Source organism: Malus domestica, chromosome 15 (assembly GCF_042453785.1).
Source record: "Malus domestica chromosome 15, GDT2T_hap1".
Taxonomy (NCBI): domain Eukaryota; kingdom Viridiplantae; phylum Streptophyta; class Magnoliopsida; order Rosales; family Rosaceae; genus Malus; species Malus domestica.
The window spans coordinates 16,938,355-17,007,452 of record NC_091675.1 but is presented as its reverse complement, the minus strand read 5'-3'; the positions used below and the strand labels follow the sequence as shown (position 1 = coordinate 17,007,452).

The 69,098-nt window shown below is 37.9% G+C and overlaps 10 protein-coding genes across 15 annotated transcripts; 3 read left to right on the top strand and 7 right to left on the bottom strand.

Moving 5' to 3' along the window:
• Positions 1-4,659: 4,659 nt before the first annotated feature.
• Positions 4,660-6,915, bottom strand: LOC103400839 (WD repeat-containing protein VIP3-like). Its single transcript, XM_008339521.4, has 2 exons — positions 6,484-6,915; positions 4,660-5,620 (listed from the first exon to the last, which is right to left on the bottom strand). Exons 1-2 carry the CDS (start codon positions 6,820-6,822, stop codon positions 5,006-5,008), a joined length of 954 nt encoding a protein of 317 aa, XP_008337743.3. The 5' UTR covers positions 6,823-6,915; the 3' UTR covers positions 4,660-5,005.
• A 2,350-nt stretch (positions 6,916-9,265) lies between these two features.
• Positions 9,266-11,020, bottom strand: LOC103400840 (uncharacterized). The gene has a single exon (XM_008339522.3). It carries the CDS (start codon positions 11,018-11,020, stop codon positions 9,266-9,268), a length of 1,755 nt encoding a protein of 584 aa, XP_008337744.1.
• Positions 11,021-14,154: 3,134 nt separating this feature from the next.
• LOC103400841 (UBP1-associated proteins 1C-like) lies at positions 14,155-16,253 on the top strand. Of its 2 annotated transcripts, none has more exons than XM_008339523.4 (6): positions 14,155-14,423; positions 14,538-14,612; positions 14,705-14,844; positions 15,093-15,549; positions 15,729-15,839; positions 15,946-16,253. In XM_008339523.4, exons 1-6 carry the CDS (start codon positions 14,337-14,339, stop codon positions 16,006-16,008), a joined length of 933 nt encoding a protein of 310 aa, XP_008337745.1. In that variant the 5' UTR covers positions 14,155-14,336; the 3' UTR covers positions 16,009-16,253. The 2 variants fall into 2 exon arrangements, with proteins under 2 accessions (XP_008337745.1, XP_017178855.1); XM_017323366.3 differs by having other exon boundaries at positions 14,261-14,423; positions 14,538-14,598; positions 14,677-14,844.
• A 594-nt stretch (positions 16,254-16,847) lies between these two features.
• Positions 16,848-19,615, bottom strand: LOC103415874 (uncharacterized). The gene is made up of 6 exons (XM_008354154.4): positions 19,396-19,615; positions 18,449-18,531; positions 18,184-18,291; positions 17,563-17,689; positions 17,370-17,487; positions 16,848-17,249 (listed from the first exon to the last, which is right to left on the bottom strand). Exons 2-6 carry the CDS (start codon positions 18,456-18,458, stop codon positions 17,196-17,198), a joined length of 417 nt encoding a protein of 138 aa, XP_008352376.1. The 5' UTR covers positions 18,459-18,531; positions 19,396-19,615; the 3' UTR covers positions 16,848-17,195.
• A 2,683-nt stretch (positions 19,616-22,298) lies between these two features.
• LOC103400879 (pre-mRNA cleavage factor Im 25 kDa subunit 1) lies at positions 22,299-24,333 on the top strand. The gene is made up of 7 exons (XM_008339561.4): positions 22,299-22,743; positions 22,883-22,928; positions 23,088-23,181; positions 23,267-23,340; positions 23,426-23,512; positions 23,845-23,955; positions 24,058-24,333. Exons 1-7 carry the CDS (start codon positions 22,562-22,564, stop codon positions 24,127-24,129), a joined length of 666 nt encoding a protein of 221 aa, XP_008337783.2. The 5' UTR covers positions 22,299-22,561; the 3' UTR covers positions 24,130-24,333.
• An 8,788-nt stretch (positions 24,334-33,121) lies between these two features.
• LOC103400837 (mitogen-activated protein kinase kinase 2-like) lies at positions 33,122-36,797 on the top strand. 2 transcript variants are annotated; one of them, XM_008339518.4, is made up of 9 exons: positions 33,122-33,471; positions 33,559-33,643; positions 33,879-34,013; positions 34,509-34,733; positions 34,829-35,011; positions 35,108-35,331; positions 35,813-35,858; positions 35,968-36,067; positions 36,536-36,797. In XM_008339518.4, the coding sequence occupies exons 1-8, from the start codon at positions 33,395-33,397 to the stop codon at positions 36,055-36,057; spliced, it is 1,065 nt and encodes a 354-aa protein (XP_008337740.1). In that variant the 5' UTR covers positions 33,122-33,394; the 3' UTR covers positions 36,058-36,067; positions 36,536-36,797.
• A 471-nt stretch (positions 36,798-37,268) lies between these two features.
• Positions 37,269-39,860, bottom strand: LOC103400838 (protein phosphatase 2C 77). Its single transcript, XM_008339519.4, has 4 exons — positions 38,561-39,860; positions 38,076-38,450; positions 37,747-37,852; positions 37,269-37,660 (listed from the first exon to the last, which is right to left on the bottom strand). The coding sequence occupies exons 1-4, from the start codon at positions 39,083-39,085 to the stop codon at positions 37,326-37,328; spliced, it is 1,341 nt and encodes a 446-aa protein (XP_008337741.1). The 5' UTR covers positions 39,086-39,860; the 3' UTR covers positions 37,269-37,325.
• Positions 39,861-45,373: 5,513 nt separating this feature from the next.
• Positions 45,374-55,656, bottom strand: LOC103400836 (uncharacterized). 4 transcript variants are annotated; one of them, XM_008339514.4, is made up of 16 exons: positions 55,303-55,646; positions 54,796-54,985; positions 52,893-53,407; positions 52,536-52,815; positions 51,571-51,869; positions 50,277-50,459; positions 49,335-50,090; positions 49,129-49,223; positions 48,968-49,027; positions 48,795-48,883; positions 48,065-48,628; positions 47,773-47,847; positions 47,524-47,594; positions 47,385-47,442; positions 46,877-47,096; positions 45,374-46,486 (listed from the first exon to the last, which is right to left on the bottom strand). In XM_008339514.4, the coding sequence occupies exons 3-16, from the start codon at positions 53,306-53,308 to the stop codon at positions 45,771-45,773; spliced, it is 3,882 nt and encodes a 1,293-aa protein (XP_008337736.2). In that variant the 5' UTR covers positions 53,309-53,407; positions 54,796-54,985; positions 55,303-55,646; the 3' UTR covers positions 45,374-45,770. The 4 variants fall into 4 exon arrangements, with proteins under 4 accessions (XP_008337736.2, XP_008337739.2, XP_008337738.2 ...); XM_008339517.4 differs by having other exon boundaries at positions 48,968-49,018; positions 55,303-55,546; XM_008339516.4 differs by lacking the exon at positions 54,796-54,985 and having other exon boundaries at positions 55,303-55,656.
• Positions 55,657-57,098: 1,442 nt separating this feature from the next.
• LOC103400835 (uncharacterized) lies at positions 57,099-62,308 on the bottom strand. The gene is made up of 13 exons (XM_008339513.4): positions 62,012-62,308; positions 60,651-60,825; positions 60,304-60,387; positions 59,916-60,157; positions 59,536-59,779; positions 59,277-59,356; positions 59,088-59,172; positions 58,680-58,805; positions 58,470-58,583; positions 58,303-58,350; positions 57,873-57,957; positions 57,683-57,733; positions 57,099-57,596 (listed from the first exon to the last, which is right to left on the bottom strand). The coding sequence occupies exons 1-13, from the start codon at positions 62,191-62,193 to the stop codon at positions 57,505-57,507; spliced, it is 1,608 nt and encodes a 535-aa protein (XP_008337735.1). The 5' UTR covers positions 62,194-62,308; the 3' UTR covers positions 57,099-57,504.
• A 2,650-nt stretch (positions 62,309-64,958) lies between these two features.
• Positions 64,959-66,992, bottom strand: LOC103415873 (protein ALP1-like). Its single transcript, XM_008354153.4, has one exon. It carries the CDS (start codon positions 66,653-66,655, stop codon positions 65,117-65,119), a length of 1,539 nt encoding a protein of 512 aa, XP_008352375.1. The 5' UTR covers positions 66,656-66,992; the 3' UTR covers positions 64,959-65,116.
• Positions 66,993-69,098: the final 2,106 nt, after the last annotated feature.

The window sequence follows — 69,098 nt, the reverse complement described above, 5'->3', positions numbered from 1 at the left end:
GATCGATCCTCGTGGTCTCTGAGCAGCCCAACTTTTGAGAAAGCAAACGCCTCTTCGATTTCTGAGCAGGCGCCTCTTCGATTTCTGAAGCTTCGTCGAGTGCAGATTTTTATAGGGGCTGACATTAAGTTCCAAAGCACACTTGAATATCCACCAGTAGAAGCTCAATTCTTGCACTTCTAAGATCTTGATTTGTCCGACCTCTTCTCTCTTCAACATCTTTGAAAATGTATGGCCCCTCCGACCGTCGTTTTGACTTGAACCTTGTTGAAGAGGCAGCCCCGCCTTCTCCAGACAACATATGGCGCCCATCTTTCGTCTCCCCTACTGGTCCTCTTACCGTTGGGGATTCCGTGATGAAGAATGATATGACCGCTGTGGTAGTGGCCAGGAACCTTCTCACTCCCAAAGATAACAGACTACTTTCCAAACGGTCTGATGAGTTGGCTGTTAAGGATTCTCTGGCTCTCAGTGTTCAGTGTGCAGGTTCTGTGTCTAATATGGCCCAACGCCTATTTGCTCGAACCCGCCAAGTTGAATCATTGGCGGCTGAAGTGATGAGTCTCAAACAGGAGATTAGAGGGCTCAAGCATGAGAATAAACAGTTGCACCGGCTCGCACATGACTATGCTACAAACATGAAGAGGAAGCTTGACCAGATGAAGGAATCTGATGGTCAGGTTTTACTTGATCATCAGAGATTTGTGGGTTTGTTCCAAAGGCATTTATTGCCTTCGTCTTATGGGGCTGTACCGCGTAATGAAGCTCCAAATGATCAACCTCTGATGCCTCCTCCTTCTAGGGTTTTGTCCAGTACTGAGGCTCCGAATGATCCCCCTCCGGTGCCTTCTCTTTCTGGGGCTCTACCGACTGCTGAGACTTCTCCTAAGCAACCTTTGTAAAGGCTCCCTCTTGTTTGTTTATTTTGACTCAAGTATATGTACATATTTGTAACTTATCGGGGATATCAATAAATAAGCTTTCCTTCATTTCAACGTATTGTGTTAAATACACTAAAGCCTTCTTCGCTAAGTTCTTTGAATTTTCTTTTGTTGAAGCTTGTATGTTGAAGTTTTGTGAGTGGAGCATGTAGGTTGAGGTAGTGTTCCCTTAATTTCCCGAGTGAGGAAAACTTCTCGGTTGGAGACTTGGAAAATCCAAGTCACTGAGTGGGATCGGCTATATGAATCTTAGAACGCCATTGTGTTCTGTCCTGTGTCATGTCCTCCGTTAGATCCAAGTACTCTAAGTCTTTTCTTAGGGTCTCTTCCAAAGTTTTCCTAGGTCTTCCTCTACCCCTTCGGCCCTGAACCTCTGTCCCATAGTCGCATCTTTTAATCGGAGCGTCAGTAGGCCTTCTTTGCACATGTCCAAACCACCGTAACCGATTTTCTCTCATCTTTCCTTCAATTTCGGCTACTCCTACTTTACCCCGGATATCCTCATTCCTAATCTTATCCTTTCTCGTGTGCCCACATATCCAACGAAGCATCCTCATCTCCGCTACACCCATTTTGTGTACGTGTTGATGCTTCACCGCCCAACATTATGTGCCATACAGCATCGCCGGCCTTATTGCCGTCCTATAAAATTTTCCCTTGAGCTTCAATGGCATACGGCGATCACACAACACGCCGGATGCACTCTTCCACTTCATCCATCCAGCTTGTATTCTATGGTTGAGATCTCCATCTAATTCTCCGTTCTTTTGCAAGATAGATCCTAGGTAACGAAAACGGTCGCTCTTTGGTATTTCTTGATCTCCGATCCTCACCCCTAACTCGTTTTGGCCTCCATTTGCACTGAACTTGCACTCCATATATTCTGTCTTTGATCGGCTTAGGCGAAGACCTTTAGATTCCAACACTTCTCTCCAAAGGTTAAGCTTTGCATTTACCCCTTCCTGAGTTTCATCTATCAACACTATATCGTATGCGAAAAGCATACACCAAGGAATATCATCTTGAATATGTCCTGTTAACTCATCCATCACCAACGCAAAAAGGTAAGGACTTAAGGATGAGCCTTGATGTAATCCTACAGTTATGGGAAAGCTTTCGGTTTGTCCTTCATGAGTTCTTACGGTAGTCTTTGCTCCTTCATACACATCCTGTATAGCTTGGATATATGCTACTCGTACTCATTTCTTCTCTAAAATCCTCCAAAGAATGTCTCTTGGGACCCTATCATACGCTTTTTCCAAATCTATAAAGACCATGTGTAAATCCTTTTTCCTATCTCTATATCTTTCCATCAATCTTCGTAAGAGATAGATTGCCTCCATGGTTGAGCGCCCTGGCATGAACCCGAATTGGTTGTCCGAAACCCGTGTCTCTTGCCTCAATCTATGCTCAATGACTCTCTCCCAGAGCTTCATTGTATGACTCATTAGCTTAATACCCCTATAGTTCATGCAATTTTGTACATCGCCCTTATTCTTGTAGATAGGCACCAAAGTGCTCATTCGCCACTCATTTGGCATCTTCTTCATTTTCAAAATCCTATTGAAAAGGTCAGTGAGCCATGTTATACCTGTCTCTCCCAAAACTTTCCACACTTTGATTGGTATATCGTCTGGGCCTACTGCTTTTCTATGCTTCATCTTCTTCAAAGCTACAACCACTTCTTCCTTCCGGATTCTACGATAAAAAGAGTAGTTTCTACACTCTTCTGAGTTACTCAACTCCCCTAAAGAAGCACTCCTTTCATGTCCTTCATTGAAAAGATTATGAAAATAACCTTTCCATCTGTCTTTAACCGCGTTCTCTGTAGCAAGAACCTTTCCATCCTCATCCTTGATGCACCTCACTTGGTTTAGGTCCCTTGTCTTCTTTTCCCTTGCTCTAGCTAGTTTATAGATATCCAACTCTCCTTCTTTGGTATCTAGTCGCTTATACATATCGTCATAAGCCGCTAACTTAGCTTCTCTCACAGCTTTCTTCACCTCTTGCTTCGCTTTTCTATATCTTTCACCATTTTCATCGGTCCTATCCTTGTATAAGGCTTTACAACATTCCTTCTTAGCATTCACCTTTGTTTGTACCTCCTCATTCCACCACCAAGATTCCTTTTGGTGTGGGGCAAAGCCCTTGGACTCTCCTAATACCTCTTTTGCTACTTTTTAGATACAACTAGCCATGGAATCCCACATTTGGTTAGCTTCCCCCTCTCTATCCCACACACACTGGGTGATTACTTTCTCTTTGAAAATGACTTGTTTTTCTTCTTTTAGATTCCACCATTTAGTCCTTGGGCACTTCCAAGTCTTGTTCTTTTTTCTCACTCTTTTGATATGTACATCCATCACCAACAAGCGATGTTGATTAGCCACGCTCTCTCCTGGTATAACTTTGCAATCCTTACAAGTTATACGATCCCTTTTCCTCATTAGAAGAAAATCTATTTGTGTTTTTGACGACCCACTCTTGTAGGTGATCACATGTTCTTCTCTCTTCTTAAAGAAGGTGTTGGCTAAGAAGAGATCATATGCCATTGCAAAATCCAAGATAGCTTCCCCATCCTCGTTTCTCTCCCCAAAACCATGGCCACCATGAAAACCTCCATAGTTGCCTGTCTCCCTGCCCACGTGTCCATTTAAATATCCTCCTATAAATAACTTCTCCGTCTGAGCAATTCCTTGCACTAAGTCTCCAAGGTCTTCCCAAAATTTCTCATTCGAACTCGTATCCAACCCTACTTGAGGTGCGTACGCACTAATCACATTGATAAGTTCTTGTCATATTACAATCTTGATTGCCATGATTCTATCTCCTACCCTCTTGACATCTACAACATCTTGTGTCAAGGTCTTGTCCACGATGATGCCAACACCGTTTCTTGTTCTATTTGTGCCTGAATACTATAGTTTAAACCCTGAGTTTTCTAGATCCTTTGCCTTACGACCAACCCACTTAGTTTCTTGTAGGCACATAATATTTATCCTTCTCCTCACCATAACTTCTACTACTTCCATAGATTTTCCCGTCAAGGTTCCTATATTCCACGTTCCTAAACGCATTTTGCTCTCTTGAGCTCTACCCTTCTGTCCTAACTTCTTCACCCTTCCCCGTCTAATAGGATCAAAGTACTTCTTTTGTGTGTTCCGTGTAAAGTTGATAGGAGCATATGCTCCCAAACAACTTTGAGTGGAGTCGTTCGAAAAGAAGTTTCTATAGCCCCCTTGCTCATTTAACACTGCATCCGGGTGCCGATGGAGATACAGCGACCCTTGCTCACTTATCACTGTGCTCGGGCCACACAGCGCGCCACTTACGGGTGACGCCCTAGCTTTAGCGCGATTTCGTTCTGGATTCATTTTCATAAGGATTCGACGTGATCATGGAGTGCCGGCTGTCGACTACCTGACGCCCTCCTCCTCCTCCTTTATCCGGGCTTGGGACCGGCAATGTAAGATAAACTTACACGGCGGAGTTAAATCTCTTACAAAAGTATAAAATTCAAAAATTTAATGTGAGCTCCCTTAGTATGTAAAAATTAAAGGGAAAAAAAATACTCTTATAGTGTAAAATGATTCTCTTAAAGTGTCAATAACAACGCATTTTGCTTAAACATCAAAGTAATAGGGCAGAAAGGAGAGAAATCTGTTGGTTTATTTTCTTTTTCTTGAACCAAGAAGCAACAAAAAATCCACATTCGATCTAAAAAAATGCCACATAATTTTCCATATATGGACAAAAGGTGAATTACCCAACTGAAAAAATGACCAAACACATACATGCCAAAACTTACTTGTTAAAGCTGCGAGCCTAAGAATACACATTAACAAGGTCAAATCTAAGGCTTCGCCAGTTCATTTTTTACTGTAAAGGGTTCACCAATTCGACGGTAAAACATCCGTCGAATAGGTATGCATTCCCTCCCTCGACCAACACTAGTTTGTTGTGTATTACAAACAGAACATCAGAACAAGGTGTCAAACAAACCGATTTCAAGTGAACAATCTGGTAAATTTCCAAGGTTCTCATATCTCCCCGAGCCAGCCACTTCAAGAGTAGTCGTACAGCGATATGCTCTTGTCATCCGACACACTTGCAAGTCTACCAGGCATTCCTCCTGGTCGAAACGCCACTCCCCAGACTTGGTCAGTGTGGTTGCTCATTGTCTGCACAGCTCCCCTCATGCTGATATCCCACAGCCTCACAGTTCTATCACTTGAGCCTGTTGCAACAGCCGCCCCATCACTGCTCACATCCACACTCAGGACCCATCCTGCATGACCTGACATAGCTCCAACCAAGGTTTTTCCTTCAGCGTCATACATGTGTACATGGGTATCATCTGAGCCTGTGAAGAGTAACCTTGGCTCAACGGGTGAAAACACGAGAGACCTCACTGGCATGAAGTGGCCTTCCAGGTGGTGCAGGAATTTGGCACGATCTGCATCAAAAACAGAAACGGTTCCATCCATCGAGCCAAAAGCAATGCGTCTCCCATCAGGACTCCAGGCAACCGATAGCACAAACTTCTTGCTGCTGCTTTTATCAGTTGGCTTGGTACCTTCGGGGCGAGGAATAGACAATGTGGCTACTATATCCCATGTGGCAGTGTCCCAAACTTTGACTGATGCACTTCCCCCACCTGCCACAGCTAGCATGGTACCCTGATCGGGTACCACAAATTAGCATCAATTTGAATATTACCAAAAGGGTCTGCTTCAAATACCTTCAATCAAATGCCTCTAAACTTGCTTTAGCAAACAAAAAAGATGGTTCTCAGTATGAATCAGAAATCACTCGGAGCCTCGATAAATGTAATGCTAAAGACCCTAAAATAAGTCTATTTTAGATACAAACACTAAATATGTTCACTTGGAGCATCTCATTTATTCAAATTTGGTCCACTTTGAATATCAGTTTAACAATTAAGCACTAAAAGAGATCAACAACTTCTCAAGAAGAACTTTCCCGAAAACGGGGATACCATTGTGGTGGTATCTAAGCATTCACGCTATTCCGCGTGGTAAATTTTAAATGGTATCCTGAAGTCAATCACCCAATGTCACGTGGGAAATTTAAAACGTATGGCGTTATAAGACGTATGACAGAGTGTGATTGGCTTGAGATACCGCTACATACTGCATAGCGTAGGTAAGTTTGTCTCCAATTGGCATCTCTGACACTATTAGTAAAGCAGCCAAGCAAAATACAACATATTCTAAATCCCCAAGTCTAATTTTATCATAATTTTCAAAGTAGATAAAAATAGGGATGTGATATTCACACATCCTATTTTACTTATCACGCTCCTTTTTAATTTTCAACCGTTAGATCGGATGAATTGAAGAAGATCAATAGACATAAATTATCAAGGATCGTGTGAGAAGTAAAATATAATGTGTGGATAGCACATCCCATCAAAATAAACTCAGCAGAATTTAATGCATAGATACAAAAACAAGTAATTAAATACAAACTTTACTCAGAAAATAAATATCCAAAATTTCCAACATTTGCAACAATGTACCTGGGGATTGAATCGTAATTGCCACACTTCAGACGGCGGGGCTTCGAGACTGGCCACTGTATTGTTGGTATCAACATCAAATACCCTGACGAAGCTATCCAGCGAAGCCGAGGCGGCGATGCGGCCGGAGGGATGGGCCGCCACCGAAGCCACGCCGAGGCAGTGGCCGGTCATTTTTCCCCGGTTCACCAGCTCGTCCGGTTGCCACAGCCTCACGGTCTCGTCCAGTGACCCGGTTAGCAGCAAAGAGGGTCGGGACTCGGTGGCCGGCACCCACGTCACCGCCCATACCGACTCGTCGTGCGCGTCCTCGATTGATTTCAGTCCGGCTAGCTTCATTGGTGATTGATTTTGGTGAAACGAGAAGAACCCTAGTTTGCTCACTTCTTCACTCTTTTCGGTCTTCAATTTTCTTTTTCTGGAAGCTTTTTGGGATTTATGTTTGGGCTAAGATTTTGAGTTGTTGTAGAGTTTGGACCTACCTGAAATTTGTCGGCCCGTAATTGAGTGGATTTGTTAGGACTTGTTCTTTTTTTAAAAGAGAATAAATAATGACAAGCCACGGTTATCCATCCCTCTTTCATGCTCAGAGAGGCTATGGTGAATTTACACACCAATTTTTACTTCTCACACAATTTATCGGCCGTCGGATTAAATGAATTCTAAAATATCAATAACTAAAAATTAACAAGGATGTGTGGCTGGAGAAAATGAGTGTGATTGTCCTTTGTTTATGTCCATTGTATCCTATTGTAAAGTTACCAAAATACTCAACTAAATTTTAGGGAACTAATGGTGACCCTCCCACCTTCAAATCGGCAAGTTTGCGGTCAACCATTTTCTGGCCGCTTGGGGTGGTGCTTTAGCTTGCCGTAAAAAATGAAAAGCCAATGTTTCTCCAGCTTCTTTGTGCAATGGGTCTCCATATCTTTTGTCATCAATCTCTTTTTTTGTCGTTAAAAAAATTCCAAAGTTGATTGAAGATTAGACTAATCTTAATGCAAGCTTCATAATAGATACGTCGACTCCAAACTCAGACGTATACTCTACTACATTTTTGCGTTTATCACCGGAATACGAACTCTACATTTCTTATATCATATTAATAAGAAGAAGGAAAAAAATCACTAAATCGATACTTAATCGGTATATTGCCTCTAACTGATTCGCCAGGAGTTCAAAGCTTAGGTTAGGTTGATGTTGAACTGTCCCAAATGGTGCCCTAAACCTAGATATTCATTTATGCCACCGACCATAGTTAACTACTTTAATTTGGACCCCAATACCCAGCTACTTGTTCGCCTATTCATCATCTGTGTATATAAGTGCTTGATTGGGGCCGGCCGGACCAACAAATTAAATTGCCAAAAAGGATGTGAATGCATCGTTCTTTGGTAGCCGGCTAGGAAGGGACGAATGGTGTTTCCTAATGCAATTTGGTACTTAGAATTAACTATATATTGCAATTTTCCCACTTGATTTTGTATGTTCTTATTATATATATTTTAAGGCTTTTTAGCCAAATTGGTCTCTGAGATTGTCCATCATTAGTCATTTTGATCATTCTGTGAAAAATTTCCGTTAAACTGATGAGTGTTTTTGTCAAATCAACAATTTCACTTGAACTGATTGTTTCTTCAATTTAATTGAGATTTTTCACATAATGACCAACATAATTGACGGTGGACAATCTCAATGATCACTTTTATCAATTTTAAATCTCAAAAACTAAAGCGATGAGTTATGACAATCTTAAAAACTATTTTGACTAAAAAAAACTTTTTTTTTTGAAGTAAAGTTGCATTTGTGATCATGTTACTTGTACTCTAGTTTTATTAATGAGTAATGACTTCTCTTTTATTTTAAACCACTCCACCCACACCTTTTACATTATCCTTCAATTTTAACATAAAGCAATGATGCCATTTTCTCGTTTCATTACATTGTTACGTAGGACAACAACTTAGAAGAAACTTTATCATACAAGTTACAACAATGTCTGTCATGTGTTAGTTCGTTTAATTGTTAAATAAAACAGGTTCATCTTTCTCCTTTAGGATATAAAATAATAATCATTATTAGATCAATTGACCAAAAAATAATCATTATTAGATCTGCAATGTATGTCATACATTGTTGCATCGTAATAACAATTCAATAACTTACAAAATATTGTATGCAGTTGTTTTCATGAAAATTTATCATGTTATATACATATAAAGAAGATTGCACACGAAAACAAAACTAGTTCAAATTATAGAACCCATACACACATTGTACTTTAATACAAAATGGCTCTAAAAGGAGAACAAAAACCACATTGAGATCCCTCAATCCATACATAGTACAAGTACCAAATCCAAAAATTCGCCTACTTCTTCCACAACGAGCTCCAAGAGGTGAGGAAAAAATAAAGCCACACTCGGAAAACCCATTGCCTATTATTTTGTGTACTTGTGTACACACTCACATCATCAAACACAATCAATCCAAAATCCAAATTCACGTCACTCTAATCTACATAGGAGAGAGATTCGTTAGTGTAATCGGAAATATGTTCTCCTCTTCCTATATCTTTAGTCGCGTATATCCACCAATTATACGACAGAATTTAGACCAGGAGGCAGAGGGTGCTCCTAAAGATTGGACAAAAACCCAATCCAAGCCCTAATGCCTTCCATGTTTTCTTTGCCAGTATATACCATAGTTCTTTATCTAAGTGTTAAAATCAAATGTGAATGTAAAAGTAGACAATGGTGAGTAAAAAACCAGTGCATGCAGATTAGGGCATCTTCTTTTTCTGCCTCATTGAGTTCATCTTCTCAAGCTTCCACTCATCTCTCAGCCTAGCAATGAAGTTATCAGCTTTCGTATTAACATCTGGGCTAGGGCAGAACACGGAGGATCTGCCGCTGCTGCCGCCACCACCGCCGCCATCTCCACTGTCCATCACGTTGACTTTTCTCTGTACTTCTGACTTTGACTTCAAGTCTTCTTCCTTACGTGGCCACGCATCAACGTCATCAACGTCCTCCAATTCAGGAGATCCACAGCGTGAGCTCTCCGCGCTCCTTATCTTAACAAAATCCCCGCGCACAAAAAACTTCAGATCCGGCATTTTGAACGGCGGAGGAGGTGGCGGCGCCACCGGAATTAAAGGACTCTGGCTGCCGCTGTTTACGTTTTCCTCGTACAGATAAGTGCTCGACTTAGTCGGCAACGGCGGGCGGCCACTGGAGGCGGAAGATCGTCGCCGGGAAGTAGCCGGAGGTGGTTGTTGCGGCGGAGTTGGTGGCGCCAGCGGGAAACTAGTATTCCAACTCTTTTGTTTTCGCAATGCCGGCTGTGGTGGTGGTGGTGGTGGAGTTGGAGGTGTCGAGACCGAGTGAACTTTCTTAGTTTTGCTCATTCCCTTTTTGAACAGATTATGAAACACAGAATGTGGCGGCGGCGGGGGTGGTGGTGGAGGAGGTGGCGACGGCGGCGGTCTTGTGAAAAAGTATTCTCCTTCTCCTCCTTGTCGTTGGTGTTCAGGCAGAGAAGCAGCAGTTTCGTAAATGTTTCTGGTACCGGTGACCTTGTGCTTCTTCTTCCTCTTTCTCTGATTAGACAGAACCGAAGCCCAAACCATCGCTATCTCCTTCTTCACATTACTCTTCCTGCGTTTCGGCTCCGACCGAATCCGAATTGGCGATGGCGGGGCAGCAGGCCTTGGCGGCGGAGGAGGTGGAGGCGTCGGTGGTGGAGTTCGAACATCCTCAATTTCTTCACCCTCTTCAGTAATATGCTTATTCACTACTTTCCCCGTTTTTGGATCTTTACGTCCAACGGTCTGATACGTCCTTCTCGTTTTTTGTTGACGTGGTGGAGGCGGCGGTGGAGGTGTCGGTGTTGGCGACTTTTGCGGCGGGGGATGAGAAGAGTAAGGTACGAAAGTATCCACCGGAATCTCCTTAATCACATCTGAGTACTCCTCGGATCGGCGTTGGTGTGAAGTTGACGGGGCACGATTGTAATTGCCGATTTCGAAGTCGTCGAAGAAGCGGAACTGCGGCTTGTTGTGATCCGGAGTTTCCCACACTGAGTCTTGCCCGAGTTGCCTCAGATCCGGGTAGGAGCTGCTGCTCCTCCTCAACCGGCCACCACCGATTTCCGGCGTCCTCCTCTCTGAATATCCAAACCATTGCTGCGGAAGTACAGACCCAGCTGCTTCCGATTCCGATATGTTCGCGCTGTTTGTAGTTACTTTGTCCAAAGGGTGTGGAATATTATTGTCGGGAATGCGATCTTCCTCGGTAGGTGATGCGTCTTCGTTTCGCTTGGCGAAAACGCCGCATAGGATTGCGAAAATGACGAGAAACACATTGAGGGAGTCCCAACTTTTCTTGACAGAAATGGTGGGGCGGAGGAGTTGAGAGGTGAGAGATAGGAATGGAGGGATGGTATAGAAGAGGATGAGTGAGATGATGATGGGGAAGAGGATGATGAGCAACGGTGGACTTAAAAGCGGAGACGGTGAGCCATGGCGGCGAGGCATGGAGGAGGGGGGTGGGGGTGGGGGTGGTGGTGATGATGGTGAGTTGGGACAAGTAGGTGGGGGGTGGCGGTTTTGATGGGTCTTTAGGCTTTGTTTACTTGCATTGCTTTTGATGAGTTGGGGTTTTGGGGCTTTGCTTGTGGAGATAAAGAGTACAAAATAAGAAATATAATTTGTTTTTTTGGTCAACAAAATGAAAAATAATTTAGCAGACAAAGATATGCCTTTTGAAAATGAAATATTAATAATCCACGTTTCATAATTTCTTATTAATCAAAATCCATTGAGAGCGTTGTATCATTAAATCAACATAATACAAAAATAATCTGCTTTTTAATTGGTTGTATTTTTTCTTCATGTTTATCTAAATCACGTGATATGTGATGAGAAAAATACAAAGAGTATACAATTGAAGATATAAGAATCTTAAGAGCATAACTCACACACACTCTCTCTCTCTGATTACATGCACTAAATATCTTCTATTCTTATTAAATTTTATAGGTGATATGACGTTCTTTTGAATAAGAATCGACGTGTTACATGCATTCATCTAAACTATTAATCATGTAGATTTGCATACGTAGACCTAACGTATTACGAAACTATTATCTTTTATGAACTAGTTTCGTGCTTGTGTGGGTAAATTAGAGATAAGACTGATAAGAACATGTATAATCAAATAAAATGAAAGCAAAACTATGCATGTGAATCATAAGGGTGGATTAGATTGAAGCATTCGAATTAATACCAAAACTTAATCATGCTTAAGGCATTACACATAATTTATTATGTTTTTATAATTGTATGGTAGTGTGTATCACTCGACAATAATTGTTTGATAACAACCAATAGTACACCGACAAATATAAAATTATTTTAAAACATTCAAGTGTATGAATCTTTTATTCAAATTAATAATTGAACAATACCTGTCTACTCAAAGAAAAAAAGTAAGAGTTCATACTCAAAATTATTCGTTATCGATTTATAGAATTCCGTTTTTATAATCAGAACCGTTCATATTATAAATCACTCTATAAAGATTTCCTTTGTAAAAAAATGAATTAAAACTAAGGTCGTTTAGTCATCGAACTATATAAAAACAAATTAATGGAATTTGTATAAGTATTATGAAACATTTATGTATTTGCTAAAATAGATTAACAAAACGACCTCAGTTTTAATTCATTTTTTACATAGATGATCTTTACAGTATGATTTATAATATGAACAGTTCTTATCATAAGCACAAAGCTCTGTGATTCGAATACGAAGACTTTTGAGTAGGAGTTCCTACTCCCCTTTGAGTAGCCAAACATTGTTCTTAATAATCTGATCTGCCAATTCACCAAAAATAAAATAAAATAAAATAAAATAAAAATTGATTTTAAAAAAGAAAGAAAGATAACTAAAAATATTAATTTGAAGTTCTAAGGCAAGCAAGTTGCAGGTGTATTCCATATACAGAGAAGCAGAGGACACTTGTACGTACTAGTCAACCAATTTCCTTCTTCTCTTTTCTCTTTGTTTGAATGATTGGAGCGTGGTGCGATCATTGAAATTATATACCCTTTTACAATGAAAACACCACGACCGTTCCTCTTTGGTGACAATCTGTCAAACAAGAATTTTTCAAAATTTAAAAAACCCTTAATCCTGGAGAGAATCCGCTGTTTTATAGCCGATTTTAGAGTTTATGTAGAGTCATGCACGTGTTGAGAGATAAAGATTTACAAATTCGTTGTTACACATCTTCTTTTGAGTTTATCTCTCATCACGTAACTTGAGTTTCTCATTGTGTGAGAGCGATAAACGCAAGGGCACCAAAAAATCTCTCGCTTTTTACTTTTCCTGTTGTTTTAGAGTTCATTAATGGTAATACAGCTTTTTACGTGGCCAGTTTTCCTGCATGTTTTTCTCTTAACTATTTTGATTTCAGACTGTAAAGGAGGCTTTAACATTAATTAACCGAACACATATGTTTTCAAATTATGACTTTCTAGTGTGTGGACAATTTGGCTTGGAAAAAAAGCCAGAAGCCAAGCGTGACAACTACTAGTGCTTAAAAATCATAGCAGGAGCTGAAGAGCGCACTAATAAGCAGAAGCTGTGTTGTGGGAAAAAGCCATAATTCGAATCCTAGTGCTTTTGGCTTATCCCATGTCCCACACATGTCCTTACATATAGAGAGGCCTCAGCTTCCATGGCGTGCAAGCAACTTTTTCAAACAGCAGAAACAGATAGGGTTAAGAAAGGACAGCTCCCATGGCCACCACGACCAAGTGTCGTCCAGATCTCTCCAAGGGGACGGCTATGCCTATTAGCTAGCGTTTAGGGACACCCTTTTCTTTCTTTCTAACTTTTTCTTTACATTTTTCTCACGTGAAAACGGGATATCTCCATTGTTTTGTGACTTAATTAACAAAAGTGACTACCAATCTCGATCCCTTTATTTTTCTTACGATATTTTCTTAATTTTTAGATTAATAAATCAAAAGATAATATAAATAAAAGAAATCAAGTCATTTTGCAGGACATAATTTCTTGCTTCACTCCAAGTTAAACACAAGTTAAACACCATGCTAATACAAACTGTTGTTATTGATTAGTGGATATTTCATCATACTGATATTTAAAACAAAATCATTGCTAAAAGCAAAATTTCACTACTTTTTGGGATTTTGCAACCCACTTTGGATGGAAAGTTGTATTTTTAATAATAATAAATAAAAAACCTATGATACAAGAATCAAGTGACCCAATTTGATATTCAAATTATCAAAAAAACACTCCTTAAAAATGGACTTTTGGAGGAAAAATATATGATGCAAGAATAGAACCACTAATTTTAATTAGCACCAAATTTTTGTTCAGAGTTGTATATACATCAATGGTCAAGAATCTCCGCTTACCCATACCACATCCCAAAGTGTTATGTATATCCAAATTAGGAATGATCATAGCCAAGTTACTTTACTCCGTAGTTTAAAGTAGTTTAGAACACCGCTCAAATAATATTTAATAAAAATAAAGTGTTGTCCAAAAAACTATGCAGCACAATGGGCTTAAATTGAGATAAACATAGTTCAAATTTTGGGCCTTCACATGTGGGCCGAAATGTGTCGGCAATCAAGAAACCGGTCGTGTTCTTTTTTGGTATGGAAACTTATGACCAAAAACCCTAACTCTGAATCCTCCTGCAAATGCCTTAACCCCCGGAACTGGGATCACCTCTTCGGTCACCTGGTCGTAGAGCTTTCTGTCTCTTCTGGATTTGATTTGGGTTTGTTTCATACGGCTGAATCAGAGAGAGATGGTGTGGTTTCAGTGCGAGGATTGCGGAGACAACCTCAAGAAACCCAAGGTTTTGGGTCACTTTAACTGCTGCTCTGCTCGAAAGGTCTCTTCTTTCCCTATCTAAGACTCTGTTTGGTTGCCGAGAAAGTTTGGTTTTTAACTTGTTGGGTTGCTAATATTGTCGCTGTTGTTGTTGTTGTTGTTGTTGATGCTTCAGCTTTCGTGCATTGATTGCGGAGAGACATTTGGGAGAGAAGCCGTTCAGGGTCACACACAATGTATGACTGAGGCGGTGAGTGCTCATTGTTTGGATTACGAATCGAACGGTTTGGATTAGGAAATATTTTGAATTCAAGGGTTTGGTTTCTTTGTTTTTGTTTGCAGGAAAAATACGGTCCCAAGGGGGCACAAGGGAAACCTTTGAATGGTGGGGGAGCCAAGCCCAACAACAACAGGGATGGAAAGCAGCAACCCGATTTTGATATTACTGTCGGGCTGACTAAGCGATTTCCATGGTTTTGTAGGTATGTTCATCTCATTCCAGTTTGTTCATAATCTTTTATTTGTGTGTTTGTTTAGAGGTCATATCAAAAGATTGCGGTGAATTTGAAAGCAATGGTCCGAATTGATCCAACTAGTTCGATTGAAGAAATGCATCATCTGATCATATGTATGATATACTCTTTAGCGAGGTTTTCGTTGTTTGCAGTCAGTTTTCTTTTCGTGATTGGGATCTGATCATTGGTTGCTGGATATATATTTGTACTTTCAGTCTTTGCAATACTAAAGCCACTAGTGAGCAGACCTTGCTGCTGCATGCTGAAGGAAAGAAGCACAGGGCAAAAGCCCGAGCCATCCATGCAGCAAAGCAGCAGCCTAAGCAGCCGGAAGAATCTGTTCCGGATACAGAACCTCCACCCAAGGACACTCCCAAGGCTGAAGCTCTTGAGAATAAACAAATAGAAGAACCTAAATCGCATGATGCATCTAGAGTCAATACCGAACAACAAAGTCCTGAAGCAGAGACTTACACCTTGCTGAAAAATAAAAAGAGAAAGCTTGATGCATCCAAGAACGATGAATCAAGCAAGAAGACTAAGGATAATACATCAGATGAAGTAGGAAATGGCAAAGTGGTTCAGAGTGGGAAGACAGAAGCAAATGGGAAAGAGGGAGAACTTACTACGAAAACAAAGTGGAAGAAGTTGATTACGTCAACCCTAAAATCGGTATGAAATCTGAGTAAAATCGTTTCTTGCTTTACGCTAAAATTGTGCAATGCATCATGCTACTTTTAAAAAGAGAAAAAGAAAGTAAGTATTCTCCATTTTCATTTATATGCATTTGTTTTACGTCATTGCCAGTTTTTCAGTGTAAAATTGATCTGCGTTATTATTCATGGGTGCAGAACGACGGAGTCCTGAAGATGAGGAAATTGAAAAAACTTGTGCTGAAGGCTCTCGAAGAATCCGGCATAACAGATGACGAAACCAAACTGAGTAAGAAGCTTGAGCACAAGGTTTGCGGCCAATCCAATGTTTATTTGTTCATCTTTATTCATGATCCGCAAACTAGTAGTATCAACTTGTCTTCGACTCATCCTTTACATTATTTTTTGGTGCCAGATCAATTCGAGCTCCAAATTTAGAGTCGACGACAAGTATGTTCATTTGGCTGCCAAGGATTAAAGTGCGTCAGTTTGAAGCGGAGTGTGACTAGGGGATTTCAGCGTAGTATATTGGCCTTATCCCTTCATTCAAATTCAGATTCGAACGCAGAGTTAGGACGCGGAGGAGCTTAGGTTACATCTACATTTTCTAATCATTTCTTCCGTTTGAAAAGTTTTCGGAAGAAATATCCTTGTCATTAATTCTTCAATTCTCTATGAATCAGACATTGTGATGATTGTCCGTAGTAAAAGATGCGTTCTTAATTTGTTTTGTGTTTCGGAGAGAAAGCTTAATTTAAAACTTAATGTTTATCTTCACCAACAAGGTCATGAAATAACAAGAAGATGGTAAAATACCAGTCCTCTGTACTTAAGGTACTATGTTTTCAGGTAACGGGTATCAGACACTCTGGAGAGAAAAGTGGCGGAAAGCGCCAATTGGTTGAAGGTTATGTTCATTCGCTCGAGTACTAACTCAACCACAGATTGAATTGGCACTCGGGAATGAAGAAGACGAAATCCTCGGTGTGTCCGTGCAACAGTCAGTCATAACAAACGAATAAGTCTCATGTATGTTGGTTGCAAGCATGACCAGACATGTCAACAAATCAGATTTTGATCCGAATTCGATACTAGTATAAACGGATCCGAATTAATACAACATAGTGGGTAGTGTGTCCTTGTAATGGGGGCTCAGGGCCTTGGTTAAGCTCTGTCATGTAACCATAACTTTAATGATGTGCTTAATTACAAATTCACGCTACAAGGCTCGTTAAGTTTGTCATTTAGTGAGCTAAGCTGATGGAAAGTTCGTACAAAGGTAAAGTTCTGGTTTCGGCAACTGAAATGCGTTCAAAGTTTAAAGATGACACATCTCTGTATTTCACCTCCATAAAATTCTGTTTAATTACAAAGTTTACAAACACAAATACTCGTCTCGCCGCCATTTGTTCATACAAATATGAATATACAAATACGGTAGCTCATAATCATCCAAATCTTGTACTCTTGATGTCTAAAGAATTGTATGGGAAGTTCAGGTTCTTTTCATTTATTCCTTTCCTTTTTTTCATTTACCTCCCTTTCCACCGGAAAAAAACAAAAACAAAAAAACGTTAGTATTTGTGTCCTTACGGGGCCCTTCCAATCCCACTGATTTCTTCATGCTTGTGAAGATGGTGCTAGCACGCTTCCGATTGAGCAAATCTAGAACATCCGAAACAATGCTATGATCAACAGCACGACAGCACAAACTAGTGCCTGCAACAATTGGATAATTATGCCAATTAATTCTCTGATACATGGTTAAAGATGTAAACTTTAAACTGCAGAAACACTCTAGAATGGAAACACGTAATCGAAAGAAAGAGAGAGATATACAGCAATTGCAGAGGCGGCTAGTCCTGCTCGCTCCCTAGGATCCTTCCGATAGTAATTTCCAAAATAGAGAACTGTGGCATAGTACCACATTAATGGGAATACGAAGCCTAAAAGAAACCTGTGGTGCAAGATACAGGAGTGAGACAAGGAATAATGAAAACAGAGGAAGGATAGAGGAATTAAAGATACTCACGAAAACCATCCTATCCCACAGCCAAAGCATGGAAGCTGTTTCTCGTATATTCCTGACGGAAAGTCCTCTGCATCTCTAATTAGGGAATATTTGCCTTTTTCAGGATCTGCAGCATCTTTTGCTTGCCCTACCATGACCATAATATCCCTCACTTGTCTGGATAAACAGTTGATATAAAAGATCCAGTAGCTATAAAGATCTTGTTTATCGACAGAAATAGAAATTACATGTATCCGGGATCAGATTCATGACACTTTAAAATTACAACTGCATGCCAGCCCAGTATTTGATCAGGAAGTCTTTTAACACAATCATCAATTCTAGCATGCTGATACATTCTCCCACTAATAGGTTGTAACCAAGCTGATTAGTGCTGGAAGTTGATACAACTAGAGGCATTCCAGTTTAAGTACAATGTTAAAAATTATCTATACAACAAACTATCATGGATGGAAACAGTGAATGAATGACTAAAAATACAATTCGATAGAACAAACACATTCCATAGTCCATGAGAGGAAGATTGATCCTTGTCACAGATAATTCTAAAAGCACTTATAAGTTATAAGTTGCGAAACCCAAATAGGCTTCGCTAAAGAAAATGTGAAAACAAGATCCTACCTTTAAATATTGAATAATATCGAGCTGATGGTCTCAAACGTTCAAGATGCTTTTCGGATGGTGATTTCACTAGCTCAAGGTCGTTTCTCAAACCTACTGCTGAAGCATCTGCAACACCAATAAATCTTGTATCAGAGTAAGGAAGTAGTAAATTCATGACTGGTCATGTCAACTTAATCGTTTTAGTTCTGAACAAGTAAATATAGTCATAATTTATTATATGCAAAGAAGATTAAGCCCGAGGAATCAAGAGAAGTTTGCATACTTTGATCCATGCGTCCTACAGCAGAATTGCAGATGAATACGAGGAGTCAAAATCCTGAATTCTGTTACCACACCTTTGTATGCCTGTTCCACAAAATTAGAACTTCAGTTCATATCCAATTTAACCCGGATTTTTATTTTGGTCATGATCTTTGAGAAAACATTCATCTTTACTTGCTCGCATAACAAACATAAAACTTGAACTAAAGTTTGCAACTGCTTGGAGCTAAACAAGCCCTCCCTTATATGCTTAAAAATAATTTAGAAATCACCTTTCTCATAGCATGCAAATTCATTCCATACAAATTAAGGCATATTACGGGAATCGGGATCATTAGCTTAAACCGGAATTGAGCACAAGCAATTGATTGTGGCTAATCAAGCACTCCCCTTATTATGGTTAAAAAGGATTCACAAATCACCTTTCTCGGGGCATACAAATTCATTCAGTACAAAATTATAGCCTACTAAGGGATCGTTCACTTAAACCGGAACTGAACACACGGGTGGATTGGACCCAGCAACATTGCTATTCTCCAGCTCAGGTGGACATACGACACGGGATTTACATGGTACTATGATGGACAACTACTTGGAACAACAAAACCTTAGTTCTTGTGAGTGGTGTCCTAAAAAATTTCATTAACTATTAACCCATATCTAATTATCTATGCTAGTGCTGCAAAAACTTCCACAATTATTCCAAATCACCCCAATTCAGCTCATAAATCATTGAACTAAGAAATCCAAAATTCAAGCACACACAATCATATCAAGACAAATTATTGAATACCCATCAAGTATTAACAAGAAAGTTAGGCAAAGCTTTGAACTTTATGCAAATCCCAACAAACCCACAAGAGAAAAACAGTTTATTCAAACAAATCAATCATAAAAATTGAAAGAAAATCTGCAGATAGAAGAGCTGGAAGAGAAGAAGGAACTTACCCAATGATTTGCAGGAACTGGGTAGCAAAATTCCAATGAATTTTGTCCTCCACAGATCAAAAATTCAGAGGGGATCTTTGTGAATTAGAGAGAGAGAGGGAGAGAGAGGTCTTGTACATGTCAAGCAAGGCCCCCTTCAGCATTAAACAACTGAAAGCTCAGAAAAATTGACTACTCCTTTTTTGGTCTATTGTCTTTTGAAAAATAGAACAAATAAAATACAGTTACATACTTATCAAAATATTAAAAGAAGTTTTTATTTTTATTTTTTTTATATATATAATATATATATATATTTTTTTTTTTAATTTTCTTAGGGTTTTGGTTTTATTAATAAAGTTTTTTATTTGCAGAATGGTTGGTGGAGGAACCAAAGATTTTGATTGGATGATAGTCAAAAAGACACCTAAGCCCATCGTATTTGACTCTCAATTTTCTGCGGAACTATGCAATATGATTGGTCGGAGGCTTCAGGGCCTTAGAGCTCCCACAGTTGACATGTCATTTTTGCGTTGTTTTTGTTTTTCTATTTTCCGGTTTATGCGCGAGCAATGATTGGAAAGAAATTATGCTACTAACCCAGATTATCCTTAATTTTAAAATTTTAATTTGTAAAAAATATTAGGTTGGATAATCTCTGAAGTCCAAGTATATGAATAACGATTTAAAACAAAATTGCACCTTAACCTTTTCATTAAAATTTGAAACTTCAAAAAACTAGTGTGCATAGAACTTTATTGACTATGTTCAAGAATGTAATGCATACACGCGACATTTATTAATTTACGATTATCATTGCAAATGTCAATTCGACTAGTTGCTTGAAGAGAGATATATATATATATATATGGGTGAACTGTTAATTTTGTTTTTGAATTATTACATCAGTGAAAATTAGGTTTTTAAACTATTTTTTCAGAAAAATCAGTAATTAAATTACAAAAATCTGCCAATTATACCCTTAATATTATTTGAAGTTACTATATTCAATATTAACAATTTAAGTCACGTTACTTACATGTGATTCATATTGGATTGTAGATTAAAAAAATTTCATAAAGAAATAGTGTATGGAGTTAACTTTGGAGAATAAATTGGTAGTTTTTCATATGAAATAGTGTAAGTTAACTTTGGATGATAAATTAGAATTCGCAACCTATATGAAATGTTAAGGATTTATAGGTGAGAAAATGACAGTATTACACTCTAAAGTGTGTCAAGTGTTTTAAGTTGACGAAAAATTGGATATAGCTTTAATTATGATAGTAGGGATGAAATTAACAATTTTTGATAGATTTAGGGACTTATTTTATCACAAAAATTTCACTGACCTAATTTTCACTGAGATGATAGTTCATGAACTAAATTGAAACTTCACCCTATATCTATTGACTATGATATGGATGCTTATATGTATTTATTGACAATGTTATGGATGTTTTTTTTTCTTCAAATTTTTAAATATTTTTTAAAAGGACAACTGGTGGCAAGCGACAGTTATCCAACCATTTTTGGGGCTGGAAAGACTCACAGAGACATTTTAACCTCCTCATGACCACATTCAAATAGATTCATCAGTTTGGAGCCTCGAACCCGAGACCTCCTTGTTGTTTTTTATGTTATGGATGATAACCTCTTGTGAGTTGTGGTGTATATTGTTTACCATGTATGAATAAATAAAGCTCTAAGAATATGATACTACTTTATGGTTTTCTTGTTTTTACAATAATTTCATTACTTTTAATATCAATTTTGATTTTTTGACCTAAATGAAATTAGTCCATCAATATTATCAAGGTGGTTAATAGGCTCACACCATATGAACACATCAATATGGGATCCACCTTTATATGTGTTACTACTTAAAACATCTCAAATGACGATTGATTGTAGGTTTTTTTTTGTTTTTGTGAACCGAATATTATATATAGGTTTTGTAGTTAAAATTGTCTTTATGATTAACATAACTTCTCACTTTGATTTCTGACAATAAAAATCGATAGAAGTGGTCCCTGAGTTTGTCCACCGTAAATCATTTTGGTGATTTCGTGAAAAATCTGTCATTAAATGAAAATGGTGGTTTGACAAAATTACCCTTAAAAAGATGGTCACATAGCCGTTCATGTGACAATAAAAAATTACATCATGGTTACATGACAGTCCAACAACTTTCAATATAAAGAGGAAAAATTTTAGAGTAGTAAACTTGAATCAATGGGAAGAAGTAGAAGGAAGGCCATTTGGTTTGGCGGTTAGCTTGCCCAACAAATTAAAGGATGATTATATAATCTAACGGTCAGAATTTGGTTGTTGACTTTTTGATTGATCAACAGATACAATTTCCTTAATTAATTAACCTTCACCATCTAAAGCAAAGGGGGGATGCATCCTTCAAGTTACTTAGGTTGCAAGTAACCATGAATTAATTTGTTTAACTATTCATCATACCTTTGAGGTTCAATGATCGCTGATTGACCTTTTTCAAACCATCAATTTATAGAATTCAATTTTAAATTTAAAATGACAAAATAAAAACGTGAATAGATTTATGCTTATATACAAAACAAGTTTATAAATTTATAAATTGATGGTTTGAGATTATATTGGATGTAAAACTTGACGAAGTTTAACTAATGCTGATAGAGAAAGTGCGCATAAAGATAACCGATAAAATTCAAGCGTAATTCTTAAACAGGCTTTGAATGGACAAAACCAGTTCATATTTGAATTGAAACCTACAAAAAAACCAATAAACACATTTAAGCCCATGAAAAATCAACCACCACCTTCCAACGTAATACGGATATACTGGTACGGTGATATTTATAAAAAAAGACACGATCTTTCAAATGACACGTTTAGTATACTTCCGTGCTAAGAAATAAAAGATTATAATTTGAACAACGTCGTTTAAAATTGACACGAAACGATACGGTGCAGTATAACTCGGTGACTCACCCCTGCAAGTTGTTCTCACACTAGTTAGAAGCCAAGTAGCTAAATATCCAGGTTTCTCTAGAACGCCAAACTCCATACCCAAGCCACGTTTCCTCTTTCTCTCTCTCCTTTCCTATTTATTTCTCCTCTGCGCCTGAAATTTCAGTTCTTCCCTTCCTATCAGTGCTTCACTTCCCAAGAATTTCCAGGGAGGAGGGAAAGTTGAAAAATGGGGGATGAAAGGGGTTCCTTACACGTGTCAGACAGTAACAGTCTTGATCACCACGACAACGATGATCAGAGCCGTACGCTGGACATATACCCTCTCAGCAGCTACTACTTCGCTTCCAAGGAAGCCATTCCTGTCAAGGACGAAACTCCAGCTGATCGTCTTCGCAGATTGAAGTCCAAGTACTTATTTTTTTTCTTGGGTTTTTATTTATTAATTTATTAATTTGTGTATTTTCAATTGGGTTTCCTTTATTTTTCATAAATTTTTGCTTAAAAAAATAGAAATGTTAATTTTGGTTTTGTGGTGGTTGAAATATAGTTATGCTGCTTATGGACTGAGGACTTGTGTGGAAGCAGTTATTCTGGTTGGTCCCTTGTCCTTCTGAAGCAACCTGCTTTATTATTTATTTATTTATATTCGAGCGATATTCTAATTAATCTAATCTAATGTAAACTACGGGGGGAGAGGGATTTCGATATCTAAAATGCGATTAAATTTGGAATTGGCTTTCACCATAATTCAGGTTGAGTTGTTCAAACATCCTCATGTGCTGCTCTTGCAAATAAGGAACTGCATTTTTAAGCTTCCCGGGGGTCGCTTAAGACCCGGCGAATCAGGTGAATTGAACTCATCAGTTTCGTCGAAATAAGTGCGAGATTTCATGTGAGGTTACACTAAAATGGGATTTGTTTGAACCCGCAGAGATCGACGGACTGAAACGGAAGCTGTCGAGGAAGCTTTGTATCAATGCAGATGGTGATGGGATTCCTTGGGAGGTAAGGAAAATGGAATATGTTTGTTTTGTTTTGGGGGTGGTTTTCAGATCGAAAAATTGGTGGTAATTGTTGCTTCATTGTTTAGGTTGGGGAGTGTCTTGGGGTGTGGTGGAGGCACGACTTCGAAACATTGCTCTGTCGAGACTTGCCACCTCGAGTTGAAAACCCAAAGGTAGCTTGTTTGGTCTCCCTCTCAGTCTCATATGTGTTAATAATGGTTAACTAACTACACGATGTGGCAACCGATCTGTTAATGATCATCCTAATTGATGTATAGAAGAGTGCTAGGATCAGTTGCCCGCGCGGTGGTGCTGATTTGGCTGTGCTTTGTGGCTAGGATCAGCCCGCCTGGGTGTGCAACTGATCGTAGCACTCCCTTGATGTATAATATATTATGTCATCGACTCATCAGTTAATGTGTTATGAAAATATGGTATTCCTAACAAGGCTGCTTCAACTGGGTAGCCAAGAAGTATGATTTCTTATGTTTATGTCGTTATGTAGGAGTGCACCAAACTATTCATCGTGAAGTTACCAGATTGTCGGAAGTTCATTGCGCCAAAAAACCAAAAATTGCTCGCTATTCCCTTGTGCCAGATCGCCAAAAACAACGAGGTAAATGATCTTAAAATTTGTGTCCGTACATGTTTATGAGTGTGTACGAGTGTTTGAACATGCGATGGAGATTGAATCAGTCTATTGTGTTGTGTTCCACAGACTTATGGACCTGTAATATCAGGTGTTCCGGAGATGCTATCAACGTTTACCATCAACATTATCGATGATTAAGATCGTTTTGATCGCCATTGTAGAGTATGCGGTGTGGTTTGCAGACAAGGATTGGCAGTAAAAATGTGTGTTGGAGAAAGTTGTTCACTAGGAAGCTAGCTATCTCTCTGTAAATCTTGACAAACGTTTGTGTATGTATTTCGTGTGTAGATTTCGTAAAGGAGCAGAGGTGTTGAAGACACCAATATAAAATGATACTTGTTATGTTTGGCCTGAGTTTTATTCCTTCTTCAACTTCTATTTCTGACGACGGCTCTCTTGGAGAATTAAAATTTAAAAGAAGAAAGATTGTCGTCTACGGAAATCGGAAGTTGAAAAATGAAGGTTACCTCTTCACTGAACTGAAATTTCACGACTACGCGATTGTACTCTGCGCTGGTGTGTGATGCAGTTTTCCCCCATCAAATCTCTTAACTTTCTCAACTTCATCCCACCTGCCTTATTCTGCATAAATACTCGACAGCAACACATAATTCCTCGAATTCCATGGTTCGAGATTGATAAGCTCTTTAGCTGCGAGTTCCGCGAGCTCTACTTCACCGTGAGTAGAGCAAGCACCTAGCAGTGCACCCTATAAAGCAGCATTCGGTTTCGTAGGCATACTCAATTAAACTCATTAGCCTCCCTCACCCGTCTGCTTAGCCCGAGACATCAACCACACATCCGTGGTGCTCTAGTTTTGGATCAATTTGGTGAGTTATATTCATTGAAGCAAACAAATCCTTTCCCATCTCCACCAAGCCTGCATGAGCACAACATGTTAAAACCCCCACAAATGTTGCATCGTTAGGTCTCTCACCTTTGCTCATCATCTCCTCGAACTAGTTGATGTTCGCCTTTCCCATTAAAAGCGTATCCCCAAATCAGAGTGTTCCAGGAAACAACGTTTCTCAAAATTTGGCGAAAAACACTACAAGCAGCATCCAAGTCTCCACATTTACAATAGAAGTTTATATGTGAATTCCCCCACAGATGCAACTTTTTGCAGAAGTCCTTTAGAATCCGTATAAGTGTATCCATTTCCCTACATCAACAGCTCCCAAATGAGCACAAGCAGGCAAAACCGAAACCACAGTCGCTTCATCTGGGATCTCACGAAAAAGTTACAAACCCTCGCTATCTCGTCCACTATGCGCTAAGCACGAACTCATTGAGTTCCAAGAAACAACATTCCGTTCACCCGTCTGACTAAACAAACACAACCCCGTACTGACATCACCCGTTTTGCAAAACCCACGAACCATCAAATTCCAAACGATGACAATAATTTCTCTGAGACAAAGCATCAAACACCTTCAGTAACCCCAATCGAACTAAAACATTCAAACCCAACTCTCAGAATCTGTCCATGGACACACTGGTGTAATCGCAAATGTTGGAGCACGACTTGAGCAACGGCGCGTAAGTATACTCCTCGGGGCGAATTCCCCGGTCTTTCACGAGAGAGAAAATGTATACGGATCGTTCAAAGGGTTTGCAGAGTGAGAATCCTTTGATCATGGAGTTGAATAGGAGGATGTTGGGGTAGCAGATTTGATCGAAAACGCGATTTACGTAGCTCATTTTGTTGAGTGACCAACAAACGGAGACGAAGTGGGCGAGACTTGGTTGACTTGGCCAAGGCCATGACGGAGGAGGAGGGCGTGGATTTGGTGGAGACGGGTTCGGGTTTTGTGGCAGTGGAGGAGGCGGAGAACATGCCGCTCCGCTTCACGGCAAGCTCTGCTCATGGTTGTAGAGTGGAGCTCAGGAGTACTTGGGTGGGTGAAGTTTGAGATGGGGAGTTGGCGGGAACCGGTAGTTAAACGGTAACTGTAATTCAGAAGGGAATGCGGTTTTTGACGACAACTCAAAGGACGTCGTAGAAGAAATAAGGCCAAGGGAATCTCATCAATTCTAGCATCCTGGGAATTACACTGGAAAACTATGTGATGAGATATGCGCCCTAAAGCTTAAATCCTAAGCCATGTGTATCATACAAATTATGATTTTGATGTGCGGTGTCATTCTCTTCAAAAAGACGCGTCATAAGCTAATACGCAAAGTTTTATTCCCGTTACTCAATTTGCGTATTTTGACTGATCTTCAATTCATTCTGTCATCTGGTTAAGTTCATCATCTTGTACAGATAAAAAAGTATGTCGCAATGAAATTATTAGTGTGTTTAACATCTTACCGGCTATGTATTGTGCTTCTAGTGGCATCGTAGTTTGTCTTCTTTCATGACATGGTGTTCTTGCACATCAACATGGTGGGAGCATCATAAAAGTAACGTTGTTTCTTGTTGATCATGTTTACCAATCATTTATCTTCTTCTGCCGACATATTTTCTATCCTCATCCAAGGTAGAAAAGGCAAAAAGTCACAACTAAAACGACGTCGTGTACTCTCTTCTATTACATAAAAATATCAAGCCACACAAGGCAAGACTTCAAGTCCTGAGGTCCATGTGGTAGCTCCTTGAATTCTTTGGCCCCTACCACTTACAGTCACATCAGCTTTCTTATATGACAAGCCATTGGGGCCACGCGGTCTGTATCACTTACCGTCCACCAAGTACATGCACCAAGGTTAGTCGTGTTAGTGACACTCGTTTATGTACGTTTTCGTTAATGGTATGCTTGAATAGTTATTCATCTGTTGATGTCACGCTTGTATAGTTATTTACATCTGTTTACGAATTGTTCATACTCGCTTGGATATATAGTGAATTAACATCCGTTGACAAATTTTAAGGGTTACCTCCCACATACAAGTGCATGCATGAATGTCAGTTTTAAATTGTGTTAGCGACAATCATTGATGCACGCTTAGATAATTGATTACATTATTCATAAATTGTGAAAGTCAATTTCAAAATTATGTTAGCGACAATCGTTCATGCATGCTTAGATAATTGATTGCATTATTGACAAATTGTGAAATCTGCTTTCATCAATAACCGATCATCTACGTGGACGAGCTGTAAATGAAAGTAGTATATTTGTCATGCATGACACACCAATCCTACGTAATTCATAAAAAACTATTACCATTTGTATTCTGTGGCATCACAATTACCAACTAACAAACAACTATTCAAAGCAAAGTGTGAACGAAAGATTTGTCAACTTCTATTTTCAAGTCTATTTCAAGTTAGTCAATTGTGTGAATTAGGAATGAGGATCCCCTCCGGATCCCCTTTGTGTGTATCTCAAAAATCCTCAAATCGTGTCCATTCATCATACATCATACGATCAGAAATCATTTTATATACTTTATTTAAAATTAAATATGAATAGTACCTGACAAAAATTGACCGCACGATATATAATAAACAGACACGATTTGAAAATCTCACAAAAAAGATCCGGAGAGGATCCTCGTGAATTAGTTCATCTACATTTCTTATATTATCATCATTTTCACGTGCCTTGACTTTTCTTTTTCATTTTTCATAAAATAAAAGTTATGCAATCTTCCTCTCATTCTCGGTATGCGGCTTAAGGCTAGAACAGCATGCGTGTCTTGTACATTTAAGTTAAAATTTTACTTAATATTTAGATTTTTTTATGTAATCAGTATTTTATTTTAAACTAATTTATATTGTGTAAAAAACTTTGAAGTCGAATGCTTGAAGGTTGACAATAAAGTTATTTATTCGAATGTTATTTAAATTGTTGTTCAAGGGTTTAGATTTGTTTTTTGGGCAATATTCAACAGTTTAGATTAGTCATGTGAAATCATAATATATGATAAGATTGTTTTAAGAGATCGAGTTTCAAACTTTACATCTTAGTCAAAATTAAGAGCATCTATCCTAAGCAGTCGAAATTTCGAGTTTCAACTTCCTCTACCCTTATATCATCTGTATTAAAATAAAACTACATTTAAGTGAGAGTTAAGAATTTAAGAATTGAAATTAATATAAAATATATAGTAATATTAGGAAGATCAACTTTTTAGACTAAAATTGTAAACTATATGATTTGACACTAATATAAAATAGGGAACTTTCATGAAAATGGTTTGGGTTAAGTTTATTTTAACAAAAAAACCATGCTATAACTTTATTTAATGAAAAAAATTAAGGGTTAATCTCAGTTTTACTACTATGAAGTTTCTTGGTTTTCAACATTTGGTATATAAAGTTTTTTTCATCCTAGAGTGGTACCTAAAGTGACACACCCCAACCGAGATCGAGGCATGTTGACCATCACATGAGAGTGACGTAGCCATGTGTACAGTGCAAAAACAATAATGATAATAGAGAATGAAAACCAACTCATAAGAGTACTAGTTAAGACAAGTGCTAGAATATGTGTGAATACACAATCAGAGCGTAAGTAGCCTAAGTTCAGTTCAGAAGACAAATACTAATTAAACGACACCCAAAGATGCCCTACATTTGTGATAGTCTGTCAGAACCTCCAATCAATCCTCGTGAGCCACCAACGAACAAGCTTATCTAAAACTAGAGGGGTACAAAATAGAAAGTGTGAGTGGGCAAAAAAAAGCTTTTCAAAATCATTTCATTTATCAAATGCTCTAACCCCTCACCGTAAAACATGTATAACTTTTCCAGAAATAGAATATATATATATATATATATATATATATATCAATTCATGCTTCACATATCCATAATTATAAGTATGTCATGCCAAATATAAAACATAATAAGTAACTCAAGTGAAAACATGTTCATGGGAAATAACATATTAGCTAGAACCCCTGCATGGGTCTGTACGGCTGAATTCATAGCTCATTAGTCAATCTAGCCGGAGTCACCGTAAGTGACCTACACGGCACTACATTGCACATGAGTCGGAACCACTGTAATGGTCTATACGACATGATTGGGTGTAATATAATTATGCTCATTGCTACGTTCTCATTATAGCTGTGCGATAAATCGCTAGTCACCTACAAGTCGGAACCACCTATAATGGTCTGTACGACAAGACTGTGCACTTAAATTTGATCCAATGTGAGCATATGGTGCGGGAGGTGACATCATAAACAGGCATGTACCATATCTCTGGCTAAATCACAATCATCCGGGGTGCAGGTTTATGAGCTCTCAATCACGTCTCACATTATCAATATCTCATATAATAAAACATAACTCACCTGGTGCTTACCTAAGCGTCCACAGCACCAATTCATATTATGCATAATATACTAATTCATATGCTGATTATAAATTTAGATGCATGGCATTTCAAAGCATACTTTCATTTAAACACATTTTCTGGAAAAATATCAAGTATATAAATATATACTGAAAACCAAAAGCCCACTCACTAGTATGTCGAAGGGTTGTAGCCCCCGAGTCGTCCTTGACTGCGCTCGTCCTCGAGATAAATCTTCCCTATATGCGAAACAACTATAAAAACATTAATTTAAAGCACATAACAAAAACTAGCTAATAATTTCTCATTCATTGCTCAAATGGGGTGTTTAAATATATCAACGTGATCTACACAACCTCACAAACATCCCCATATTTTTTGAAAAATTTTCCGACGTCCCACGCGCCGGCGAAGGCAAGCCCAGACGCGCCTCCACACGCGGCCAACCCTGACGGAATCCTTAACCACCGTTAGGGAATATTCTGCTAAAAATTAGAATATTCTGTTAAAACTAACCTGACACCGTTAGTTGCCGTTAGGAATATTCTGTCAACTCTGACGGAATATTCTTCTTTATTCTCCGGTGAACCTCGTCGGTCGCCGTCGAAAAACTGGAAAATGTTTAAACCTTCATTTCTCTTCCATTTCTCAACCAAATATCATGAAATCTTAACCAAAATGAAGCTTAGGACTAGAAGAACACAATCTTACCAATTTCAAGCTCTAAAAATCATGGGATCTCGCCGGAGAAAGCACGATACTTCCGCCCAAATTTCAAACTCGCCAAACTCGACTTCCCGACATCCAAAACACCTCGTTTTTCTTCTCCGAGCTTCGTGAAGATGTTCTAAAGCTTCCTAGAGGCTTAAAATCTTTAAAAACTTCACATTTATGTGTGCATGAACAATACCTCGAATCTGGGTTCTAGGGAAAGTGAGGGTTTCACGTCTAAAGAAAGGTATGGTTGTGATCCTTAGCTTGCCAATAACTCAAAGACATTAACTTTAGCCTTGATCCGTGAGTGATCAAGGGGTTTTGAAACTGGTCCGTACGTTGTACGGAAAATGGAAAGAAACCCGAAAGGAAGGAGAGAGAGAGAGAGTGTGTGTGTGTCCACGTGGGTCACCAACCAAAACCAACAAAATCTTACTTCTAATTGGGTCCAATTAATTAGGAATAGAACTAATTGGTCCTCAAGCTTAAGTCTAACTCACACTCCACAATAAAACTCAACATCCAAAGGTATATAAGTAATTTCACGCCGTCGAAAATAAATATTTTGGGACGGGCTGTCACATAAAGTCATAATTTTGAGACACTTTCATACATCCATTAAGGTTGATGTTAAATGGTGACATGACGCCTATATGAACAATGACTGGGTGCCACGTGTCAATACAGGCCCACATGAATATTAAAAATTTTAAAAAATAGAAAGAAAAAAAAAAAAAGGGTTAAATCTCTATCCACTCCTCACCCACCCCACCTTCCCCTTCTCTGATATCCACCCGCCACCATCCCTTTTCCCCTTCCCCTTCCCAAAACCCCCCAAACAACCCTCTCTCCATTCTCTCTCCACGGCCGACACCCAGAATGCGAACCCGGATCAGGAAACTCGGTCTGCCGTAAACTCTTGTTCGAGCCACCGCTTACATCGCTGTCTCTCCGGAGAAGATGACGGAGTTTCTTGATCTTGATGAGAGCATGGCACACGCACAAGCCGACCCACCGCAAGAGAAGTTCGATTTCATAGTGCAGTTGAGGATTGACGAAATCAATAGCAGTTTGATCCCTATTCTTCCGCGTGCTCATTTGGGTTCAAGATTGCGATATTTTCTGCAAAGATTTCCTTCTGGTGTTCGTGCATCCCACCTATTTGATCCAATGTATAAGTCAAGATCTTTTCCTGAGGTTATAAGTTTCTCTGAAGATTTTCTTGTCTTTTTTCTTCTCATTTGGTGATTTGGTGAAATGGGTTATGGTGGAATTTTTGTTTAGAAGAATGATTGTTACAATGAAATGGGTTATGGTGGTTCGACAAAAAAAAAAAGAAAAGGTTATGGTGGAATTTTGGAATGGAGAGAGAAGGGAGGGAAGATTGTTTGGGGGGTTTTGGGGAAGAGGACGGGGAAAAGGGATGGCGGCGGGTGGGTATTAGGGAATGGGAAGGTGGGGTGGGTGAGGGGTGGGATAGAGATTAGCCCAATATATTTTTTATTTCTACTTTAATTTTTTTTAATTTTTTAATATTCACGTGGGCCTATATTGACACGTGGTGCCCAGTTATTATCTACATGAGCTCCGCATCACCATTTAACGACAGATTTAACAGTAACCTTAACAAATGTAGAAAGTATCTCAAAATTATGACTTTAGATACAATTCTGGGATGCAAAAAATTTCACGTACCAAATGTTAAAAACAAAAAAACTTCAGGGTAGTAAACTGATATTAACCTTATTAATGAAAAACAATTAAATTTTAATGAAAAGAACACAATTAATTTTTTTTTATTTTTAAAAAAATCAGACGTGTGGACCTGTGCGTCGATCACCAACACTGTTTATGAAACTGAACAGTACTACACTATTTATTGGTCCAGTTTCATAAATATTGTCTAATTCTTGATCCATTTTCATAAATAGTGCATAGTTCTTGGTCATGTTTCATAAATATTGTCTAGTTATTGAGTCCAGTTTCATAAATAATGTATAGTAGTTGATACAATTTCATAAATAGTATCTCTTTCTTGGTTCGGTTTCATAAATAGTGCCTAGTTGTTGGTCCACTTTCATAAATAGTGCCTAGTTCTTGGTCATGTTTCATAAATAGTGTATAGTTCTTGGTCCAGTTTCATAAATAGTTTCCACCTATTAGTTTAGTTTTAGAAATAGTGCCTAATTCTTGATTTCGTTTCATAAATAGTGTCTACTTATTGGTTTAGTTTTATAAATAGTGTCTACTTATTGGTTTAGTTTTATAAATAGTATCTACTTATTAGTCTAGTTTTTATAAATAGTGTCCACTTATTAGTCTAGTTTCATCAATAATGTCTACTTATTGGTCAAATTTTATAAATAGTGTCTAATTCTTAGTTTAGTTTCATAAGGTTTGAAACTTAGACCATTTTTGGTCCTGTAAAAGCATCAATTGCGCTAAAAGCGATGAATCCAGAAGTGATCATTTAGATCAAAACCTTGAGAAGATTATGTTATGAGTAATTATATTTAAAAAGCTGTTTTCAATTATCAAATTAGAATTCTCTCACATTTTTTACATGGCTACAATAATAAATGTAGCTCTCCATTCATTATTTTTTGAGCTTGTGTGTCATTTTGGAAAAAAAAAATTCCCTTATGCCCGTAACACAAGTGGTACTCAACGTATTATTATGTAATTGGTGGGAAATTTTATTTTGTATGTTATTAATTTTTTAATACAAGAATCTCACCACTTGTATAGAGACACGTGGAGTACCATCCCGTGTTCTGGACAAATTGAAAAATCTTTCGTCATCTTGACTACTATTGGGAAACAACACCACAAAAATAAAAATGGGGAATGTAATTGAATTTGAAGTTTTTTTCTTATTCTAAGCTAAAAAAAAAATCTCTTAATGTAGCTGACAATGGGAGAAAAAAGGGGAACGTACCCAGCTAAAGTTGGGTTTTTTTATTTTTATTTTTATCATTAAATAAAATTAGTAACTGATTTTTTATTATTATTAAAATGCAAAGATTTAAAACTTTTTTATTTATTGTTTTATAAAATAAACACGTTTATTCAACCGTTAATAATAATGCAACCATTATCTTTACAAAATTTGAACTAATCTTTTATTTTAATTTAGAAAAAAAGACCGAAGGGTGAAATACATTAAGGAAAAGTCAACGGTCCCCATCTTCTTCCCCATTTGCTCTCTGAAGTTTTGAGGAGTCTCCACCAAAATTTTCCAACAGTAGAAACGCCAGTACTCGTCCAAGAGGGTCCTACCTTTATTACCTTAGTTTAAATAAAACAACTTAGGTCGACATTCTGTAAAATTCTAAGACTGCCTTCAAATCAGAATCTGTCGAGACCAAAAGCAGAAGCACCAGAAGAAGTGCTTCGATCAACAACAAGAAGCGAAAACAAGGAAATTTCAAATAGTCATGAAGAAAGGAAGCTTAGGATCCAACCTCAAGCTCACTCTCCCTCCTCCTGATGAAGTTTCCATCTCTAAGTTCTTGTAATTCTCTCTCTCTCTCTCTCTCTATATATATATATATATATATATATATTGTATTTATATATTATGGGTTTTGTGGTCTGGCAGGACACAAAGCGGTACGTTCATGGATGGGGATCTCCTGGTTAATAGAGAAGGGGTTCGGATCGTTTCTCATAGAGAAGTTGAAGTTGTAAGCTACTTTTCAAAGATCACACCTTTAATTTTGTGAAATGTAAAGATTGAACCTTTGAACTGAATTGGGTCGGAATTTTGGCAATTTAATGAGCATTGTTATGATTAGGAAAATGGGATTTGCTTATTATTCAAATTTATGCACTGTGATGTTGTGAATTGTGAATTTCATATAAGATTAGGTTTTTGATGTGTTTTTGGTTGTGAATGTGAATTTGAATGCAAATGCTCAGCCACCACCTATTCAAGCATCAGACAACCAGATGATTTTAGCCGATCTCGACGCGATTAAAGTTATTGGCAAGGGAAATGGTGGGGTTGTGCAACTGGTTCAGCACAAATGGACTCATCAGTTTTTTGCATTAAAGGTATGGCGGAAGGCCCTTATGATTTTCAAATAATTTGTTCTTGTTTTCCCTATTCAAGTAAGTCCTCGTGACCGTAAGAAGGTTGGTATCGTTTTGTGGTCTTCGTATGATTGTGTTGTGCCTTGACACCATTTTGATTTACCAAATATGTGTGCATGCGGGCGTGTGTTAGCCTGAAGATAGATTTCCAAAAGTGAAGCTGTAAGCTGCAATCATGTGTTCGAGTCTTGAGATGGGTAAAGTTGAGTAGTGGAGGTCTCTTATAGAGCTATTTCAAAATTCTTACTATTTCAGAAACTTCTTTGAATTAAGATTTCTTAATTATAAACACCATTCCTTACATGTTTGAAATTCACACTATTAAGAATTATCTTCATGCTTTTCTAGATTGTAGAGATATCCACTGATATGCCTTCGAACGGATATTTCTGCATATTGTGTTGTATTCTTTATGCCCTTGCTCCAACAATGTTTTATGCTTTATCCCAATTTCAGGTAATTCAGATGAACATTGAAGAGTCTATCCGCAAGCAGATTGCACAGGAGTTGAAGATTAATCAATCGTCACAATGTCCAAACATTGTTGTATGTTACCAGTCCTTCTATGAAAATGGTACCATTTCAATCATCCTAGAGTACATGGATGGTGGGTCTTTGGCAGATCTTCTGAAGAAGGTCAAAACAATTCCAGAGTTTTATCTTGCTGCCATTTGTAAGCAGGCAAGTTACCTCACATTTATGATGCAACCTGAAACTCTCCGTCTTTGATATATACTAATTAAAACATGTTGTTTTCTCCCGTCTTGTTGGTGCAGGTGCTGCAGGGTTTGTGTTACCTTCATCATGAAAAGCACATCATCCATCGGGACTTCAAACCCTCTAATTTGTTAATCAATCATAGGGGAGAAATTAAGATAACAGACTTTGGTGTGAGTGCAATAAAGGCAAGCACGTCCGAACAGGCAAATACATTTGTTGGCACATACAACTATATGTCGGTGAGTTAATTAGTTATATCGTATAACAAGAATTTATGCCTTTCAGGGCTATTGAGGTGTAGGCACTAACTGTTTCTCTTAAAATTTGTTTTGCAGCCAGAGAGAATTGTCGGTAGCAATTATAGCTACAAAAGTGACATTTGGAGCTTGGGGTTAGTACTGCTGGAGTGTGCAACAGGTCAATTCCCATATACACCACCAGATCAAAGTGAAGCATGGGATAACTTTTTTGAGCTTATGAGTGCCATTGTTGAACAACCACCACCTTGTGCACCTTCTGATCAATTTTCTCCAGAGTTCTGCTCATTTATTTCTGCATGGTAAGATCTTACTTTTGCTGGTTCAGTATTAAGTTTGTGATGTTCTGAGGAAATTCTTTTGGTTAAGGTGTGTTTCATTAGCTCAATTGAAGTTTTTGGTGTACATTATCACTTGTAAGTTGTAACACACGGCTCCTTATCTTCTTATCTTATAATTTAGGTTTGTAATAGAATTCAAGAACAAACAAGTGTATTCTCTGTCATTGTTTAATTTATTTTCATTCATTATTTGTTTTTTCTTTTGTCATTTCTGTTCATTTCCAAAAGGATTGGACTGTTGACCAAATTAAAACTTGGGTTTCTTTTTCACTTCTGCTGTTATTGATTTCCAGTCATTGTGGTGTCTGTCGATGAAGTTGCTGTTTTTAACTTTGTTGACGTTTATTTCTTGTTTTCCTGTTTATCTCGAATGTTTTCCCTGTTCTATTTCTAATTCTTTGAGGTTGCTAACGCTACCTTGGGGGCCTCTTCTTTATCTCAGTGTACAGAAAGATCCTAAGGATAGATTGTCGGCTCAGGATCTCCTGGTATGACCTGTGAAACCCTTTTTCTTTATGTACAAGTTTTCTGGATTTTGTGGATACTTCCAATCTAATGTGGTGTTCTTTTATATTTTCTCTTTTTGTTTGATTTCAGAGACATCCTTTCATCAGCATGTACGATGACGTGCATATTGACCTTTCCTCTTACTTCACCGAAGCAGGATCTCCCCTTGCAACATTTTAAAACCTAGCCGGTATGTGCAAATCTGAGTTTCAGAACATATCTTGGACTCACTATTGAAACTGAAATACAAAAATTCCTTGCTTTTCTTCATAAATGTAATTTGGTCTCGTGAATGAAGACCATCGCGGAAATGAAGAATCACTGCCATGATGTGTCATCATTAGTATTTTTCTGTGCTGTGAATTTCTTTTTGTATGGTAGATGAATATGAAGCTTCTTTTTATGACATTTTATGTCCAATATTTATACCGTACTCATTTTTTTTCTTGAAGCTCCTTTACTTGAGATGTTTGAAGTTTCGTAGTGCTTCTAGCCTCTAGAAAACCCACCAAGATTTTTAATTATTCAGAAAGAAACAGGAGTAAACTACATAATCTAAAATTGAATTAGAACTAGATCTAATGTATGCCTAGACACCTTGTTCAACTAAGGATTGGCTTGTAGAATGACTCTTCTGCTCTCTGCTTGCCTATTACAGGATGTGGACTGCCGGTGTTACGGTGTTAGGGGCCATGGATGTACTGTCACGAGTAAACTTTCTTTCGATTTTAGTTCCCTCGGTAGCATAAGCGTGGTTTTGTAATTGACAAATTATTTTTACTTGGAATTTTTGATTTCCTTGCAAACTAATCATACTTCTTCCTGCCACACTTCAAACTAGGCAATTTAATGCCTGAAAGCGAGCAGCTTTCCATAAATTTGAGGTTTATACCAGATCCAGAAGTAGTATTTTATGTTCACATATTCTGTTTGTTACTCATCAAATGCACTTGAAAATCAATTCATCTGTCTAGCGTCGAAAGCATTTGTTCGTCCTTTACGATTGCAAATTCATTCATCTGTGTCTTGTACTTTACCTTCTGTGCAAGTGCATTTCTTATGGATTGTCGTTAATGCGGTTGAATTGTTAGAGAGATTATCAAACAAGAAGGAAAGGAGAGTAGAAAAACACCATTGTAATTCATTAGACTTCTGTGTCTGTAGAAATTGATAATATAGTAAGAACAAAGCAAAGGAGGGCAAAATAATTATTGTAGGGCTATAGTTGTAGAGAGATTTTTCGATGTGATTGTCACACCGTCGTATGATATTAGCAATCAATCTATCGTTCACACAATTAACCACGCAATGTGACGGTCACATTCAATATTTTCTCCACGCATCACTAAACCCAGGTGAAAAACTTAAAAAAGGGTTGAGTCGTTTGAGGATTATATAATATTGTAATATACTGGCATGAATCTCAGATTACCAAATCATAGTTCGAATTAGGGTTTTTTCTTAAACTTCCTTGTGGATTTCAAGTCTACTACTACAACAGTGATGTTGTCCTTGCTCCCCTTTTGCATGGCAAGCTTTGAGAGGTACTCTGCTGCAGATTGGGCAGCAGGATCAGCTCCCTCACCCCGTTCCGTTGACATGGTATCACTGTACTTCTTGTGCCACAGAAGGATCCGCCTTCGTGCAATGTCGCAGGCCTCCTGGTTTGTGATGAAATCCCACAGCCCGTCGCTGGCTAGAATTAGGCACTCGTCTTCTTTTTCTCGAGAAACAAACACCACTTCTGGATCAGGTATAATCCATGGTTTCATGTATCTGTCACCTGATCAGATTAAATACCTTCATCAACAAGAGATCCAAATACAAATGGTGCAATGCATTCAAAATCAAACTTTCGAAAACTCATACCAATTGACCTTGACATCGCAAGAACACCGCAAACACGAGAACCATTCCACTGTATGACCTTGCCTCCTGCAGCCTCTATCCTTGCATATTCATCTTCTCTATTTGGCTGAAAACCAGAACAAAACCTAATCAGTTTTTCTAGAATGTCAACTTCGTAAGAGAAACTTAGGTGCGACCGGTAAACCCTTGTGACTCTCTCTCCCCTCACATGACACACATGCATGAGGGGGGAGAGAGGCGCAAGGTGATAAGTATCTGGTTGTACCTATGATTTTGCGAGATGCAAAATGGATGAAATAATGGAAAACAAAAAAAATTAAAGGTCTTGCCTTGTGGTCTACTGACAAAGGCACAGGAACTTTTCCTCTGCACAATACTGCTCTCGAATCGCCACAGTTTGACACGATAATATGCGTTGGACAAATCACTGCGACTACAGCAGTTGATCCGACGGTTTCAGGAGCTATAGGTTGGAGAAGGCCTCCTGGAGCTCCCCCAGAAGAAGCATCAGTTTTGCTCACATCTGTGCCTCTTGGAGCTCCTCCAATCTCAGCATCCACTTTCAAGAAACTATTGGAGAAGGCCTCCTTCCACCTCTCCTGCCAACCCTCCTCCGCATTGCTTCGGTCATCTAAGCCTGTTTTCGCGACTTCTAGCTCTTCGGCCAATGCAGAATGCATGCGTTCGCGACAATAATTAGCAACCTGCAGAATTGAAGAAAAACCAAGCTGAGGATTCGACACGAAGCTCTTGATGAAAGCAAAAACAGAAATACTATAGGATAAAAATTCGAATTTCAGTGAAGTTAGCATACCTGAGAACCTCCATGTCCATCATATACTCCAAAAAAATGAGCAGTTAAGTCACTTGTGTTTTGATTCATGCCATTCAAGACACTGTCATCCATCAGCATTTGAACCGGAACCTGGGAAAATCGTGGTACAACTGCAACGTCATCTTCCATCTCCGGTCTCCTTCCAATGATAGACGTGTAGCCCCAAAGGGGTACACGATCCAAATCCAAAACTCTCCGACTGCAGCTTGTTCTGCACATTTTCTCATCCCCAGTGGCCGAAAAAAGCGAGGTGGATGCAGCACAAGTACTCGATCCATCGCCAACGCGATCACACGTTGGCCTGAACTTATTATATTCCTGACTTCCCCGATTCACGACTTCCACTCCCCGTTTTTCATCATGAGGACTATTAAATAACAAGGGTGAAGCATTTGCTATTAGTTTGAGGCCAGTAATTTCCATCTGGGATTTTACTGCTGACTCATCATGGATCAAATTACCTAGCCTGTATGGAACAGCAATTGCCTGAGCTAAATCGTCCATGGATTTAACCTTCACCTTCCAAACTCAACTTACAAAATTACCAGTCTTCAGTTACCGCCTTCAGTAAAAATCAAATCTTTTGTGATCTAATTCAAAAACATGAACATTTAGAAAATGGGAAGTTGAAATTACAGAATATACATATATATAGAAAAACTTGAGAAATCTTTCAACTTCTTCAAGTCTCAAGAGAACCAAAACCTTCAAACTTTTTACCAACCAACTGATCTCACAAGAAAAGAAGAAAGCTTTGTCCTATTTATAGCAGACAAAAGTCAGAAAAAGAAAAACCCAGAAAGGAAAGTGATTGAAAAGCTCAGTTCCCTGGATCAAAAGCAACTCATATCAGCCTCTTGAAACTTGGTTCTCTCTCTCCTGTGGAACTTTCATGTTTAACCAACTTCAACAACTTAAATCAAAAGCAGATGAAAAAGTTAAGCTGAGTCACCAACTACTTTTATTTCGATCTCTCTCTCAACGATTCTCACTTCGGCACGAGACTGGTGGCTCATGCGATTAATAGCATTTACCCTTGCACCCCAAGAGTTTTGGAAACGTATCAGAAAATACTAGACACAAGAAACAAAGGTGTTCGATGGTGAGTTTCTTCACTCAACTATGTTCTCAGCTCCGTAACGACTTGTAGCTCAAGCGATTAGGACAGCTGGCACCCGAATAGTTCTTGACAAAGAAACAAAAGGTGTTTGATCTGATGGGCTTCCTCGCAGTTTTCAAAACTCTGCATGCAGATTTCAGGTGGGAAGACTGAGGGGAAAGTGGCAAAAAGAAGAAGAAGCGTAAAAGGAAGGCGTGAAAATGCAGCGTGTTGGATTTATATACAAATAACTTGGAAAAATTATATTAAAAAAAGGAAGACTTTGGATGCGGTCCTTAGTCATGAATATTCTTTGATTGAAACCTTGTTAGTTTTTAATTTTTTATTAAGATCCCTGAAATTAATGTGATAATTTATTTTTATGTACGTTACTATTTTTTTTAAATTAAAAATTAGAAATTTTAGTTGTTTATATAAATGAGATTTTAAATAAAAAAACCATAATTTGTGGGATTAAAAATATTAAAATATAATCTACTATTGTGTGTGTGTGTGTGTGTAAACATGGGTACATTCATCAAAATTAACCAAAAAAATCAAAACATGGGTATATTCTTCAAAATCACAAAAAAAAAAAAAAGATATTAAGCTTAATAACATTAGTAAATTTCTTCGGTTAAACTTGACATAGATACATTTTAAAATCAAAGAAAAAAGAATGTACCTATATAAGTTTAAAAATGGATTAGAAAAAAATTGAATAGATTTTATATTAAAAAAATGGTACATTTTACATATAACAATTTTGTATATTTAAGAATGAGTACATTTTAAGATTAAAAAGTTTTACATGAATGGGTACATATAATTAGCATGGGTACATTTAGCAAAATAAAAAGTACAAATAAAAAAATATGGGTACAAATACAAATAAACTTTAAAAAATATGGGCACAAAAAGAAATTAATATATGGGTACAAATTAAAATTGAAAAGAAAATTGGTACAAATTAAAAAAAATTACATATTAAAAATGGATACAAACTAAAACTAAAAATATATGATAAAAAATTTAGTCATAAATATAAATATACTAATTGTAACATTTTTAACATTAAACGAATATATTTAGAAATAAAAAATATTTAATTATTGAAATAATTAATGATTTAATAATACAAAGGACCTTGATAAAAAATTAAAAATGAATAGGATTTTAATCAATAGAGTAGTAAAAGGAAGGATGAGAATCTAATTTTTCCTTAAAAAAATTTGGAAAAATTTGGAAAGGAGAAACACACACGTGTTCATGATATGCCAAAGAACGGAATTAACCAAAGCAAGGCATCTCTACTTTACACCTTTTTCCAAAAAAAATTACACACCTACCTTATCAACTTAATAAATAAAATATAAATAAATAAAATATCCCAATATACAAGAATCATATCTTTCAAAAGGTGATTCGTAAGACTATTTACCTAGAATAATTATTAGAAAGACATTTTACCAAAGGATAATATTAGGTAGACTAAAATTATAGACTACATTTGAAAATTAAATGATGTCACAAATAAAAAATAAGCACGTTAATCAATATTTAAGTAAGTGTAATGCTAAAGAGACTAGATTTGGAGACTAAATTTGCAAACTAAATGATGTGTCACTAATAAGAATAAGCACGTTTATCAACGTTTAAATAATAAACTAATCATCAACTTCCATGTCTTTTAGTTTCCAAAACTTTCTCTACAAATTTAGTCTCTCTAGCATTACCCCTTAAGTAATAATTTAATCATCAATTTTCATGTCATTTAGTTTACAAAATTTAGTCTCCTAGCATTACCATTATCCAAAATGATCATTGAGATTAACATGACCCTTACTTTGGTCCATGATTTTGAAAATCAATAGAAGTGGTCCCTAAGTTTGTCTACTGTCAATCGTTGTGATCATTTTGTGAGTCTCCGTTAAATTGAGCGTTTTTTTGTCCAACAAACCCCTCTACTTGCTTTTCCATTTAACCGAGATTTTTCATGGAATGACCTAAATGATTGGCAGTAGACAAACTCAGGAACCATTTTAGTTAAAAAGCCTATAAGAAATGTTGACTCTAAAGGTGACCTCACAGTTCAACGTCAATTTTCATGCTAACATTATAAAATATTATGCCAAAAACATGAGATGGCAGAGAGTCTCACTTTTGAGAGATTCTTTTGGACCATATTTACAAATTATGTGATACGCCACTAATAGGAAATAAGCACGGTAATCAACACTTAAATAATAGTTCAATCATTAACAACTACGTCGTATGATTTACAAAATAGAATTTAAATAAATGATCTCTCTAGCATTGCTCAAAAACAAAAAGAAAATATAAACAATGTAAGACCATCCCAAGGAATTGTGTTAAGCGTAAACAATGTAGTAGTTTGGCACCCTAGCAAAAGACTCCATTATTTTAGCATATTTATAAGACACGTATGTGAATAATGTATCTCTATATTATAATATATCTATCTATCTATCTATCTTGGAAGGGATACAATCATACAAGAGTGATGAAATATTCCCTTAACTTGCACAATACGGTGAGTTGAATATTTAAGAATCAATATATCCCTTATTTTCTTTGAATTAATTGGTTGAGCAATTGAATTGGGTGGATCATTTAATCAAATTAAACTTTAATCAAATTTAAGAACTAAGGGGAAGAGTTCCCCGTTTTAATAAAACCATAAAAGAGTTTTGAACGCACGATCTCTTTTAACATTATGAAGACGTAAAATTGAGTTTGTTACATCGATAAATTAATGGATGAAATAACCGAATAAAAACACAAAAAACAGAATCTTTACACACAAGTCAAACCGATCAGGACTGTTAAGCAACTTTTAAAGAAATAAGGGAAGTTCGAACCTTCGCCACTTGATATTCCAAAAAATTAAGAAAAATAAGACCGACTTATCAACTCACATCCTTTTTTTTATTACCACACAAAGACTCTCGCATGCCTTAATTTGTTTTTAATAGTCGACAAAGAGTCCAGGTTCTCTTGGAGGCATAAATAAAACTAAACAACCAACCCCAAAGAAGTTGCATTGTGTAACACTATATCCAAATGGATAATGTTTGGCTCTCTCGAAGAATTTACTTGTTTCTTCATTTACAATTAGCGCATATTTATTGTCTGAATATTATAATAAAAATCGTTCATTATTTCTATCATCATATAAAGATCATAAACAAAAACTATTCAATTTGAAACAAATGAATGTTATCAAAAAGATGCTATTTGCTATCAAAATCATTGATTGATTTAATCTTTAGATGATGATAAAAAAAAATTGAACGCTTTCAAATATTTTATTTAGATGATAAATATTTGTTAATTGTAAATGACGAAACAAGTAAATGCCTAGTTAGAATACAATGGGGATACAAGCATTATCTTATTAAAATCCCGTGACTGAAAATTAAAATCCATTTTCTTTTTCCATGCACTATTAACCCTGTCACGTCCTGACTATGAAATTTTGGTTTTCGGAAATCTGGCTCTGAAATTTGGTTTAGGGTTTGGAGTGCAAGGTGACGCGGCAGATTACGGTGGAGTGTTGTGTTGCGTTGGGGGAGATGTACAAAACTCTCTCTCTCCCCCTTTCCTTTCTCTCTCTACATGTTTTAGACAGGGATGGGTTCGTTCATTAATGCTGAGAATCCTTTAATCCTATGCGTTTATCGTTTATTGTACAGTCAATTTTTATCAGATACTATTTATATTCAATTTTAAATAATGTATTATAAAATGACAGAATTAAAAAATTCTCGAAATTCTTACAAAGAGAATCCGATAAGAATTCTATTATGTGTTGTGTGACACGTGCATTGGAGAACACACGCACACAGAAAATTACCAATCTTGTGGGGGTTTTTTTCTTGCCACGACTTCCGTGCCAAAAAACCGTTTGACACGAATTGGAACATGGAACCGACACGCAAGCAGCAGAGTGTCCAAGCACTAAACTTGGTAATCCGTCTCGCTCAAATAAAAGTTGTAGAAACGCCGATTCTGTGGGCTACGCTGGAAAATGCATTTGAAAACAGCACAGTAAATACAAGACGCATTTGATGAGTGGTTTTTATAAATGATTTAACTTCACCCGTGCAATTTCAACTACACGTCTACAACCCCAAATCTAGGCAGATTCGTACGCGTTTCGGGGCGTATATCACTCGTCACGTGACATGATCCTTGATTACATCAAGTGTTATGCTCATATGGGATACGCAATTTACCGTATCATAGTGACAACACCCGCCCCGCCAAGGCCCGATGCCAAAAGTAATCGGCCAATGGACCCAACCGGGAAGAACATGGGTGGATGAAACATTAGTGCTTCATCTCCACCCCATGTTACCTTTCTGATATCTGAAAACCTGGCCATAAGCATGCAAGTAAAACTTTCAATTTTCGGATAGAATGATAGGGTTGACGAAATAAGAATTCGATCAAGTCCCTTCAACAACTGAAACAGTATAAATCAAAGGTTCCCGACTGTAGAATACACCATGGGTATGATACTGCTAAACTAAGATACTTTTGGAGGCCGAAACGCACAAGCGACACGTATGAAGCGTCGCCTAGAAAACCATCTACTGAAGAACTGCATATTAGACTCAATGATCTCTACTTTACATATCTCTGATCATCCTAATGTTTTATATAAGGGGGGAACCACAGGGCTGCAGCACAAGCGCACATATCAGTAAGATGGGAACAAGAAATGAGCCACCTTGCAAAGGAAACTAGGCCACAAATCAACATGATTCAGGAAACAGAGACACTACCAGATTCAAACCTGAGAACAACGTCTACAACAACAACAACAACAACAAAGCCTTTTCCCACTAAGTGGGGTCGGCTATATGAATCCTAGAACGCCATTGTGCTTGGTTTTGTGTCAGCTATATGAAACTTGAGAACAACGTCAAAAATAAAAATAAAAACTCTATCTCGTTAAAAGCTTTTACTATTCCCCTTCCAACACAATAATTACTATCTACATCAACGAAACACCAAAAAAGATCGGATAATGGAAGCACTGGGAGACAATTAAACATTAATTTGGGTTTTGAATTCTTAAATTCACTCACAATAATTGAATGTGTAGGGAATGAAGTAAACACAAGGTATAAACACATTTCAAGTTTCAAAGTTCAAACTAAATAAAACCAGAATCAAGTAAGCGCAAGGCATAACGCAAGCCTGGAGGAGTGAGCCAAGCATCATATTTGAGATGATAAAGCAATAAACCTCGAACAAGATGAGCACCAATGCGGTGCAAAAGCAAAGAAATCTTAGGAGTAAAGACTTACCTCAGCTGTCTGAAATCAAGGTCCACAAGAGCACTTCTCTTGAAGTTCATCTAAGCATATCTCCAGGTACAGTATATCATATCAAAAAGGTATACCCAGTCTACTGAATTGAAATCTACAGAAAATGATGTCCGATTAGAAGCATAACAAAAATGGGGAAGGAAACTTTTATACCATCAGTAAGGCTTGTCGGTATACTCTCCAAAAGTAATAAAGTGTGCCGGAAACTGTGTTAGAGAAGACTGGAACCTCAAAGGGGCATTCTCCGAAGATATCTGTGGAACAATCATAAACCAATACAGATACAGAAGGCCAAACCTCAAATAATGAGTTTGTCAGCTAGAGAATAATACATTAAATTAAGAGCTGATTTTATTAGGAAAATAAAATGTATGTACAAGAGAGCGTTGTTCTCTGAACGCTACAGGCAGGATACACTGTTTGCTAAGATATAATCACTAAGCCATACTAACTGGTGCCTTGAACAAAAAGATCTTTACAGTCAAAGACACCAACTTAATACAAGAGCAAAATCCAAAACATCCGAAAGGTTCACTCAAAATTAAACTTGTGCAGGAGTCTACAAAAGAATCTATATAACCTAACTGTGGACCGATAGCCAAACGACTATGCATGTGTAGCGGGGACTGTGGATAGTCCAATGACTATTCTTATCACTGGTCATTTCTTGAAACAGTAATTTTGTTTCATTTGTCAATAGTATAATGAACAAGACTATACAGAGAAAACTTCAAACCATCATATTTAAGTCTGAGAGGTCATCCATTGGAATTTCAAGACCCATAAAATCATGATCTTGTAAATTGTCATCATCGATATTCAACCACGAACCCAAATCCTGTCCTTGGCCATCAATATCATCAGGGCCACCCAATACATCCATTCCCGGTAATTGCAGGTGAGACAGGTCAATGGGGTCCTCCATTACATCCATGGCAAACTCATCCTTATCCTTGGCATTGTTACTGGTAGTCATTTCACCTGACTTTGATCCAGATGGCAATGCTGGTTTAGGTTGCTCTGATGGCTTGCCAAGGAGGCCATTCACTGAAATAGATAGTTGAGTTTTCTGCTTAGGCTTCGTCTTTGACTTTCTTTCCCCCTTGACATTAGATACCGCTGGCCGACCACTTTTTGTAGTTCCATTTCTAGACTGCACCTCCCTGTTGTGCCCTTTTCCATCTCTATCCCTCTCACTCCTCTTTCCTTTTGCACTGCTCGTTAAAGAACCTCCCATACCCGATGCAGCATTTGAAGTTCCAATATTATTCCCTACGGCATCAAGTGATAATTCCCTCTTCTTGACCCTGTTGGACCACGTCTCTTCTCTACCAGCAGTTTGTTCAGTTAAGTTATTTAAAGGTTGAAGCACATCTGAAGGGATGACATTAAGATTATCCGCATTCTGACTAAACTGTGAATGGCTTGGCTGGGAACCCATGGAAGCTGCAGAAGAGATAATAACAAATATATAAAAAATGACACTTCAATCAATAGAGAATGAAAAAGAAAGGGAAGAAAATATCCAGAGTGCAGAGTCCTTCATCCCTTTATGCAATTGATTACACAAGTAAAAAAGGTCGTACCCAGTGCACAAGGCTCCCGCTTTACGCAGGGTCTGGGAGAGGTGAATGTCGGCTAGCCTTACCCCCATTTATGGAGAGGCTGCTCCCAAGTCTCGAACCCGAGACCTACCGCTCATGGGCGAAGGCACTTGCCATCACACCAAGTGCGACCTCTAATTGATTACACAAGTAATAGAAGAAAATGCATCGGAAGATAATGGAACAGAAAGCACATTCACAAATATTAATTCAGAGGCACAAGAAGAAATACCGGAAACTCTGGAGGCACTACCACCCTCTGCAATAGCCTCTGCTTGTCCCGTGCCAGAAAGAAGTATATCCCTATATAAGGGTTCACTGAAACAGCTTTTCCCTGTCTTTTCAAATTCATGACATCGGTCTAATGTCCGCTTAACAAATGCTAAGGAAGCTTGCTTGGCCATTTTATTACTGGAGCTTTTCCCACCAGTAGCATTAGGACCCCAAGAATTCTATCACAAAAATATATATGTTAAAGACAGCAAGCCAGAACTTTGACAAATAAATCAGAGCTACATCCAATACTAATAAGAACTAAAAGATAGCAAGCAAGAGCTTTGACAGTAAAGGGCAGTAGAGGGCCATCCGAAGAAACAGTCTTTATTTTTATGGATCTTATGGATAAGTTAGACGTTACAGCTCTAGGCCTCAGTTACTACACCTAAATTTGCAACCTGAAAACCTTACAAGGAGTAATTGCATGGCAAGAAAATATGACGATGAAAGGTCAAAGAAATTACCATATACTTTTCGTAAGCCATTCCAACAAGTTTGTCAAGGGCACGCTGTTCAAGCTCCCTATAGGAAACCAAATTGAATCGTTATATCATTATGAACAGAAGGTTAAGCAAAATAACCACAGGATAAAGGATTAATTACTTTTCTCGGAATTCTTCTGCTATGGAGGCAGACCTCATCAGTCTATCAAGCAAGCCTTTCTTCATTGAGACCTGGTACATAGGAAAAAAAAAATGGAAACCTTAACAACAGAGTTCATAACAAAATCAAATGCGCAGCAACTAAAAACTGTTCCAATACATCCAAAACGATTAATTTCTTTAAGCTCCTCCTATCCATATCCATTCCACAATTCATTATAATACAGAGTCATTCTATATATGAAAATACCTGTTCATGGTGCTTCTCCTCTAGTTTCCTGATTTCCTCATCAATTCCTTCATCCGCCGTCTGTGTCATATCAGGCTTGACAAAGATTATGCAAAAACATGTATAATTAATAAACCATATTACAGGATAAAATATATAATTCTGAAACATTTCAGCATAAAAGGAGCGATGCACTTCTAACCCCATCAGCAGAAGGAAAAGGAAAAAAAAAAAAAGCTTCAAAAGGAAAAGCTTGTTATGATACGTCAAGTAAAACCAAAGAAAGTAAAACTAGTGTCTTCTAGAAGCATACCTCTAGTTCAGGAAAAATTCCAACACTTTGAACCTCCAGGAGAAGTTTTTCATCAAACGACATGTTACCATACTGAAATTCTGAACACGACAGTCCAGGCATCACTGCTGGGTCTGAAAGGAAACCATTTCGCGAATGATCAAAGTCTGAATTGATTGCTTTGTTTGGGATGCCCACTACACCTGGCTCATCATATTCTGGTTTCCCAGTAATCCTATAACCATTAAAAGCAGTATGCCCAGCAAACTGAATGTTATCTTGTGATTGATAATCCAAACCATTGGATTCCACCTCTGCATCCAGATCGAAATCAACTCCATATGAATCAAATGTAAGGTCTTCATTTACACTGCTAGAATCCTCCTCTGCAATCAACGCTGCTAAGAGTCTCTGACAGAGGGGAATTGCAGCATGATCTCCAGTTCCTGGCACAAATTGTTCTGGACGAAAGTCACCTCTCCTTGGTTCACATTCAACTCTTTCATGCCCATTAGCAACAGTAGTGCTACCATCTACACTAGAAGGAACTTGAGCTGGAGTTGTCACATAAGATTCAATGTTGCCCTGGTAAATCAATAGAAAATTAGAAGTCCTCATTATCCATTGCTGACTCTTGAATATAAATGCCAAGTAAAACATCTCTGTGAAATGACAGTGTTTACAGACATCATTTTTCAAGAAAATAATAACATATATTCCTTTGTCCCCCCTAATTAAAGCAGGCTATCACCTGTTGCTTCAGGAAAGCTATGTCGGCATCAGATAGCAAACTAAAATATGGCTCCATTTGCGTCCAAAATGTACTGGAGAAGCAACGAGCTGCAGCAATAATAGAACTATTAATTCAACAAAAATTAAATGTTGGAATAGGATAAAAACAAAAGTTATCAATGAGAAAGGCACCAGAATTAACAACAGCATTTGCAGCAGCCAAAAGCTCTTCATGACCATCACCTGATCCAACTTAGGAAATTGAAACAAGAGTGAATAAGGAACAAAAACACTAAAGTAAACAAAGATAAAGTCAAAAAATTATTCCTTGAGAAATTTAAAAGTTTCCCTACCGACAAAATCTGCCGCTGCATTGATTGCTGTGTGCTTTTGACGTGTATAGGGCTTTCGATCAGAGAGTCTCCTAGTTGGCGGTCGGCCTGCCTTGCTGTGTAACAAGTTATATTTAAATATGAGTCAATCCCAAATACTAACTGTTCAGAATAAACAGGATATCATTTGACAGTCAGAAAAGTATACAGAAGTACAATATTTAAACCTTTCACTCTTGTCAAAACCAAGTCTGGAACTTCTTAGCTGTTTTGCTGTTCCAACATTTCCAACCTTCTCAACCGTCATTGGCATGAGAGTCCTTGTGGAACCAAAACCTCGCCCTGTCCTCCCTTGCCTCCGAACACCATCTCCAAGGTCTTCCCCAGTAACCAGCTTATTCTTTCTTGATGGCAAGACCAGAGTGGACACCTTTTGAACATTCTGTCCAACTTTCTCATCTATCTCATCAGTCTTTTTGCCTTTATCTCTGGATTTAATCTCAGCAGCTCCCGACTCCTCGCTTTCGGATAGTGCAGCAGAAGACAAAGGATCAGCTTTTAACTTAACCTGCTGAGTAGAACTTCCAGGCAGGCGTTTGGTAAATCCCAGCCCAATGTCACTACCAGTAACATCAGATGGACTATCCATAGGAGTGGTTTCCTCATTACTTGAAACAATAGGAACAAAATTTGATCGCCTTGCAGTACGGGAGATCTTTTGTGGTCTCTGGCCAGCCCATTGAGCAACAGGTGGAGATGAAGATCGTGCTGATGACATGCGTTTGCGATTGTTAGCTCCAACGGCAGCAGGGGGCTTGTTCGTACAATGAGAAATTTCCCAATCATTAGGAACATTTGCTCGATTAACAACTGGGGACAACTTGGGTGCCACACCTGAGCCTGATCGTGGAGCCCGAACAGAAGCATTCATCTTTGTGCTTGAGGTAGGACTCACTGAATTGAAATCATCACGGACACTTGCCCTGAAAGAAATACAGTATAAAAGAAAGACATCAACGCAGTCTTATGGAGGAAAAAACACAAATTAGTAAGTAAATAGGAGGAACTGAGGTATAGATCAATATAAGCAGTTTTAGGACCTTAACAACCACCAGAACACCACTCCAAAAGATAACCACACAAGAAAATACTATGGATGATATGCTTACTTATTAACAGCTCTGTGGTTCGCCCTTTCCTTATCTGTACCAATAGGGCGATCTCTCTTATCAGTGATAAGGGAAGGGTTGTCTGGTTCAGTCTTAGGGATGGATGAACGAAAGCCCAAGCCAGTTGGTTGCAAGATTCCGTCTGACTTTCCGACTCCAACAACTCCATTAGTGACTCCTGGCCTATAAAAATACAAGGTGTTAGCATTTCCTCTCAGGCAGTATATCACAAAAAGAAATCATCAACATAAAATAAATATGCAAAATTTCAATGAAATAACATGTCAACAACAAGAAGATTGATCCCTCAAGTCACCCAATTTAGAAAAAGTTTTCATATGACAGAAAAAACCTTTCGCTCTCTGTACTATGAGTTGAAAGCCCAGAAGAGAGTCCTGGGTTATCCATTCCAGCTCCAATCATGGGGTTCATTCTAGTCAATAATCGCAGAAGTTTAAACAATCACTACTGGTAGACAAAGGACTCCACAATGATACAGATATCCTTTGGGCAATTGTTAACACCAAGCACATCACCCTTTTTATCATCAGATAAAAGGCATAATTTTCCCAGAATATCTAAACATGGTTTTTAAGATTCAGAGAATTGTGAGTATTTTCATATCATGCACTAACATTTTTTTCCTCATTTGACCGAAAAATATTAACATGTTTTCCATAAATAATTGGACAATACAACTCAAATGGAAACATGAAAAGGAAGAAATAGTATGCATTTTACATATGGGAACAAAAACAACTTAACCATACAATTAGGTGTCATTCTTTTTTCTGATTCATCCTACCCTTTTACAACTTTAGAGGGTGCTGTCAAGTTGTGTCTACAAGTTCTCTCTTATCATCAATATCCAAATAGAGATAGTGGAAAAAAAAAGTGTAAAATTAAACCTGATATTTGCATAACCATTAGGTGCATAAAATACAACCTTGGCACTTTTAAATTCTACATATGTTGTGCAACTTCAATACAGAAATGGTGATTGAATGGTGACAAACAATAACTTGCACAACGTTTAAAGAGCTACTACATCCACTACGGATCCTCAGTGGAAGTATATAAACAATAAGCATAAGTTTGTTAGCATTGAAAATCACTGAGACTTTTTTACCAGTAAGTTGACCTAAAAGGAATTACTTGTTCCAAGTTCCTTTTAGAAATAAAAATCTAAATACTGCGAAAATGCCTATCAAATTAACCTAAAACATGGAGGGATACAATATTTTAGGCAGTCTGTCCTTATGGGAAGAGCAAATTGTTATTTAAGAAGTCCTACCTGAACCCATGGGAGTCAATATTTGACCTTGAACGCACATCATTCACAGGCCTCTGCTGCATTCCCTGTTTAGTTTCACGGTAGCCATCAATTGGTTTACTGGATACCATACTTGGAGAAGCATCTGGCTTTATCCCAGAACGCTTCTTCTTCATTTTTGACTTTTCCCAGCCATCAACACTATTAGATAAATTTCGATCCTCTCCCTGAACTGCACCACTACTTGCAAGCCTCAGCATTTCCCTATCCCTGTCTACAATCAAGGATGGCCGCACAAGAGAAGTACTCCGCACATCCATCTACAGTTATCATAATTATGTCAGTCTTCCCTTAGAGGAGTTACAATGCAGCAAATACTAATAGTGGAACTTAAAGATCACAACAGACATTATCAATCAAACTTGCATGGATTACCAGGTGGGATGCACATGATTAAAAGCACAAAAAACCAATGCAATGTGCAACACAGTCCACAGCTTGAGAACAATAAAACAGTGCTAACTAGCATGCATAATCATAATTATATGCAATCATGTATGCACTACAATTCCGAGAAAAATGAAAAAGAAGTAGACGACATATCAAAACCTACTAAAACGCACAAAAACAAACTAACTTTCAATACCATGTCCCCACTCATTCAAGTAAAGAAATCTTCCCATGCATGACATTTCAAAGTGATATTTAAGTGGAAGAAGTTCCATATTAGATCAAGGTTAACCATCCGAATAAGCCCATAAACCCAGTAGCAAAATACAGTAATCAAAACAGCTTACGATGATTTCTAAGGAATCTTTAGACAAAATGCAGTTTAGTCAGAACCACAACTACAACAGTTCCTAGAAGCTAATTCTAAACAAAACATTCATTACAGTACTCAAGATATTACTACTATTATAATTATTATTATACGAACAAGGCGAGTGAAGAAAGCAAATGTAGCAGAATTTTTCCAAAATACAAACCCTCATATCCACCAAAGCAGTACGAGTGCGTTTGTTCGGGATAGAGTTCTTAGTCCTTTCTTCAGACTTTTGCTGCTCAAGTTCGAAACCACCAGTGACAGTATGACTCTGAATACCAATCTTGCCCATATTTGTCCCCAGGACTGACCGATCACTCGATAACACTGAACTAGAACGTTCATTAGAAAAGCCTTCTGTTCTTGATCTCTTCTTAGATGGTACGCTTGGGAAAACCTTGTTGAACGCAGATAAGTATTCATTGAAAGTTTTTACACGTTCCCTGTAAAATTATTTGATGTCATGCAGTAGTTAAAAGTTACAACTACAAACCAAACTGTAAAATATACACAAATATACCTGGCCTTAATAGAGCTTTCACGCAGACCAGCCTTAACTCGTTTTATTTCCTCCGGAATAGGAGATGGTAGCAACTTTCCTTTTACTGAAGCAGATGGAGATTCATCAGGTGAAACGTTAAGAGCGACACTCACAAATCTTTTCAAGTCCCCTTGTCTGCCAGACTTGTGCTCTGGAGCAACCAACTTTTGATCAAAGCGCAAACACTGGAAGAAGTTCGTTACATCTCCTTGTGTTATTGCAGACGTGCTTCTTGACATGTTTGGAAGTGAAGATAAAATTGGATTTTCAATGCTTTCACGAAAGCTACCAGATCTATCCAATGCAGTAGCTATGTGGGATCCTCGCTGTCCACTGGTGTATAATGGTCTATCCGGGCTACCAGACGAGAGATCAAACTTGCTAGAAGTTGCCATTGCATCAATTTCCACACTCTATCCGTATCACAAAGCCATAAAATACAGAGGTGCATGACAATGACAGGGCGCAACAGCACATAAAACCCAAACTCTCACCTGAAACAGATAAGGATCATAAGATAAGAAGCCAAATCCCTGTTCTTTTTTTCCAAACTAATGATTTCAACTATCATAGGATGGGTAGTCATTTTAAATCCTTAATACTGATATAAAAGAAAGAACGATGGGAAACATAACACGAAGTAGCCAATTGCGAAAAGTATAAACAAGAAACTGGACTGAGATGCATAAACCATACAGAACATTTATTGTGGATTTCTTCGTTCAAGGGTAAAACAAGTCGAAAAGATCACAGTTAAAAGTAAGAGTACATTTAATTTCAGAGTACTGGTCCACAGACTACTAACCTAAACATAAAGGATTAAAACAATCTTGCAAGCTCCACAATCCAAAAGGAAGAAGGAAAGAAATTAAGCCTTACATTAGAAGTTCAATCTTGTTACATCCATAAAAGCAAATTCATAAAAGCAAATTGGCGAAGCAACCCACACGAGAAGGTTTATCAACATATCCTAATATATAAGCAACCAAGCAATTAGCCGAGAAACCATGAGACCATCATAAACCGGACACACAGTGAACAAAAATAAATGCAACTGATGTGTATGCCATATGAGAATTTTGCACAGGAACCGAAACCTAAGAATATCATTATGGGGTGCAGCTCCATTAATGTTAACATTATTCCGATCAACACAATGATATTTGATTAAGATCAATAAATTCATGCACAAAACTTGACATGTTACATATATACCAAAGACAATTACTACCTTGTACTCAAGAATTAACTTTTTAGAAGGAGATCAAACACTTACACACAAAAAAATAAATTTAAAAACTAGACTAGCAGAATCAGATAAGTTGACAGTAAATAGAAAGCATTCTAACTTCAACCATGCACAATTTACTGTACTGGGGTAATATTCCATTCCTGGGAGTTTGACAATGATTTGGTTAAGCTTCTTGAGGTATGGCTTCTCCAGGTAACTCCTTAGTTACCCAATCAAACAATCACTAGAAAGATTATCCTTTAGTCAAACTCCTCCCAGGTCTATCCCTGTACTTCCACAGTTTGATACTAATGTTCATTAGGATAAGAACACACCAAAGATCTAAGGAAAATCATATCAGCTAACATTTAAATGAAGTCATTGCTGATACCATTTAATTATGAGTTTCGAAGTTCCGGTTGACCCTCCATAAGCAGCTCATTGACCAATAAATAGTAACTAAGTTAATGAACAAACTAAATGGAACAACACATGATATCACCAACACCCATATGATGGCTCAATTAACATTCGTCATGATCTTAGAATAATCAAAATCGACTCATCATTCTATTTAACCTTAAAAAAAAAACTTGAGATAATTAAATCAGTACAGCTATCTCGAAGTGACAATGTAGTCACCATAGGTACCTTTTACATTTATCATCTTCCCTTCTTTGGAAATAAAAAATTCCCTGACTACACTTTTTTCGGAGGCGGATTATTCCAGCTGATGTATGATTCGTAAGTTCAATGCCTTTCGCGCTAAAATTTCACTCAACGAGACAACTATTTCCTAATATGTCTTCAATTATTCTCCATTCTAATCAACAAAATGTACCTGTCAAAACAGATACTCGGTCACATAAAATTTTCAAATTTTGGTCTACTCTTAAGATTTTTGAGCTTCATTGCTTTCCAAGCTCAAATTTATCTATAATTTCACTTCAATAATAAATAAATAAAACCTTAAAAACCCCAAGAAAATTTCGCAGATAGAAAATGGAAACCCTAAAAGTTGAATGCACGAAACCCTAGATAAATTAAGCATTACAAACCTTCAATCACACTTCAAAAATTAAACCCAAAATTCGACACACAGAACTTAAATCAAGCAAAACTAAATCGAAACCGAAGTTCAGAATTCAAATCTTATACCTTTCAAAAATCGGAGACAATGATGTCCAATTGGCGGCCAAGCAAGCGCGATTCTTTGATTTGGGGATTCGTCGATACGTCCGGAATCGAATATTCCAAGGGTTCTAATTAGAGTTCCGAGCTCGAAATCGAAGGTTCGTACAAAGCCAAGGAGGACGAAGAAGAACCCTGTGTTTTGATCGGCAATGGAAATGGGGGACGGTTAAATTACTGTCATACCCATGTTTCGTTTTACCGATGAGTTAAAGTGGGCGTTGGGCGGGGGTAATTTGGGAACAATGATGTTGTCAAAACAGCTACAGAGAGTTTTCAATGAATGTATGTAAACATATATGTAATAATATATGCATGTATGATTGTTTGTAGGTTTATATATATACATATAGGCACATGGGATGAATTTACAATTTAGGAAGCGACAATTATTGAGCAATTTGAAGAAACAAAATATTAATTTATGAAAAGATATAATTAAAATCAAGTTTTTTCAGTTAAAAAAAGTGATGTAATTTTGGTTTTCGATCATGATGTTGATTGAGTGATGGTTAACTAAAAACGTTACAGTATATGTTTCGCTCGAATTAATAGCACATCACATAGTGTCAGAGAGTATCAAAATATAACACGTATAACCAATGTTACACAATATGTACGGGTTTTTCCGTACGATTTAGGATTGAGATGTTTGTGCATTTATTATAATTTAAGTTGATTTGTTGTTGTTACACAAAAGGTAAACTAAAATTTCATATCCTAATCTTTATAGTAAAAAAAAGGTCGTACCCAGTGCACAAGGCTCCCGTTTTACGCAGGGTCTGGGAGAGGTGAATGTCGGCTAGCCTTACCCCCATTTATGGAGAGGCTGCTCCCAAGTCTCGAACCCGAGACCTACCGCTCATGGGCGAAGGCACTTGCCATCGCACCAAGTGCGACCTCTCTAATCTTTATAGTAATATCATTAAAATGTTTACCTAGTTTTGGACAAATTTTCTTATTTGGTTTCATTGGTACATCCCCCTTCAAATGGTAAAATATGCAGTTTCACCATCACTGCTTACTGTATTTTATCGCTTTAAAATTATCCTTACACCGCCCAAAGTAGTTCAACATGAAAAATGATCGGGACATCTAATTACAACAAAACAGACAAAAACGTTTCAAATCGTTGCAAAACAATGTCAGAGTAGTTTAGCATAGGAAATGTTCTTTTTTCATTCATTCGTACAAGAAGTAAAGGGGCAGTTCAGATTCATTTGGACTTTAAATTGTCCTAAACTAAATAAAGCACGAGTCCCTTTAACTCGCGATAGGCTGTGCCATCCGACCATTACAACGTGACAAGAAACAACGTTTGATGTTTGCTTCGCATGTCACTCTTCCTATCTAACCGTGTCATGCAATGGAGGACTTGCATGAAACAAGGACGCTTGGATTGCTATGTGTCAAACTAATCATATGAATTCAAATGAAAACGTTAAAATATGTGGCAACATGCAAAAAATTTGGAACTCAGCCACCTTGTCAGTTCCCGCCACTCTTTGCATTAGTCTGGTGGTTTGTTTTGTTCCAAAAGAAAAGCCTTTTGGTGGCGATTGTTGTATTGAATCTTGGTTATCTACGATTTGGTAAAAAAAAAAGTTATATATTGAGGACAGGGGAAAAGTTTTTCTCTCGTACCGTCGAGGTTTCCTAGAAAGGAAAAAAAAAGGGCATAAAGAAGCCAAACTGCACTCAGCTGCAATCAATTTTATATGAAATAAGAGATATAAGTATTGGGAAGATATGGGACTATAAGATTTCAACATCAATAACATCCTCAAATTTAGGACTCAAAACCTCAGTTTTTTCATGTTTCGGCAACCATAATTTTCTATAGACAATCAAGAGAAGAAAGATCAAAAACTGCCACAAGTGAAGGCACATTTTGAATGCCAACCTGGGTAGCCAAGACCTTGACAAAACTCTCACACCTACTGGGATACAAAAAGCTCTCAAGATCTACTAGTACTACTCCTACAAAACCAACCCATCCAACGGGTCATCTTGAAGCGTCTTCAACATTACTACTGTACACTGTTCTGCAAGATGTAGCTGTCAACTGTGTTGATCATGTGGGTGAAAACCTAACCGGAAAAAACAAGCAGGTGCGCCCAGCATGTTCCTAGAAGGGCTCTATCCGCCTGTCATACTAGATGCTACGAGTCACTCTGACATGACATCCTCTGATGCAGCAAGTACCTGAGCTTCCATGTCGTACGAGGAATACTTAGTGGAGTAGTCCAGTACAGAATCACCTGGACAGGTACACAGTCAATTATTACAGGCACATTACAAACAAAATTTACAGTCAATGAGACCAGTTCGGGCCAGGATTTATTACTTTGAGAAGAGTCAACAGATGTCCGGTTCAGCGATGTACTTCTCTTTAGATCTGTAACAGTAATGAGCATAATCCAGGAAATTTAGCAGATGAAGTTGCTCATTAAATTAAAACTTGGTAGCATATTGCGCATAGAAAGACAAAGGCAAAAAGAGATGTGAAGAAAATTGTACTGCGGTACAATGCATACCAGATGAATGATGCAACCCTTTGACAGCCTCAAAATTCTTGTATGTGTAGCCAACAAAACTGAGATCTTTAGGAGTCAACAACGTCTGCAAAGAAAGATACAGAACAAGCACAAAGTGTCACGGAAACTACTTTACATAAATCAAAACTAATATAACACAAATTTTCTTTCCGTGTTTTCCCTTCTCCAAGAGTAAAAATGTTCCTTCATACAAGATCATGAAAATAAGCACACTGGGCCTCCAAAAAAAGATTAGTTGATATTTTAGATAAGTTCAAACCCCCAAAAATATAAAGAAAATTTGTTTTATTAATCTAGTATGTCAAAATGTACCCTTTTACACGTTTACATTACAAAAGCCATCACCAGATTATGAATTGACATTGCGCCACTTTAAGTCTCCGTTCTCTTTTGGCTATGAGAAACATACCTTTCTCATTGGTCCAGATCCAGTTCTTCCAGGTGCTGGTGGATCCACCTGCAGCACAGTTGAATTTTAGACACAAAGGCACAATCCAGTACCTCACTACTAGCGACTAGTATAGGTTGGATGTTTTCGTGAGCAGTAAGCCAACAGGAGTATATTTGACACCTTACCTCATCATACTTCATAAAGTTTTGAGTATCAAGTTCATCATTGACCTCTGGTTTAAATGCTGCCTCCGTCTCGTAAAGTCTGTCCCATGCAATATCTCTAAACCAAGGATGAGCCTGATCCATTTAAAATACGAGGACTTATTTCATTAAGAATGGCGTAACAATGTGAGGGTAAAACCATAAAAGTCATCGGAAATAGAGGGGAAATACCTTAATTTGGTCTGCTCTACAAAGTCTATTTTCAACATCGCAAAGGAACCTACCAATCAGATCCTTTGCTTCAGGTGTCAACCTTGCCTCGACAGGAAATTTCAAGTGATTTTTCCAATGTACAATCTGCATACATTCTTCCATATGTCAGGTTATGCACGAGATATGAATATATCAATAAAACTTCAGTAAGAAATGTAGAACTCCGCAAATGTTACTGCTTCAGAAACAATTTGTAAATTCAACTTTCTTGAGAAAAACATGTGAGACAAACGCAACCTGGCGAGTTATGTTGAAATTAATCTTACTGCAGTCTAATTATTGTGAAAACCATGCAACAATGAAAACTATGAGATAGTATACACTTGAATCAGAAAATATAAGCAAAATATATGCTGACTACGTAACCTTTCTGCATGTTGTGACTGGATCATCAGAGTAAAATGGAGGATAACCAACCAGCATCTCATACATTATTGCACCAAGTGACCACCTACAAGCAGGAATTGGGTGAGAAATAGAATTCACAAACGAACTTGCTCACACATATTTTAGCTACTATAACAATCCAATAATGCTCCAACATCATGGACTCACCAGTCACACTCCATGCCGTATCCTTTCTTCAACAATACCTCTGGAGCGATGTAATCTGGAGTTCCAACTGTAGAAAATGCCTACCATTGAAACAAAGGAAATGGCATTAAACATTGCATCTTAAATCTACAAAGTGTTAATTATATACAAATAGCAAATGTTTGTTGCTTGCACTTTATCCAGTCAAGAATCTAAGAGTAAGACTGTAAGAGAGGTGAAATTCCACATTAGAATATAAAGGAAAGGATCATTTGACTACCAATTTTCTCCTGTTTATCTGCCAATGCTGAAGTTGCTCAAGCGGGCTTTTCCAGCGCCTCCCATTTTTGGTTTCTGGGAAGGATTCATCAATATCCATTGTCTCATGCAGGTTCTCATCATCAAGCACTTCATTTTCATTTATGGAAGATAAATTTGAGCAATCAAGAGGCTTGCAAAGACCAAAATCAGAAAGCTTCATGTGACCATTTTTGTCTAACAGAAGATTGTCTGGTTTTATGTCTCTGAAAAAAAAACATAGACGTAGCAAATGCAAGAGTTACATTATGTTATCTTGATGTACCATTTATTAATATAACAAACTTTAACAGAATGCAGCTTCCAATGTTGGCAAGCCTGTGACCAAAAGGATAAACCAACCTGTGAATGTAGTTATGTTTGTGAATAGATTCTATGGCCAGAACACATTGCGCAATGTAAAATCTAGCAATAGTTTCAGTCAAAGACTCTTCTCTGATAAGCAAAGTCATCATGTCACCACCAGGTAGATATTCCATGACTAGATACAAGTATTCAGCATCTTGAAAGGAATAGTAAAGTTTCACAATGCAATGACTGGCAACCTCTGCAAGCAAATTCCTTTCAGCTCTAACATGTTCAACCTACATTGTGGATAGACAACCAGTGAGTACAAGATTTACACTAGAAGTAATGGATGAAAATTTGAGAACCTTAAATCGAAGTTTCTCTTTCCCTTAAGGTAAAAGAGGTTAAAATTAAATCAATTCTTGATGTGCAATATAATTACCTGCCCCCTACTGAGCATTTCTGACTTCTTCAACTTTTTCATGGCGTAAATATTGCCAGATTTCTTCTCCCGGCACAGTCTAACCTGCAAAATATTAATAGAAATATTGTATCAAGAAATTATCAAACATAAACCAAAGAAAAAAACTACAACAAAGAAAATGAAACAAATAACCATCATATTTGTTTTAGAAGTAATCAGCATACTGTAACAGTAAACAACTCGAGGTCAAGGGTAACAGAAACAAGCTTATACTCACTTTCTCTGTATATTAATAAGTTGAAAAGGAAAATAAAAATCTTTTAAACCTAGCACCCATGCAAGTTATAAGAGATGCATATATCTACCTCTCCGAAGGCCCCTCTCCCAATTATGGCCAAAAGGTCAAAATCATCTACACAAATCTTGTGCCTTTTAAGGCGAATGTATTGAGTCTCTGTGCGCTCCAAATCCTTCAACAAATTGATCTGTTCCTCCTCTGGTACATGTTCAGATGCCAACTTCTTTTCCAGCACCGAGCGCCTGGAAACAATGAACACATTTGAGGGCACATATCAAGATCAATGACAGAACCTTTATCCTCTAACCATTGCCAATTTCACTTTAATTACCAGTGGTGGAGGCACATCACAACTAGTGGACTCTAAAAACATATAAAAAAACAAGAACATATTCAGCACTAGCGATATAAAGTTTATGTGGCATGAATGCAACAGTGTTTGAAGTAAAACTGCCATAATGGACACTGGAAACAGAACAGACCAGGCATTAAAGATAACATTGATGAAAAACACTGCAGAAATAACCATATTAACAGGCGATTCTATTGCCTAAGAACTCAACATTTTAGCTTTTTCAGCAGTCTCTTCCAGTGACTCTACCATGCACAAGTTGAAATATTAACACAAATTATACCTGATGGAATGGCATGAAAAAAACACAAACGAGAAACAATCCAAACAATCCATAAAGAACCAATGACAACCACCACCCATTTTATGTTATGAAACATGTCTCTCGCTTATTGCTAAACCAAAGGGGCTCAATCACACAGTCAACTGCCAAATAATGCACAATAAATATCTTTCTCAATTTGTTCACAGTTGCACCCAGTTTAGTTCTTCTAAGGTGATTAAAGTCATAACAAACCAATAACAAAATACTTTTCCAACTAAGGATTTGCGGATTATATAATTACGAAGCCTCAAAACTATAATTATTCATCACTATGCAGTTCTTTACTAATTTGCAAATGTCATTCTGCAAAATCAGCACCCAACATCTTATCATGTTTGATATTCCTTATAAGGTTGCTATCATCATTAGCTCCCCTGGTAGAAAAAATCTAAACACAATTCGACTTGGTGATAAGCATAACTTAACAATATTTACTTCCACTTCATGAAAGCATATGCATTCCAAAAGCACAATGATTTGGGAATTTCCAATGAACCCCATTTCCCAAAAAACCAATCAAATTCCAACTCTTTCCAGGAATGCAATTCCAGGGCAGTCAAAGAAACACCGTCATTTCTCAGGAAAATCAAGGCTTTCCATTCCAAACAAAAGAAAAAAATCAAATACCCAGAATAAAAAACAATTCTGATCGCAAAAACACCAGCTGAAATTGCAAAAACAAGAACTGGGCAAGACAGAAAGATCCTTAAAAACAGTAAATTCAACAAAAGGAAATGTCTTTTTTCCCTACCTCTGTTTACGGTCCTGGATGTGCTTCATCTGAGCCTTGTAGTGGCTCTCTATGAACTGCTTTGCCGCAGCCACCCTCTCCAGGGTCAGGCTGGACCCCACCTGCCCGTTCTCCTCCTCCTCCGCCGCCTCCACCGCCATGGGCCCCGCCTCGTCCCTCTCCATCTGCTTATGGTTCTCCATCCTCTCCCTCTCTACCTCTCTCTATGGCTTGAGAAATTTGGATGATTGTGACGAGTGACAACGAAGCGAAAACCCCGGGACGAATGAGAATACGAGACCCCTCCAAAAACAGCTTCTACAACCAATTTTTATATTTCTCTCCACCAACGTCTAATTTGTCTGTCTGACACGTGTCCATGTCCAGTTGGCTGTTCCTGGGTTCCTACAGTTGGACTCTCTTGGGTGGCATTTCTCAGGTGGTACAGCATGTTACAACTAAATATATTCTCTTTATATTAAACAAAAGGAATTAACCAAATTTTATTCCTTAATTGACAAATAATCATATTTTGGAAAGAAAAAAAAATTATAATTAGTCATATACTTAGAAAGTGATTTGTAAATTCATGTTCTTAATGCTGCAATGGCAGCACAAGATTTCCATATGTGAAAGTCTCGAAAAGAAAAATTCACGTGTGAAAAGATGCACTTGAGAAATTTCTAAAAATGGAAATCAAATGTTTCACAGTTGTTGGTAGGCAGGTTTCGAAGTGAAAGACTAAATCTGCACAGTTTTTAGCTGTCGTAGTCTTATCTGCTGCCTCACTAATGAAAGAAATCCAATCTGTCAATATGGTTGGAGATTGCCAGAGTAGAATTTGAAACCAAACATTTTGCAGGTGCAATGAACTTTCTTGATGAGAGTCATTTAATAAAAGGAAAACATGATGGTTCATGAATTAGGGGAGGTAATGGAAATGCTTCCAAAATGTTATAACTTGCATGTCAAGGATGTATATGCGTGTCCGTTCATATGTATTTGTCTTTACAGGTGGAATGTATACTTTTGTGTCGATCTGTATCATTGTGGAGGAATGTATACATATTTTTGTCTATCTGTATCATCACGGGGGAAATGTATATACTTTTATGTCTATCTGTATTGTCACAGAAGGAATGTATACACCTTTGTGTCTATCTGTATCGTCACGGGAGAAATGTATGCACATTTGTGTTTATATGTTTGTCATGAAAGGAATGTATTGCACTTTTTTCTCTGTTTGCGTCCTCACGAGAGGCATTTATGCACTTTTGTGTCTATTTGTAACATCACAAAAGAAATGTATACACATTTGTCTCTATTTGTATTATCATGAGAGGGATGTATACACCTTTGTGTCTATCTATATCACCACGGAAGGAATGTGTACACATCTGTCTCTATCTATATCATCACGGAAGAAATGTACACACCATCTCCATCTCTATCTGTTTCATCACAAAAGGAATGTATACACCTTTGTCTCTATGTGTCATCTCGCTCATCAACTTGATTACGTAAGTGAGGAGAAAGATCGACACAAAAGTGTATACACCTGAGACACCAAATTAATTTCCGAATTAGAGAGAAAAATCTACTTGTGCCTTGATGTTACCATGTTTATAATTAGTTTTATAGATTTTACTTTCTTAATGATAATCTTCTCTTCAGTAAATGATAATCAAGCAAAAACAGAGAAGCTCTGTTAGATTGCTGCAAATGTATTGAAAGACTCAGATATTGTAAATCGACTTCAAAATGCAGACTAGCAAAAATCCAACTGGCCAAAAACATCTCACAACAAGGTTTCCACCACTCCCTAAACTACAAGCAGAAACTCTTACCGATCCACGGTTGATATCTTTGTCTTTCTCATCACGATATAAGTGAACAAACAACCGGTTACAAAGCCGATTCTACCCGAAACAAGACTAATGGAAATTAGAAAAATCTAGTGAAGGTGATTAATTAGTTGATAAAATAGACCTGTAGTCTCCCCCATCAACGCCAACTTGCCAAGAAAGAGTTGGTTAAAGTCAAAGAGCAGAGGAGACCAGGCAAGCAAATAGTTCAAAGGTGAGAGGAAAGTGGGGGCGGAGCAACACAAACCATAATTGTTGTTGTGACAAAGTAGGGGAAACCGCGTTGCAATCAGTTTGTTGGACAAAGAGTTGATAAAACCTATGACTGCAAAAGAGATTGTAAGGTTGAAAATTAGGAATTTATGATGCGCCATCACAAATTCTGTGGAACTTGGTATTTTGGGGCCTGCCTAGTTTAATAGCCTGATATGGCCAAGAAGTAAAAGTTACATGATTGACAACGGGAAGAATCTTACTTATCTTCCATTGGATTTTTTTTTCTGTGTCTATCTCTCGAAACATGAACAGCTGAGCACAATACGAGAAGGATGCAATGTTGTACACAATTGGTAACATAAGTGATCAAGCACGTGACATGAAAGATGTGAGGTTGTATACAACCGGTGATACAAGAAATTGTCTCTTGACAACCTAATTTGAAAATTTTGAGTAGGATTATAGTTATTCAAACTTTCGAGTAAAAGAGATAGGTGCACAATTATATACAATTTGTGATATGACATATTTCCTCTTCAATAACATAATCAAGAATCTTATCTAATTATATTGCTCAAACGTGCATCTTAAAGAGATAGGTACAAAGTTATATACAACTAGTGATACATCAACTTTTCCGTCGACAACATAATTAAAAATGTCAGTTGGTGTCTGGTGACACGACAAATATCTCTTCGGCAATGAATCATAAATGAAAATCTTGACTAGCTTTATAGTCGCTCAAATTTCATAATCAGAGGGAAAGAAGCACAATCACAATGATATACATTTAGTGATACGACAGATTTCACCTTCAACAACGTAATAAAAGGTCTCAGCTAGTCTTATGGTCGCTCAAACTTCAAAATCAGATTTAGAATTTCAGATAGCAAAAAAGAAGGAAATATATTTAGAATGGATAAATAGACAGAAGGTGGGTAAATGCTTATATACACAAAGCTAAACAAAGCCAAACTACATATATCTCTGTATCATCTTTTACTCTATAATATGACTAGAACAAAAGCTGAACTCAAAACCCCCCCTATAGAAAACCAGAACCGGTGCCTGCAGCAAGGCCATGGTGCAACAAATTATGAGCAATATGATCCCTCGCCTGCACCGATCCCGCCGACCTCAGACTATTTTCCGGCGTTGCCAAATCGTCGAAGAGCTCGAACTCGAACTCGGGATCGAGCTCATCATTCCTCATTGCACAAATATTGTGCAAAACACAGCAAGCCCCAAGCACAACAGGCAAGTCCTGCAGCTTGATCTCAGTCCTCTTCTGCAAGCAAGACCACCTCCCTTTGAGCTTTGCAAATGCATCTTTAGCCACCCCTTCCACTTCTCCGATTTTCTCATTGAATGCGTGCTGGGTCCACGTCAAGTTCTGGTGGGTGTAAGGAACCAGCACCCAATCCATCAGTGGAAACCCAGCATTTCCCACAACCCACACATCCTTCAAGAGTCCTCTGTTTGCTCTCTGGAACAATGCAGACTTCTCCAGCACCTGATCGTCCGGCATCGAACCCGGCCAGCCGATGCAAACGTCGGTGAAAACGCCTCTCGGATCGACAATCCCTTGAACCGTGACCGAATACGAAGTTTTCTGGTTGCGTTCCGTGTGCCGCTTGTTGAAATACGCAGCCACATTCACCTTTGGAGCAATAATTGATATGTGGGTGGTGTACATAGACCCAGCAACATTTGGAATTCCGGAAGTGGCCTCGAACTCCTCCTTGATCTCCTGCATCCTGCCCTCGTCCGGCCACTGGAGAAACTTGTGCATCAAGACAGTCTTGATGGCAACGCAAACTTCCAGAACCAGCTTGTGGCAGGTGGAGATTCCCAGCCCGAAACGTCTCGAAACCTCCCGGAGCGGCTCCCCGGTGGCAAGCCGATATATGCACACCGCCACGCGTTGGCGCACCGGAATTGCCTCGCGCAGCATTGTGTTCTTCTTAAAAACCGCCGACTCCAGCTCCGCGCAGATCATGTCGAACGTCCCCTTGCTCATCCGAAAAGCTTTTCGAAACTCCTCCTCCGAAACGTCTGGGCGGCCCAAATTCTCCCACCACACCTTGGGCCTGTCCTTCACCCAAAGCCTCCGGTGCGGACCCGGGATCATAGCACTCGAACTCGGGTCCGGACCGGCCGCGGAGGCCTCAGCTGCAGCAGCGGCCGCAGCGGAAGCGGACTGTCGACTCCGTTTCGCCCTAGACAGGTCCGATTCGTCGGATTGAGAATGGTGCTGCTGAATATCAGAGTAGTACTCCTCCATAGCTCGAGTCTTCTGCCTGTGATTATCTTCAAGCATCGATCTTTCCTGCTGGGCTTCGACCAAGTAGCTCTCCTGCTCCAGCTTCTCCTCCTCGTCCAGCAGAATCAGCGAGGCAAGTATGTCGCTCATTGCCCCCGGAGCAGCTCCAGCGCCGCCACCATGGTTGTTTCCATCGTCCTTTCTCCGCTTCTTCAGGGTGTGATTCCCGCCATTTATGTCGAATTCGTCCATGTCAGACAACAGGGTATAGAAATGGGAGTCATCTTCTTGACTAAGTAATGGGAACGGAGTAATTTCCATGAAAGGTCTGAACTTTGGTGGTGGGATGAAAGGTGTTTGATGAAATGCCTGTGTGAACTTGAATTTCGAGCTTGGAGGTGAACTGGTAGATATGGAGATGTCGGCTGGAGGAGTTGAACTGGAGGGGAGGCATATTTATATCTGTGCGAGGCGTGTATGCAGGTGTGAACGCGGAGTGGGGGACCTTTTGACTGAGACTTGACCTTTTTGGACGAGTGCTTTTACGCGGTTGGGATTTTGGGGGGACGGTGGTTTTTTGTATTGACGTTGGGAATTTGGAAGTGGGGAGGGAAGGAAATGGGGAAGTTTCGTTTTGGGGGAAGGAAGAAGGAAAGAGGGAAAAAGAGGGAGAATAAGTGAAATAGTGACTTTGCTTGTACTCAATTGCTAAATGACTTTTGTTGCCAAAAAGCTCCCCCAAAGATTCACTATTTTGTGTTTTGGATATGCTTCAGAGTTTTCCTTCTCAATGAAATCTGTGAAAAGCTAGTTCGTAAACTTTGAATGACTGTAGTCGTTTACAAGCTAACGATGAGGCATCGAGTGAATTTGAATGTTTCGCGCCAAAGAAGGTTTTTGAATTAAATTGTTCAGGTTTTGTTGTACGTATATTTATAGAATTCGTAACGGTAAAATTAGTAGGGTTATTGAGAGAACTTTGAATACACGTGTGATCATCCGCAAGCAATGAATATGAAAATAGTTTAATTGTTTTGCGCCAAAGAAGGTTTGCAGTAAACTGTTTTGGATCTTTTGTTTTACGGTATTAATATTTTATGGAATTTGTAACGGTAAAAGCAAAAATGTTATAAACTAAACTCTGAATACATGTAATCATTTGCAAGCCATTAGGGATTGTGAGAAAATTTGAATCTTTTGCGCAAAGGAAGGCTTCCAACTAAACTATTCAGTAAACGCTCACTACATGTAATCATTTGCAAGCGATGAGGTATCGAGTAAATGTACTCAAGATTGGGTTTTAATTTTTTTTTTTTAGGGAAGTTTGATGTAACGTGAAAATTTAATTAACTAAGCCAAAAAAATTGACGTGGATAAATGATGAATATTAATGTTATATCCATAGGGATTTTGCACCGAACATCCTCTATTTTTAGTTAGGCGTTTATCATGGTGTCTGAATCTAAAAATTTGATGAGAAATAAAAAAATTATCAACCTGTGCCTCATTTGGATACTCAAGAGACGATTTCATGTTTAGATTCGTTCAATAATGGAAAATACTAGGTTTGAGAGCTTAAAAAAAATGATGATGAGTGGGTTTAGTTATTAAATATGACATTTGGTGGTGGTTAAAAAAGTGTTTAACATAAATAAATTAAAATTTAAAGGGACAAACTAGTTATTTCGTATTAAAAGTTTAAAGGGATTAATTTCAAAAGATTGAGGGTTGGGAACCGAATTATCCTAAAATTAAAGGACAAAACCATCAACCATCATCTTTTTACAATGTACTATAAATGAGCGTTATTACGGTGCCGTTAAAACGTCATCTGCACGAATTAGTACTGACACAAAAGGATTTTCGATCCATTCTAATGAAACCCTACCTCACAATTTACTTTCACTTTTTACTTTTATTTGAGATTGTTTTAGTCAACTTCTCTTTTATTTACAACCAACAATTTCGAACCATTAAAAACAACTACCAGTAAGTGAAACAGGGAGCTATCTTGTTTTTTATAAAGCGATATTCTAACTAAAATTGCTATTTACACATCTATTTTTATTTTTTCACATATCTTTATTATTTTTTTATCGTTGATCTTCAATTTATTCGATCCAACGACTGAAAATTGAGAGTGCTATGTAAGAAGTAGAAATAAGTATGTTTGCAAGTGGTCCAATATTCTAATTGATGCAGTTGGTTGAGTGACTCCCCTGGTTTCTATCTCCATCGTCTTCCCAAGACCCATTGGCTCCTCTTACATCACCAATGGATAGGATGTTGTGTTTCTACCAATATGTTCCAGGTTTGAAACTTCTCCTCTCCTAATTTATTGTAATAGTTTTAAACTCTTTTCATCCCCTTAATGATAATAAATTTAAAAAAAATGGATGGGTGGATAGCACTACCCAATTCTAATTTATGAATGAAGGAGAATAAGATATTTACAAAGAGCAATGCTAGGGAGACTAACTATTTAAATTAAAATTTGTAATCCATATAACGTGAATGTTGATAATTGGATTATTAAGTATTGATTAATGTGCTTATTTACTATCAATGACACATCACATGATTTATAAATTTGGTCTAAAAAGTTCATTTACCTAGCATTACTCATTTACAAAAGAGGAAGTACATTTTTCTAGCCAACTTGGCTACACTCCGATATGTCTGAGAACTACTATATTAAAACTAAATTCAGTAATTTTTTTTTTTTGCCATTTAACTAATAAATGCATGTCACTGTTAAATTTAG

Bases quoted from the DNA above. Each gene is read 5' to 3' on its own strand.
- LOC103400839 (XM_008339521.4), bottom strand. From the start codon at position 6,822: ATGAAGCTAGCCGGACTGAAATCAATCGAGGACGCGCACGACGAGTCG. The intron at 5,621-6,483 runs GTACATTGTTGC...GTACCCGATCAG, and splicing joins AATTACGATTCAATCCCCAG to GGTACCATGCTAGCTGTGGC.
- LOC103400837 (XM_008339518.4), top strand. From the start codon at position 33,395: ATGAAGAAAGGAAGCTTAGGATCCAACCTCAAGCTCACTCTCCCTCCT. The intron at 33,472-33,558 runs GTAATTCTCTCT...GTGGTCTGGCAG, and splicing joins GTTTCCATCTCTAAGTTCTT to GACACAAAGCGGTACGTTCA. The intron at 34,014-34,508 runs GTATGGCGGAAG...TCCCAATTTCAG, and splicing joins ATCAGTTTTTTGCATTAAAG to GTAATTCAGATGAACATTGA.
- LOC103400838 (XM_008339519.4), bottom strand. From the start codon at position 39,085: ATGGACGATTTAGCTCAGGCAATTGCTGTTCCATACAGGCTAGGTAAT. The intron at 37,853-38,075 runs GCAAGACCTTTA...TCTGGTTTTCAG, and splicing joins CTTTGTCAGTAGACCACAAG to CCAAATAGAGAAGATGAATA. The intron at 37,661-37,746 runs GTATGAGTTTTC...TAATCTGATCAG, and splicing joins TGCGATGTCAAGGTCAATTG to GTGACAGATACATGAAACCA.
- LOC103400835 (XM_008339513.4), bottom strand. From the start codon at position 62,193: ATGGAGAACCATAAGCAGATGGAGAGGGACGAGGCGGGGCCCATGGCG. The intron at 59,357-59,535 runs GTAGTCAAATGA...TTTCAATGGTAG, and splicing joins AGATAAACAGGAGAAAATTG to GCATTTTCTACAGTTGGAAC. The intron at 58,584-58,679 runs GTATTTCCCCTC...TAAATGGATCAG, and splicing joins GTAGAGCAGACCAAATTAAG to GCTCATCCTTGGTTTAGAGA.
- LOC103415874 (XM_008354154.4), bottom strand. The intron at 17,690-18,183 runs GTAGGATCTTGT...TGGTCATGGTAG, and splicing joins ATATTATTCAATATTTAAAG to GGCAAGCAAAAGATGCTGCA. The intron at 17,250-17,369 runs GTATATCTCTCT...CAATTGTTGCAG, and splicing joins TAGCCGCCTCTGCAATTGCT to GCACTAGTTTGTGCTGTCGT.
- LOC103400840 (XM_008339522.3), bottom strand. From the start codon at position 11,020: ATGCCTCGCCGCCATGGCTCACCGTCTCCGCTTTTAAGTCCACCGTTG.
- LOC103400879 (XM_008339561.4), top strand. From the start codon at position 22,562: ATGGGGGATGAAAGGGGTTCCTTACACGTGTCAGACAGTAACAGTCTT. The intron at 22,744-22,882 runs GTACTTATTTTT...GTTGAAATATAG, and splicing joins CTTCGCAGATTGAAGTCCAA to TTATGCTGCTTATGGACTGA. The intron at 23,182-23,266 runs GTGAATTGAACT...TTGAACCCGCAG, and splicing joins CTTAAGACCCGGCGAATCAG to AGATCGACGGACTGAAACGG.
- LOC103400836 (XM_008339516.4), bottom strand. From the start codon at position 53,308: ATGGCAACTTCTAGCAAGTTTGATCTCTCGTCTGGTAGCCCGGATAGA. The intron at 49,028-49,128 runs GTAGGGAAACTT...CAATTTCCTAAG, and splicing joins TGCAGCGGCAGATTTTGTCG to TTGGATCAGGTGATGGTCAT. The intron at 47,595-47,772 runs GTATTTTCATAT...CCTATGTACCAG, and splicing joins AGGAGAAGCACCATGAACAG to GTCTCAATGAAGAAAGGCTT.
- LOC103400841 (XM_008339523.4), top strand. From the start codon at position 14,337: ATGGTGTGGTTTCAGTGCGAGGATTGCGGAGACAACCTCAAGAAACCC. The intron at 14,424-14,537 runs GTCTCTTCTTTC...TTGATGCTTCAG, and splicing joins ACTGCTGCTCTGCTCGAAAG to CTTTCGTGCATTGATTGCGG. The intron at 14,845-15,092 runs GTATGTTCATCT...TTGTACTTTCAG, and splicing joins CGATTTCCATGGTTTTGTAG to TCTTTGCAATACTAAAGCCA.
- LOC103415873 (XM_008354153.4), bottom strand. From the start codon at position 66,655: ATGGAAATTACTCCGTTCCCATTACTTAGTCAAGAAGATGACTCCCAT.